At 42.0% G+C, this 72,089-nt stretch overlaps 3 protein-coding genes across 3 annotated transcripts; 2 read left to right on the top strand and 1 right to left on the bottom strand.

Moving 5' to 3' along the window:
• Positions 1-3,178: 3,178 nt before the first annotated feature.
• LOC308379883 (vesicular inhibitory amino acid transporter-like) lies at positions 3,179-5,642 on the top strand (the record flags this gene model as incomplete). Its single annotated transcript, XM_080857145.1, has 2 exons — positions 3,179-3,562; positions 4,461-5,642. 2 exons carry the CDS (start codon positions 3,179-3,181, stop codon positions 5,640-5,642), a joined length of 1,566 nt encoding a protein of 521 aa, XP_080713271.1.
• Positions 5,643-14,860: 9,218 nt separating this feature from the next.
• On the top strand, positions 14,861-28,770 carry bpifcl (BPI fold containing family C, like). The gene is made up of 15 exons (XM_080856990.1): positions 14,861-14,992; positions 15,184-15,295; positions 15,620-15,748; positions 15,923-16,078; positions 18,306-18,369; positions 18,460-18,520; positions 18,674-18,765; positions 18,944-19,120; positions 19,430-19,489; positions 19,741-19,908; positions 20,138-20,205; positions 20,291-20,333; positions 20,439-20,502; positions 27,827-27,903; positions 28,498-28,770. Exons 1-15 carry the CDS (start codon positions 14,896-14,898, stop codon positions 28,561-28,563), a joined length of 1,434 nt encoding a protein of 477 aa, XP_080713116.1. The 5' UTR covers positions 14,861-14,895; the 3' UTR covers positions 28,564-28,770.
• Positions 28,771-36,425: 7,655 nt separating this feature from the next.
• LOC308379125 (piezo-type mechanosensitive ion channel component 2) lies at positions 36,426-67,381 on the bottom strand (the record flags this gene model as incomplete). The annotated part of the gene is made up of 51 exons (XM_080856181.1): positions 36,426-36,681; positions 37,442-37,664; positions 38,436-38,515; positions 38,602-38,718; positions 38,816-38,985; positions 39,274-39,366; positions 39,726-39,914; positions 40,208-40,355; positions 40,673-40,831; positions 41,082-41,296; positions 41,502-41,649; positions 41,952-42,084; positions 42,445-42,670; positions 43,050-43,238; positions 43,439-43,697; positions 44,160-44,357; positions 44,741-44,902; positions 45,481-45,677; positions 46,009-46,175; positions 46,737-46,802; positions 47,255-47,375; positions 47,698-47,810; positions 47,964-48,017; positions 48,194-48,264; positions 48,440-48,529; positions 48,860-49,019; positions 49,314-49,410; positions 49,533-49,776; positions 49,918-50,083; positions 50,402-50,503; positions 51,040-51,244; positions 51,460-51,660; positions 51,811-51,957; positions 52,090-52,266; positions 52,441-52,604; positions 53,117-53,121; positions 53,722-53,889; positions 54,174-54,322; positions 54,466-54,647; positions 55,058-55,163; positions 55,485-55,748; positions 55,911-56,080; positions 56,459-56,591; positions 57,726-57,891; positions 58,127-58,340; positions 59,047-59,260; positions 59,501-59,660; positions 60,140-60,185; positions 60,511-60,612; positions 66,469-66,564; positions 67,318-67,381. The coding sequence occupies 51 exons, from the start codon at positions 67,379-67,381 to the stop codon at positions 36,426-36,428; spliced, it is 7,746 nt and encodes a 2,581-aa protein (XP_080712307.1).
• Between the last annotated feature and the right edge of the window lie 4,708 nt (positions 67,382-72,089).

Raw genomic sequence — 72,089 nt, 5'->3', positions numbered from 1 at the left:
ATCGGTATCTACATGCTTCTGTGGCTATGGTTGTGTGTGCTCTGCTTTAGAGAAAGAGAGAGAATTCAAAATCTTTTTAGATTGTGACTATCAGAAAAGGAATTTAAAGTTTGCAAGGCTGTTATGTTTTAGTGGTATGGGGGGGGACTCATTTGTTTTTTTTATTAAAATTAGAATTAAATTAGAATTAAATGGGTTTGGGAGTGAGGCAGAGAAAGATTGTATGATTGTAGACTACGTATACAAGAAAGAATACAAATGCAGCAGGGAGAGAGAGACCTAACAGTGAGCTTCTTGCCGCACCTCAAGATGCCTGTATGGATTCAGAAAACCTGGGCTCTAATTTTTGTTGTGACTGTGTCCATGGAAATTATCAGGGAAGATTGCCGCCCCAGACGCACCATCACTAATCCTAGGTCAAACGCCTCCACTATCTCTCTCTTGCACTCACCCACGTCCCTCCTGCACATGCAGGCAGCGCCCCCCCCCTCACAGACCCAGCCTAATCTCAGCCTTTGTCACCCAATGCTCGAGCTAAGATCACCATGACAACCTTTTTGCTGGGGGCTCAGTAAAAGGATGGCTTCCCCTTAAATATGTGTTCACGTGGAACGGGTATTTCAATATCCAAATATTTCAATAGCAAACCTTTGGATGATTCCAAAATGCATTAGGCCATGTCACAAAATAAAAAATAAAATATTTTCATTGTACACAATCTAAAAGAAAATACCTGATTCCTGTGTTGTGTTGCTCCTTGATTAATTTGAAGTGGCATACTGATGTATAAATCAGGTATCTTTCATTTGGTAAAAATATAAAAAGATATTATCATTTCATTTATGTTGTTAACTTGACAGGTATTTAGTTCAAAAGATCACCTTTTAATTTATTTTGTTTGTCATTTAACATGGGTCTCCTTACATTTCTTGCTGTTTTGTATCTTTACTCTCCTGTTTCATATGAAGAGTTGTCTACACAGTTGTGCTGTACTATAGTTACAGTATAACCATTTTTTTGCAATGTGTGTATCTATTATGAAAGATGATTCCCAAGAGTCCTTTGGGCATCTCAGTGACTCAGCTCCCCTCCCCCATCATAGGCAGAATCCCCTGGCACACAAGAGGACAGAAGCTATGAATGTCACTCATGCTGTCAGAGAAATGTAGGAAGAAACCAACACACACACACGAGAGAGAACGGTCTCTCTCTGGCGCGCGCTCTGGAGTAACGAAAGAGTTCATGCTTATTGTGGACCAATCATATAGCTATACCCATCAATATGCCGCTGGTAGAGAATCACGAGAGCTCTCGAGTTGTCTGTGCTTTCCTCAGCCTAAATGGCAGTCGGCAAAACAGCCCAAGCCAAGAGCATAGATATGCGGAAATTCCTCTATCCTCTGAGTTGTCGGTGTTCTTGTATGGAGGCGTACTCCTGTGTCTGCGTGTTGTGTGTGTATGAGTGCCTGTGCGAATATGTGTGTGCTCTGTAGGCTACTCCTGGTCTGATGTGTGAGCGTGCGTGTCCTCTGGGTTTTTGCTATATTTAGCGCTTTCGGTCTTCATTTTTCGCTCTCATTTTTGTGTACACCATACTTCAGTTTTCAAGTGTTTTTTTTTTTAATTCCTCTGTTTTTTCTTTACAGATTCATTTCTCACTTCAGTTGATGTTATAGGCTGATGATAGGCAATGATCACTAAGACTGACCAATTGATAGCATATGTATGAAATTCAACACCCGCGAATGAATTACTGCGTGCAATAAATTGATATGTCAGTAAATCGACAATTCCCATTCCTATCCATTTTCACATTCAGCTGCTTTTCAAAATTAATAAATTCTCCAGTTTGTCACATTGTCTTATTGTTGTTGACAAAAAGAAAGAAAGAACAACATGGGAGTAAGCTTTATGAGAAGGAACAAAAAAGGACAGACACTAACGGCCGTCGCATGATAAGGTTATTGTTTTGTTTTGATAAAAGGACAATCCGTTCAACTTCGACCGCATGTTTCTTTTTTTTTCGATTGTGTTGACTAACGAAAATAATATGCATTTTCTATTTTATATGACTGTAGCCTATGCTACTTGTCTCTAATATTTCGAGCTGCTCTAACGGGTATTGGATTCGCACACTTGTAAAGTGCACGCGCGAATGATATCTGCACTTAGGCTGCGTCACGACTCGAACGAAATAAAAAAATATCTTACCGCAGCAACGGCAACAAGACAGCACAATGTGTATGCTTGCAACGATACATACACTTTAAAACAAATATGGATGTATAGGCCCTACGAAATATTCGACTGTAATATATTTTGTTAGTGTTTGCATTATACCGCGAGCGCCTTTAGTGTAACTGAAATTAAGGCTATTTTTGCACAAGAGAACATACACACGCACGCACACATACGAACATGAGTGTCTCTCTATCCGTGTGTGTGTGTGTGTGTTGCGTGTGTAGTTAGCATGTGCGTGCTATAGGTCCATTGCTGTTTTCTGCTAGATACAAACAACACTGCTATTTACTTATACCCTACATTGTGTTTTATTTATCACTTAACAGTAATATTTTTTTCGATAACGCCATCGGCATTTCTTACCGAGTGAATTGCGCGCTCTAAAATCTCCCCAGTAGGAGGTGTTTGCATTTTCTTCACACATTGGCACGTGTCCTAAAACACACACACACACACACACACACAGAAACTGACTGACATGCACACACACACACGCGCAATGCGATTCGGAGCAGCCATTTATCACCAGAGTGTGATATAGAGAACGTTTGGGAAGAAAAAATATTTATCTGCAAAACGGAAAATATTGGCCTTCTCAATATACAAAATTCTATTGTATCTTGTCCTTTTTTTCTTTCTGTGTTTTGGAAATTATGATTGATGCCTTGAAAAACGTCCTGGATTCATTTGGAAAGGTGTGCGGATGCTGAAGGACAACAGACATGCATGTGGCAAAAACCGGATAAATCAGTTTTCCCACATCTTTTTCTTGAAGACAGCAAGAACCAACGATATTGGAGAATGCATTTGCAACAGGAATGATTTAATCGTCTAATACCGGCAGTATTTGTTCTTCCTCCACCAATCAAACCGGATATTTGGGGCAGATTTCGAAAATCAATTATCTAGAAATAAGGAGGAATTCAAAAAAATAAGCATGGCTCATTTAATTCGACACAAGATTTCGAACAAAATTACCAATGCTATGAACACAGCCACCAATAAGTCCCAGGCGAAGGTCAGCGGGGCTTTCGCTCGTTTGGGCTTCCAGGCGGCCACGGATGAGGAAGGTCTGGGCTTTGCTGAGTGCGACGACTTAGACTATGACTACAGGCAGGGGATGCGCATGGATGTGGTTCAGACAGAGGATGGCGGAGAAGAGGTGACCGGTGATGGGCTAGATGGTGATAGTCACTACCAGAGGGATGGCACCCGTCACCGGGCCTCCGTTAAGAGCGGAGAAGGCTGTGAAGAGTTTGTGGAGGTGAAGCCCAAAATTACCGCCTGGGAGGCCGGATGGAACGTAACCAACGCTATTCAGGTAAGGTACCATTCTTTTGGGGAAACAGTTCAATTTAGGCGGTGTTTTCAAGCAGTTTAATACATTGAACAAAGTGTAAAGATGTGGGCCAACAATTCGATTTTAAAAATCACACTACAATTCATAAATGAATTTGATCTGAAATTCTAAAAAAAAAATGATCCGTTGACGTGTGGCTGGGAATTTTAATATTCTTTTTAAATATACCATTGCTGTGTGGAGCGGCTGGTTATCTGCAGCTCAAGGGGGAGGGGTGGCAACTTTGATGCTGCCATTTTATCCCCTCTCCCCATTGAGACCCCGTTCCATCGCAACGCGTTAAAGTGAATGTTGCTGAAATCGCGAGTTAACGAGTTCCTGAGGTGCAGTCTGTTACGTCACTGTGCCCTCCCCACACACAGTCAGAAACCATCTTAATTTTGTATAAATGGTTTAACAATAGGTGTTTCTTACTATCGAAAAAAGAGTTATCTTTTCCTATTCGAAGCAATATAGGCTATAGCATTTTTATTATATTATATAATGTGAATAAATAAATAAATTGTTTTTTCCCAACAATGGGCTTCACAGTATATTTGGCTACAACCAACCAACAGATTGGCTACAACTATGATAGAAAAATGGCGTTAAGAAAATGTAATTGTAATTTACATAACTGCTACCTATCACGACTTCTCTATATCCTACAGCAAAAAGAGGCATTACAATAGTCCCCGTCTCTTCCATACTTGTTTTTCTTATTTTATATTTTAATGAAAACAACAGACCACTGTCAGTTAGGCTATGCAAGCAACATGTGTATATAATGTAAATACTGGATTTATGTATGATTGGCAATGGAATTAATATTTTTAACCAATCCTTGTAACCACTGGTGTTGTCGCATGTGTGTCTGCAGGGCATGTTCGTCCTTGGTTTGCCATACGCCATTCTGCACGGCGGTTACCTCGGGCTCTTTCTCATCATCTTCGCTGCTGTGGTGTGTTGCTATACGGGTAAGATCCTGATAGCGTGCCTCTACGAGGAAAATGAAGACGGCGAGCTTGTGCGCGTGAGAGACTCGTATGTAGACATCGCCAACGCCTGCTGCGCACCGCGGTTTCCGTCCCTTGGTGGACACATCGTCAATGTGGCCCAGATCATTGAGTTGGTGATGACTTGTATCCTCTACGTTGTGGTCAGTGGGAATTTGCTGTATAACAGCTTTCCGTGGCTACCTGTGTCTCAGAAGGCGTGGGCGGTCCTCGCCACAGTGGCTCTCCTACCTTGTGCTTTTCTGAAGGACCTGAAGTCCGTGTCCAAGTTCAGCATGCTCTGCACAGTCGCCCATATCTTCATCAATGTTGTAGTGATTGCTTACTGCCTGTCACGGGCGCACGACTGGGCATGGGAGAAGGTCAAGTTCTACATCGATGTCAAAAAGTTTCCCATCTCCATTGGCATCATTGTGTTCAGCTACACCTCACAGATCTTCCTGCCATCCCTGGAGGGGAGCATGCAGAGACCGAGCGAATTTCACTGCATGATGGATTGGACACACATCGCTGCCTGTGTCCTCAAGGGGCTCTTTGCCCTGGTGGCCTATCTCACATGGGCAGACGAGACGGAGGAAGTGATTACGGACAATCTCCCTGGAGGTATTCGTGCAGTGGTAAATATTTTCCTGGTCGCCAAAGCTCTTTTATCATATCCACTGCCCTTCTTTGCCGCTGTGGAGGTGTTTGAAAAGTCTTTCTTTGGGACGGGATCAATACTCCCAGACTGTTACGGCCCAGCAAGGCAGTTAAAGTCGTGGGGTTTGGGCTTGCGAATTACGCTGGTTGTGTTTACCCTGTTAATGGCCCTGTTTGTCCCACACTTTGCTCTCCTCATGGGCCTCACAGGAAGTCTCACAGGTGCAGGTCTGTGCTTCTTGCTGCCAAGTCTGTTTCACCTGAAGCTACTTTGGAGGAAACTCTTGTGGCACCATGTTTTTTTTGACGTCGCAATATTTGTAGTTGGGGGCATTTGCAGTGTATCTGGATTCATTCACTCCGTCGAAGGTCTTATAGAAGCCTACAAATACAACATTCCCGATTAGTGGCGTAGGCAGATGACAAGAGCAGATTGTATGAAAATGATAATACAATCCACTCTAGGTCCATTTCCTTAAGGTACCATGACTGCCATGGTCAGTCAAGCAATTATTTTAGGTTCATTAAAAATCTCTTCTCGGGTTTTGTCGAAATAACGTGCAATATCTCAATAGACGTTTCAATTGTATTGTGTTTGTTAAGTGGTAGTCTTTATATCAACGTGGATGCAAATTGATGAGGTTAAATGCTGTGCTTGAAAGAATGCTGGAGGCAAGACCTCCCTATGCAAAAAGCCAACAGCACATAGATGTTCTCGTGAAATGTGATTTAAGAGAATTTTGCTGCTACGATTCATTGATCTTTGAAAAGAACAGCCTCAGCCTGACTTGTATTCAAAATATCTAGACATGACAAAACACTAAAAAGGTAACCTGAAGGGGCTGATATGGACGTTCTGGCCAGTGGCATGGAGTGAATCCATCTTTTCTGTTCAGGCATAAATGAGCCTATATTACCTGTAATGCACACAGCAACAACAGACTTATGGGGCAATCAAGTTGAAGCAGAGGCTACATCCGGTTATCAGTAGTTTACATTTGTGACATATCACATTCTAATTTAATAGTGTGGTTAAGAGAAATGTAGGCAGTGTACATTCAATTAATTGTTTCTTCTGGTGGAAGGCCTAGCCTATATCAACGCTTCTCTTTCGCTGTTGATCGTAACAATGTGTATCTGTGAGAGTGAATGTGAGGTGCAAGCTCCTGTGGTTACGTTTGTTTTTTAATCGTATGACAAATTTCGTCTTTGTGTGATATTTTCTTCATGTGCTGTCAACGACGACAATGTGAAAAAGAAAACGATTGTGTATATGGAACAAAAATAAAATATTTTATTTGCTGTGCTTGCTGCAGTTGGTCTGCTTTTTGCCTGGATGTTCAATTGAATTTATGCGGAAATCTTCAGAGCAATAAAACCAGGCCTTCCAGTTGAAATGAATGATGATGACGACCAACATTCTTCTCCAACAAGGAGTTACTGGGACTCCATAGCAAAATACGAAACATGGAATCCCATAACGATTTTTGAATTGATCAGCTGCAACGATATTTAGTATACTTACCTGATAGCAAAATGCCAGTGGCCCACTGGAGGCAGAGCTGGCGGTCCGCTGGCCTTTTACTAATCGGTCTCTGGTACAGACAAACGGCCCACTGTTTTGCCACACGCTTTCAAAACATGCTTTTCTTTACTCATACTTCTTCAATCTTCAGTTATTTTCGCCCACCCTTAAAATTGGTAAAGATGTTATCAGTGCGTAACATAAGTCTAGTTGACCAAATCATTTTTCACATTGAAAGCCTTCTGGTAGGCTGAACTCCTGTTTGTTGGCTGATATTTTTAAATGGACTTTGACAAGGATATGATTTAGAAATTCCAGGAATAGCCTATCTTACATTTAATTTAATACGAAATTATGAAATTATGAAATCTTAATATCCACGCTCAGTTGCACTGAAGATGATGTTGTTCCGAGAACGGACCAGACCAAAATCCACCGGTGGACCGATACATATAGGCTACTGGCTATCTGGGCTGAATAAAAGGCCAGGCGTTAAATCTCCCACCACGCAGTGGTAAGGTTTTACTCTTAATACTAAGCCTATGACTGGCGGTTGACTTTTTAGTTCTTTAGTTAGATCCAAACATTTGTTCGTTACCAATAGCTGACATTAATTATTTAAGCATGACAGTGAACATAATATCTTATTTTTAAACTTGTAAAGTTTTACAGTAGCCTATCTATCCAGGAACATGGCAAATAAAATGTATAGACATGTCTCACAGGGTCTTCATAAGGTATTTGTCACACTTGTTTAATTCCCACCCTTGTACACCATTATCATTCGACTTTATTGAGCCTATTTATTTAGGATGTATTGTGCCTCCTTCAACAACCTGAACACTACCAGTGCTAAAAAAAAAAAAAATATATCGATTAACATTCAATCGCACGTCTCAGAACTAGATTTTGGAAATAAAATCATTAGCTTGTAGAAAAAAAATCAAACACCAAGAGACGTCAGGTCTGTGTTTCATGACAACAGTGTCTCTTACTGTTTTACAAAGACTTGAAACGTATTACCTTACTAAAGTTGCTAAGCTACTAAACAAAATGTTCTACGCATGTTTCCCAGACCATCTCTTAAGAGTACAGTATAATAATAAATATCCAATCCCCAAAACTAGATCTAATACAGCCAATAAGAGGGAATGGGAATACCAGCACTCTATTTATGAAAGCCATGGCCATGACATAAAGTATAACAGCAACATCTTTGGATGACCATCTTAGTCAGTCTAACACTAACCCGAAAATGTTCAGGGTCCTTGATACTATAGCACCTGTCAAGGCTAACATGATTTATGGTAAATATGATGCACCATGGAGGAATATAACAACAGTAGCAAATCAGAGGACAGAATGCAGGAAAGCTGAGCGTAAATGGAGATAAACTAAGCTTGATATTGACTATGACATTTTCAAAGAGATACTCTGTATTTATAACTCAGAGTTAAGCAGGGCCAGACCTTATTTCTCTAATATCATTATTAGGAACATTAACAACACTCATGATGTATTCGCCACTATGAAATGGTTAACAAATCCACCAACATAGTTTGTATCAGTTAAAGAATGTAATGAGTTTGCTGTTATTTCCATCACAAAATTAAAAATGTTAGCGTACGCATTTGTTCCATCAACAAAATGTACCTCAACAAATAAAAAAATATAACCTTCGTGTTTGAATTTTCTGCTACAGATGGCAGAACTAGAAAAAAAAAGTACTGCATGTCAAGCCTTCTACGTGCTGTCTCGACACTCTGCCTAGAAGCTTTTTCGCATGTGTTTTCAGCTGTTTAGCATTTTAGCTCCTGCAAATTGTGAATGGTTCTCTTTGGGCGTTTTCCCAGCATCACTAAAAACTGCAGTTATCAAACCTCTCCTGAAAAAGAGAAACCTGAATGCCTCCACGCAGTCACAGGCCTATTTCAAACCTCCCGTTTAAAGGCAAGGTTGTTAAAAAAAAGTAATTTTTAATTAAATCAGTAACTACTTAAACAAAAATGGCTACTATGACAGCCTTCAGTCAGGTTTTCATCAACATCATACTGAAACTGCTCTAGTGAAGGGATTACATTACTTTCGTGTGAGTACAGACTGAGTGAATGAATGAGCAGTCTACCTATTACAGTTTTTTACGATACAATAAACACTAAAATCTAAAGTTTTGCCCAATTATCAAAACCTTACTCAAGGAGCAAAACTCGGCCCCAGATTTGCACCACTGTAAGCACAATGAGTCCGTTCACACTTTGTGCAAAACAATACACACAGTGATTTGAAACACTAACACACACATCTATGCATTAGACACAGAAGTATATCAAGATGTCACTTCCTTGCAATTCTAAAGCACTGACTATCAAATTACCACACCCATGAGCCAGTTGATTGAACACTGCCATCAGGTGTGCAAACACAAGATTGCTTAATTGTAGACACACCAATCAGGTTTAAGCACTATAAAAATGCAGCAGGTGAGTTCACCAAACTTAACCAAAATGGAAGGAAGAGGAAGAGTGAGGGTGAGAGGGGGAATCGGAGGAGAAGGAGGCATAGGCCGTGCCAGAGGTAGAGGCGAGGCCGAGGTAGAGGTAGAGGTAGAGGTAGAGGAAGAGGAAGAGGAAGAGGAAGAGGAAGAGGAAGACTTAGACTTCAAGCAGGAGGAGGTGAAGCTCAAAGGAGAAGAGGTCCAACTTTAAGCAATGAAATTCGCGCAACTCTTGTGGACCATGTTGTGAACCATGGATTGACGCTGAGGGAGGCTGGACTGAGAGTCCAGCCAAATCTCAGCAGATTCACCGTGGCATCTGTCATAAGGGCATTCACACTGGAAAACAGGTACAAAAATTACCTGTTTACAGCTTCTTACTGTATGCACCCCATATCAGCACTTTTGATACCCCTTCCTGTGACATTTTACAGTAGGTTACATGTGTTTTGTTCTACATAGGATTGAGGGTCGAGTACAACGAGGAGGAAGGGCTCCCATTTTCACACCACTGCAGAGGAGGGAGATTGTGAATATGGTTTTGGCAAATAATGCCATCAGGTTTCGTGAAATCCAGGCCAAAATTATTGAAGACCAAATCATTTTTCAGAACGTGAATCAGGTCTCTCTGTCCACCATAGCTCGTATCCTGAAGGCACATCAGGTACAAATGAAACAGATGTGTTTAGTGTTCACTGTGTGTATTGTTTTGCAAAAAGTGTGCGCAGACATTGTGTTTACAGTTGTGCAAATCCGAGCAATGTTTTGCAAATTCACTCTGCGCTTCACCCATACTACTCTATGCACTTAGAAGCAGAATTAGCCGAAAGTGTTTAAGGTTTTCAACAGCAGAGTGTAACTGGTGCAAACAGAATTAAGTCATATGCAACGTGTGTGTTTCATATGGTAAAAGAATATGGTTTTGATAAGTTAGTGTATAGTTTTTACAAGAGTGGTTCATTTTGCAAAGGAGCTAAGGTGTTTTGCTAATTGGGTTTGTGATTGTGCTATTCGTGTGTTGGATTTTGCTAAACAAAACAATCAAAATTGTGTTTATTGTATTGTAAAAAACTGTATTGCAAAATTACAATGCAAACAATGAAATAACCCTAGTTTCTTTCCTCAAGACTTTTCCTTTATTAATCACTGTCTTTGTCTTTCTGTCATGTTCCCCTAAAGCATCTCGTCTGCTCTCATGTTTCCTTTTATATCTTAACATGGCCTTGTTTATTCAGGAGAGTAGCTGCAGCCTAGCCTGCAATGCCATATGAATATCATGCAGTTGTACTTCCTAACTTAGCCTAGAAGTGTCTTCTTGAGCAATAGGTTATGCCATTGACAGGGGCGGACCGGACGAACGGGCAAACCGGGCAGTTGCCCAGGGCCTCGGCCACCAGGGGGGCCTCGTCGTATTTCTGATTTTTTTTTTTTTTGCTAATTAAAATAAATCACTTGTCATTGTAAAATAATGACAATTCATAATAAGCATGAAAAACGATTATTTTCTTTTCAGTATCAGCTTAAAATGTATCTTAATTCCATCATGGAAAAAATTAGTCCAGGTCACGTGACTTTTCTGTCACTGACAATTTTTCTTGTGGTGACGTGTGTGGTTGCATGAAACGCTTTTTAAGTGGCAGCGAGAAAAGAAAGAGGATTGGGCAGGATGAGAAGTTCAGGGAGAAATTGCCTAAGGTAACACACAATTTCCAATAAAGGAATTAGTCCGTTGAAGTGGAAGAAATATCTGATAATGTGTCGAGTTCATCTGATAAATGCGGCTAAGTCAAGTTTAGCGATTGCTAGCAGCAGCAGCAGACAAACAGCTTAGTGACACCAACTAGCTCTGCTGGCTTTGCTTCTACAAACGGTGAGCCATCATGTACCACAGCTGCCCATATCCGAGACACTGTCACACCCCTACTGACGACTCGCATGATACTGCCATGGTCATGAACACAGCTCAAGCACAGCTGGCTGATAACGACAGCAGTGATGTCACCAATGTGAGTAACATCGATGGTGGTGATACAGTGATTAGTGAAGACCCCTATGGCATGACAAATTAACAGATATAGAGAGAATTGAAATGGTTAAAGCAGGACCTGTAGGCCTACACATTTGGAGGTTTCAGTTGAAAACATTCAGAAACAGAACTATAAAGCATTAATCAAATGTAACAAGTAACATTGTTTTGATTAAGTAATACAAAAGTAACACGTCTAAAACACTGCACTCAAAACCTCATAATTCAATTAATTTACAACTGTTTAATTGTTAAAGTCATATACTCACAATAAATGTCAGTTCCACATAACATTAAAACGATGTTTTATTTTTTTACATTGTTCTTTGCCCAGGGCCTCCAATTGGCTAGAACCGCCCCTGGCCATTGACCAAGTAAGCGCAGAAAGGTTTTGTGAGATGTGCACAGCCCAAACCACTTGGTATTCAAGCTCCCTGACTATAGCTAGGGTGACAAGGGGTCCCACTTTGCATTATGGGCTACTGCAAAGTTTGTTTCACCTGTATTTGTCCTGCATCCCGCATTTTGAGATCATTTTTCAAATTTCATGTTTTTTTGTGATCAGAAATAAGAACACATGGAGGCGCTCTTTTACCTGCCCGGGATAGAATTGTGTCAAAATTCACAATACCCTACATCTTCCTTGTGCAGAATGTCGAACAATGGTATAAAACATTTCTTATCTTGTAGGCCTAGTTTTGACCAAAATCTAAAACCAAATTATTCCAAGGCTGTTTTAGGCCCTGAATTAGACCCTGCATCTGGCAAATCCTACCAGTTTGTGAGGGCAAAAAAAAAAGTTTGACTCTCCCACCCCCTGTTGGATTAGCAATAAATGTAATCTCAAGGCACAGGGCAGTGATTGTCTTACACAAATGACCCACTGACATTCTGGTGCACACACTCTACTATTGAATATAAATCAGTCAATGTTCAACGTGAGTTGTGTCCAATTTTTTTTTTTTTTTTTTTTTTTTTTTTACATCTAAGAATAGCCAGTCTTCATTCAGAAGTTGTCTCTCATGTCCTTATTCTTAAGATGCTTTGAAAACATCTAAATCTTTCTATTTTTCTTAATAGCTGTATGCTTCTGAAATTATTTTATATTTTAAATGAAAGCCTTGGGTATGGCTCATCAGCACTGGTGTGTTTGCCGATCAAACTGCAAGGTGAGATGTGGTTAAAAGCAGTTCCCTGATGAGCCGCAACAGGAAACAGGTGGGTCCAGAGTGACAGAAACCAAGGTTGAAGAAGACAAGAAATTGAATCTGGAGTGGAGTGCATGAAAACGTAGTCACAGACGGGAGGCAGAGGCTTAAACATGGGCGAAGAGTGATGTGATGAAAGTCCCTTCCAAACATGAACTCCAGGCAATGTCCTAGGAGAAAGGTCCTTTCACCCATGTAGCCTTAGACCATGCTTTAATATCATTCTGTGTAAAGTTTGCTTATACCACTGACTGGACGATGTATGGAGTTCAGTGTGAGAGGGTGAATAAAGGTGGTTTAACACTTCCTTGTTCCTGTTGTCATCATCTGCTCCCGTGATCCCTCATTGGACATCACCTGTGACTCTTTGTGGTGCAATACATTCCTTTTGTGACCTTAATAAAAAAAATGTCTGATGACCTAATGATCTGAGCCATAGTAGTTCCTCTGTGTGTTCATACCAGGCAAAATACCCCTTGTTGCCTTAATAAATCAATGAGCCTTGGACACCAAACACCCCGTCACTGAAACATGGCCTGTCCCTCCTCAGACCACTGTAGGTACTCACTGCTGTTGCCCAGGATCACCCCTAATGCCTGGCAATGATGGTATGGCCTGCCCATTTCTCCCTCATCCCACATATATGTATTATATATTTTTTTAAACAGACTGCTGGCACACAATCTAATCTAACCCAGTACCGTTGTGCTAGAGATTTTTAATCTGAATGCTTACATGTACTGAATTAAGGAACCAACTCTTGCGATATGAATGATTGTGACGCTTTGCTGAAATGATACATGTTGTTTTTGCTGTCAGACACCTACTGATTAGACAAGGGTCAGACAAGGGTCAACGTCTTGTCTCAGAATAATGTCCCGTGCCTGCTGATGAAACATGTTCTGAGGAACTATATGAACTATATTGACTGGCTGCGCCCAGCTCATCTTTGGAGTTTGTTCATAAAATTTGGTTGTGACACTCTCCCTCTTTTGCAAAAGATATAGCGCTGAAATTCTGATTGCTGGTCTCTGTCTCATTAATATTAACGTCTTTATATAAATGTATCTTACACATTGTAACATGCTTATCAACATTATTCGCTTCTACTGTGAGTTGTCATAATATTCAGTCTCATTACTCTAGTTAAACATGCTTCCCAGTCCATGAAATGGTGTAAAGGGGTAGGTCAGTGGGTGGATGTGCGCACGTCTGAAAGAGAAAAGAATGAGGATCAGAACATGAATAAACAGAAGTATGTGTCGGACTTCTTCTTTTTATTTCTAGAAATAAAGAAGTGAAAGAAGTCTCTCTCTTGATTTGTGTATGTGTGGGTGAGGGTGTTCCACACTGATATGGTTATCTTCAACTTCACTTCGTATTCAGACAAACATAAACAAAGCCTGTTTTATCACCTAAAACTATACACTCTGGATGGTGCCATTAAAAGTGTCTGATATATATGTCCGATAAAACAGTTTGAGTGCTTTGGACAGAGGGAAGTATGTTTAGAACTCTGAATATGGCAATTAAAGAAGATCGAGAATGAGGAAGTGTGAATGTACAAAATCCCCTTGAGAACAGAAGACAAGAGACAAAAGTCACCAGATCGCAGAGCAGACTCAGGTAAGAACACCATGCTTAATACTCAGATTATTTACAATTTGCACATTGAACATCAATGGATATTTAGATAAGTGGTTAGAGGGTAGGTGTTCTGTCTTTATTTAATCTCCAAACTGACTGAAGACATGACCTTATCCAGTTAACTGCAATAAACACGTTTTACGACACATACACTTTGTGAGTCCATGCTTGTGATTAGCAGCACACATCAGTTTTGGTAGTATCCGGCAATTCTAACATAACCAAAACAAAGAGTATAATGTGGCTGTTCCACTATATTTTGCTATAGAGCAGGGGCGTCCTCTCTACCTTCAAGAAGCTCTTGAAGACCCAACTCTTCAGAGAGCACCTCCCTTCCTAACTGGAACCTTGGCTTAACTTGCACTTGAAAAGTCCCGCACTTCTTTTTGTTTCTATGTCATTTTCTATTTCTTGAAAAAAAAGCAGTATTTATTGTTACACCAGGTTTTATTGCTCTTAACTTGACTGTTCTCTCCCTTGTACGTCGCTTTGGACAAAAGCGTCTGCTAAATGACTAAATGTAAATGTAAAACAATGTCACCATGATTCTTAAAAACAATTTTGTTTTGGATGGGGCACCAAAGTAAAATCTTGCCTCCAACCCGTCAGGGCCAGCATAAACTCTTCCATGTACCAATTGGACAGAGGACAAATGTCCAGGTGACCTACTTATATATATACTGTATGTGTGATATCTATACAACATTCATTATATTTGGGCACACCAGACACATAAGAAGTGACATCGGAGCAGACAGTGATGATGTTTCTCCTGCTGCTGCTGCTGCTGGCTCCTCAAGCCTCTGTAGCCCAGCCTGGAGTGAAATTCATGATGTCATCCAAAGGGCTTGACTATGGTGAGCCCAGAAGACAAAAGCACTTTTAATCTTAACCCAAGATGTAATGTTCAGTTATGCACTTACTATGTGTGTGTGTGTGTGTGTGTGTGTGTGTGTGTGTGTGTGTGTGTGTGTGTGCGTGCGTGTGTGCGTGCGTGCGTGCGTGCGTGCGTGCGTGCGTGCGTGTGTGTGTGTGTATGTGTGTGTAGTGAAAACTGTAATCACAGGCTGGGCACAGGAGAAACTACTCACCACAGAGATTCCACAAATTACAGGGAAATTGAACATTGGAATTGGGTCTGTTTACTATGAAATTTCGGAGTGAGTCCCGTCTCTCTCTCATTGGTATTAGCCTTGGAGGTTTTTGTTAATGTATGTTTATGTGAGGATTAAAAAAACTTTAGCCAAATAAGGAGAAACATTTGGCCCCTTTAGCAGTTGCATTAGTTTGCAAGTAAAGCAAGGGTGCTGGAGGATTGTTATATTAATGAGAATACATTATGGATTAAAATACGTGAATATATGTTTGGACTTGTGTTGCCGGGTGTAATGGTAGGGTTAAGTTAAGGTTAGGACTGTTATGACAGGGCACTGTTATGGGTGAATGTTGATGGCTGATTAAGTATCTATGACTGATTTCGGCAGTATGAAGGTGGTTAAGGTTGATTATCCACAGCCAAGTGTTAAGTTTGAGGAGAATGCTGGACTCCACATGGAACTTTGTGGACTGAGTATAGCTGTAACAGCGGAATGGAGAACTAAATATGGACTCATGTAAGTTACGTTTATTTTCTATTTCATTCTCCTTGGCATGTGACTGTATAGTTCGTTGTAGAGGGGGAAGTGAGAAAGTCGACCTGAAAACAGCCCATTTGTAATACTTTTACTGTAATACTAACCCATCTTTTTCTCTGCCTTTCACTCCCATACCCTATCTTCCATACATAGTAAGGATGGAGGCACATTGGACTTGGCGTTGTTTGATGTTTGTGTAGAGTCACTGCTACAGCTGGGGAAAGATGACCAAGCATGTTTATCTGTCAGCACCCTGACATGTAAAGCACACGTTGGCAGAGTATACACAAAGTTTCATGGAGGAGCCGGGTGGGTAACTTGGTTGTTTCTTTCTGAGCATAATGAAAGATATTCACTTTTGATTTCTGCACAGCAATTCGTTTGCTTGTTTGTTTACGGCTAAGCAGTGGATGTTACACTTGTTTCCAGTTCCTTTCTGACAAGCTTGTGCGTCACTGACGAACTGCCACAATCATAAAAGTTCCTTGTGTTTTGCTGGATATGCCTGTCTGAGTCCTGTGTATTGCTGTGCTGCCTGCAATATCGACGTAACCCCATAAACTGCATTCCGACTCCAGCGGACTCCAGTCTATCATGATTTTAGTTACCTTTCCTTGGGGCCCTAATCAAACAGATCTGCACCGTGGTTCTTATACACGAAACAAAGAAGGGCATTGTGTAAAGCTACTTTGATTACAAGAGCACATTAATTTGGTAATTTCTTGCGAACAGAGCTTAGGGCCTTTGAGGACAGACCTTTGCCTCATTTGGGTGTGTCTGATCAAAAAGGTAGGTGGTCATTTAAATAGTTTTAAGGAAGGCATGTTCCTTCACCGAAATGTAACTGGCTTCTTGGTTTTCGGTGTCTGGCAGGCATATTCAATTAAAATTAATTTTATTTTCATAACGCCAAAACAAAAAAACTGTCTCAAGGTGCTTCACAGAGCCCAGTGCCTGAACCCCCTTAGAGTAAGTACAATGGCGACAGGGGCAAGAAAAAACTCCCTGTAAATCAGTAAGAAGCCTTAAGCAGAACCAAGGCACATAAGGGGGGACCCATCTGCTTCAGGTCTGCCGAGAAGATATAGGAAGTGGGTAGGGGTAGGGGGGGGTATGTTACCAAATGGATACATAGACTATGCAGTTAGGCATAACTATAGCTCTATGCTCCACAGACAGTGAATTAAATAATCCAGTATAATTAATCGGGGCCTTCAGTAATGCGCCAACAAAAAAAAACACAAAAGTAGCACTTTGTTTTGTATTTTACAGCACAATAGCCTATTCACTGATCAGTATGCTGTTCTCCCATTTACCGTCTAATAGCATAATGTCAGTATAGTGATACGGGCAACTGAAACTAACATATCTTAAGAGTTGACATTTCACAGCTGGACAGGAGTGCGTTTCCCTTACAACGACGGAGGTTAGCACTGAGCTATGGTATGATCTATCGTTAAACTAACATCTGAAGTGTCGAACCAACATCATACTATTTAAGTTTGAACCACGTCAGTAGTTCGTACTAACTTGGCACACCTGCGTATTTTAAAGTGTATTCTCACCCCCAGCACTGAGCCTAACTCAACCCACTGCATAATTTCAAAAGTGGGTAAGTGGTTTAGAGAGGGGGCAGAGTGAGGCTGAGAGGGGGGTTGTAAACTCCTGTGCATGATTAGTCCCCATCAGCAAATTAAAGTGAAGCTCACAAGGCTGGGGGAGGTCGGCCGTCCATTTAATGAGGTACATATAAGTCCCAAACGGTTGTTATCTTTGGCCTTGTAAGGTTCAGGATGATTTTAGAGATGGTGTGTTGAGCTATTTCAACCCATTAAATGTTGATATTTTTTTATAAAAATGCAAATGTTGTCAATAATAACACCAGCACTGATGTGAAAAACAAGTGCAGAGTTAAAAGTGCAGTTACGCTTTAATGAGAGGAGAATCATTGAGACACTGAGGTAATTCAACTAACTAACTAATTAACCACCTCAACTAACTAGATTCCTAGTTACCTAGCATATTCATTTTATCATATAGGCACCATGGGGTGATTTCTGATGACATAGTGCTTTGGTGTCAGAGAAAGTCAACTTCAACCTACATCTAAATAAGCGTTGTGTGATGTGCTTAACTTTGCTTCTCTCTTGTCTGCCATTGTAATGCTGTTTCACCTGCCTCATAAAGGCTTCCAGATACTCTAGCGTCCTATGAGTGCATACTATAACAATTCTTCTTGACTCCTCCCTTTGATGTTGTGTCATTTGCTCATTACAACTCATTCGTAATGCACAGATCGTTGCCCTTTCAAATTAGGGCCAGGAATATATGTAAAGGGTAAACCTTTAAATGTGCATGCTCCCACATACACTTACAGTAAATGTAACATGCTAAACAATAATTAGACCAATTGATGGTTCACAATATGTGTGCTTACACTTATTGATTCGTTTGAAATTAGGTGATCTCAAAGTGAAAATCTCAAAGATTTCACATGTTTAAGGGTCTAAGTAAAATTGTGCTAAACTTTCACCAGCATCATCATCCAAGCCTTTATAGATATCTTTCCCGGGCGCATTAAGGGAATGGCTGAAAACGCAGTGAGTACTCAAACACATTTTTTAATAATAAGGTTTCTAAAAATAAGTGCGGCCTGAGATTTGATAGTCCTTTGTTGTGATCACACACAGATTTGCCCTCTTTTGGAAAAGGAAATTGTAAACCTGGAGAGAGTTTTAGCAGCCATGAATGGTAATGCATGTGTGTTTTAGTGTGTGTGTGTGTGTGTGTGTGTGTGTGTGTGTGTGTGTGTGTGTGTGCTTGGGTTGGGTGGGGGTATTGGAAAAGACAAAGGGGAAATTGCTAGGCTGAAGTGACTAGGTGATGTGATGTTCTCTCTTGCAGTCACCTATCATGTTGATCCCAACCTGATCCTTGACAATTCTCTCACAAGTGATCCAGTCATACAGACCTCTGACATGGAAGTGGATTTCAAGGTGAGAATAAAAGAGACCCATTCACATTTCTCTCCCCAGCTTCATGGCATGTTTCAAGCAATATTTACAAATGCAGCAGGCAAACACAACAGCTCAAACACAACTTTATAAACTCTGCATGAATGTTGTGATCTCCCCATGATATAGTCCTGAGTAACTGTATGCTGCTCTGCTGCAGGGTGTTTTTTACAGTGAGTGGAACCCCAGGGAACCTCCATTCCCTCCACAGGACTTCCAGCTGCCGTGTGAAACAGGTCACATGTTCTGCCTGGGCATCTCCCAGTTCTGTCTCAACTCCTATGCCTACGCCTGCCTGACAGCTGGGCTCCTCCAGATCAATGTTTCAGACAGCATGGTATGTGGATGGTTGGGGGGGGGGGGGGGGGGGGGGGGGGGTTGTGTAGAGACCATTTAGGACTGTTCATATTTGAATGTTTTTTGTAGCCTGTTCTTGTAGTCATAATAACACTTATTTGGAAGCTATTTCACAGAAAACGGTACATTTGTAGAAATCAGTTTCCCACAAGGTAAGGGATGGAAATGGTGTCTCTTAGACATAAGAGATAATGAACAGGGGTTGATAGTTCACAGACAGCAAGACAAAACGTATGGAGTTGGACAAGGTGAACTGAAGAAGCCGTACTGCTGTCTTCTTTCTTCCCAGATTCCTAAAACTTCTCCTGTGCGGCTCAATACCAGCTCATTTGGAATACTCATCCCACAGGTGAGATAAAGATGCCTTCTTTTTGAGTCCTTCACGTGAGTGTCAGTGACAAAAGCAGTGCAAAAGCAAGAAGGATTAAAACTGAATATGAGGAAGCGAGGAAAAAGGCTCAGAGGAGAGATGGAGAAACATAACATCAGGAAGAAGGAAAGATTCATTGCCTTCTAATATGAAGAGAAATTGCATTTTTCTACCTTGAAATATATTTGACATTCGTACAAGTGACCATCTGTGTGTGTGTGTGAGTCCAGCTGCCCAAGATGTTCCCCGACATGCTGATGAAGCTCCAGGTGTTTGCCGATGAGGCTCCAGCTGTTTCGCTCCAGATGGACTCATTGTCTCTGCTCTTGTCTGCAGCAGTCAAAGCCTATGCCATTGACAATACCTCCACCCTCCATCCCCTGTTCACACTCAACCTGGTGAGTACAGTAGCTCAGCTTCAGATTAGTGCATGTCTGCAGGCGAATTGAAACGAGGGACTACAATATTGTTGAAGTACAGTTTATGGAGAGGTCTTTGTGTTTCTCTATTTAATGTTTTTCTTTTTTTGTATTTAATCAAGATAAAGTGATGTTACCATTTCCATTACATTACATAAAAGGAAATAAATAACTGTACATGTACAACCATTTACCTTCCTCTGAGCAGACAACTCAATTCAGTGGCAAACTGAGCATTGCCAATGAGAAGCTGATGGGAATAATGGGGTTTGATAAGTGAGTCAAATCTTCTAAACCTGACATATTGTGTTTTGGGCACAGGTTTACCTTTAACCATCATAAAACATTTCCCCTCCTCTAGCTTGACCTTATCTCTGGTATCAAGTGAGATTGGGACTTTCCAGGTTAGTCTCGTTTTTTATGTATAGTTTACACAATGTTTAATATCAGTAGGATTATTTATGTTCTTATGTTATCTAATTCATAATTGTTTGAACCTGATCATACAGACTACGACCTTGAAGAATGTTGCAATCCTGGGGATGAAGAATGGTTTTCTTCCTAAATTGAATGGTGAGATTAAACACATTAATTAAGGGACATATGTGTTTGGGAGATGTTTCCTTTTACAATCAAACAGGCACACAAGCAGGCACACAAGCACATGGTATTCGGTGGTATAGCAAGCAGTCTAAAAGAACCAAATTTCTTGCAATTCATAGCACCTTCAGATAGCTGCTGTTTGAATCAGGATTTTAATACAGCCAATGTACAGCCTTTAATTTAAATTGGACCCTGCTACCAGTTTACTGAATGCAGCAAAGGGTAGGGTAATTGTTAGTTCCTTACACCATGGTTGTTGAAAGATTCCCTGAAATACTAGCATACATCATATGTGATTGCTGCATAACGTAAGTTACGAACGTAACTATGGATCTGTGAGACCGAGGGATGACCGTCACTACGGTCTAAAAAAGGAATGATCACCTTCGTTCTGCCTATCACCGAGACCATATGTCAAAAAATGTCATGTCCATGACCTCCGGAAGCAGAACGACATGTGTTTATAATAACAGTGAATGCCCCTGGTTCAGTCTCCTACCTTGAGCGCCTCAGGCTGTTCTGAGCGACAAAGATAGTGACGGTCATCCCTCGGTCTCACAGATCCATAGTTACGTTCGTAACTTACGATCTGTTTCGACCTCACTCTGACCGTCACTACGGTCTTAAAAAGGGATGACACATTCCAAAAGAGTCGCGAGGAACCCAGAATTAGTTTTTAAAAACCTCGCTCGGTCACGGACATGAGGGCGGCGTCGCCGACCGAAGCTGGGCGAGTTACATCCACCCTATAAAACCTAGTAAAAGTGCATGGCGTAGACCATGAGGCCGCTGCACATATATCGTCTGCTGGTACTCCCCTGAGGGCAGCCCAAGACGTTGCCATACTCCTGGTAGAATGAGCTCTTGTACCAGGAGGGGCTTGCATCCCCCGTGCGCTATAGGCATGGGAGATAACCTCTACTAACCAACGGGACAGCCTCTGCTTTGAGAGAGGCATCCCCCTCTTTGCTGCCCCATAACAGACAAGGAGTTGGGAGTGTGCTCTCCTCAGTGGCTGTGTATGGGCCAGATAAGCCCTCAAGGATCTCACTGGGCACAAGGTGAGTAACTTCTCCTGCTCTGCCTGTGAGGCAGAGGCTGGCTGAAATTGATCCACCTCCAGAACGTGTTTGATGGACTGCCTATTAATAACCTTTGGTAAAAAGGCTGGATTTGGCCACAGTGAAACACCAGTGCCGCCTTCCCTCCATCTGAGGCAGTCGTCACTGACAGAGAGGGCACACAGCTCCCCGACTCGTTTTGCTGAGCAGAGAGCCAAAAGGAATGCAGTCTTGAGCGACAAAGAGCGTAGACTGGAATCTGATATGGGTTCGTACGGCGCCCCAGTGAGTGAAGTTAAAACCAAAGGTAGGTCCCAGCCAGGTGCCCGTAGGGTACGAGCTGGACGCAACCGGCGCGCCCCCCTCAAGAACTGGCTGACCAAAGGATGCCTTCCGAGGGGCCTGCTATTTTCGCCCTGGTGGAAAGCCGAAATGGCAAAAGCATAGACTTTCACCGTACTAACCGCCTTGCCTAGATCCAGCTGGGACTGCAAGAAGCGTAACACATGAGGCACAGGGCAAGTTGCTGCCGGCTCAAGGTCCATGCTACGGCACCAGTCTGAAAAGATCCCCCATCTGAGTGCATAGCAGGCTCGAGTAGATGGGGCCCTAGCGTTGTTGAGTGTCTCCTGAACAGACTCATCTAAGCGATCAGCGACGGGCTCTGCAATGGCCAAACCCAAAGGCGCAGGGCGGCTGGGTTCGGATGCCAGACCTGCCCGCCTGCTTGTGACAGCAGATCTGCTCTGCTTGGCAACTGCCATGGCTGATCCTGCAGTAACTGGAGCAGGTCCGAGAACCAGGGTCTCGCTGGCCAACGTGGGGCAACCAGTAGGACTGTGTGTTGGCCCTCCTTGACCCTCTGAAGAACCTGCGGGATGAGAGGGAGTGGAGGAAAAGCGTACAGTAAGCCTATTGGCCATTCCTGTGACAGGGCATCCAGGCCCAAACTGCCCCCCTGCCCCCTGAGGGAGTACCACTCTGGGCAGTGGGTTGTCTCCGCTGACGCGAGCAGATCCACTTGTGCAACCCCGTACCGCCGCCAGATCTGGTGGACAACATCTGTGTGCAATCTCCATTCTCCCGGGAGTGGACCAGTCCTGGAGAGCATGTCGGCCGCACCGTTCGCCACGCCCGGGATGTGCACAGCCCTCAGTGAGGCAAGTCGTGGCCATGCCCATGTCAGCAGCTCCTCTGCCACTTGGAGGCATCTCTGGGACTTCGTCCCCCCTTGGTGATTGACGTGATACACTACAGAGGTACTGTCCGATCTCACCAGAACATGGTTGTGCCGTATTGATGGCAGGAATCCCTGAAGGGCGAGGTGGATGGCCTTCAGTTCGAGAACATTTATATGCTCTGATGTCCACGGAGGTTGCCACCTGCCTCTTACTGAACGTCCTTCCCAGACAGCCCCCCAGCCTGTCTGGGATGCATCCGTCGAGATGACCTGTCTCCTGTGAGGATGACCCCCCCAGGGGGACACCTCTGAGCAGGAACTCCCTGTTCCTCCAAGGACGCAGGGCTCGGATGCAAGCACGAGAAACGCGCAGCCTGACCCGCCTGCCTGAAAAGCATTGAACCAGCGTTGGAAGGGCCGTGCCCTCAGCAGGCCAAGAGGAACCACCACCGCTGCCGCCGCCATCAGGCCCAGCAGCCTCTGGACTCTGTGGGCGGTAACTAGTCCGCCCGGCCGAAAGTACTTCAGAGTCTCCACCACACTGTCTGCTCTCCGGCCAGTGAGGGACGCTTTCATGCTGGCCGAGTCGAGAATGACACCAAGGAACTCCGCCTGTTGGCGGGGCTGCAAGTTGCTTTTGTTCCAGTTTACCGTGAAGCCCAAGAACTGGATGTGGGCCAGCAGTGTCTCTGTGTCGCCTGTTCTTGAGAGGGGGCGCAAACGAGCCAATCGTCCAGGTAGGGTAGTATTTTCAACCCCTGTGCCTGGAGGGGGGCAAGTGCAGCGGACACCACCCGGCTGAAAACCCTTGGGGCCAGGGAGAGGCCGAAAGGAAGGACCTGAAACTGGAACGCCCTGCCCTGGAAGGCAAACCGGAGGTATGGCCTGTGTTCTGGACAGATTGGGACATGAAAGTAAGCGTCCTTTAGGTCCAGAGACGTAAACCACTCCCCCTTCTGGATTGACCGTATCACCACTGCGGTGTGGACCATTTTGAATGGCAGCACCTTGAGATATTGATTCAGGGGCCTGAGGTCGAGGACGGGCCGATAACCGCCGTCTTTTTTGGGCACAATAAAATATTTGGAATAAAACCCATCCTGCTGTGCGCTGAGTGGCACCTCTGAGATGGCACCCTTTAAAAGTAGTTCTCGAACTTCTTTGTCGAGCACGGACTTTAAAACTGGGTCTCTGACACATGTTACTCTGACCCTTGAAAATGCTGGGAGCCGCCGTCGAAATTGTAGCCGGCACCCATGGGCTACTGTTGCCACGACCCAAGGGTCTGGCACAATCCCCTCCCAGGAGATCTGAGACAGCTGGGAAGGGCATCCGACGGGCAGCCCCTGGCTGCTAGGTAGCACCACCGCCGCGGCCTGTGTTCCTGCCTCTGTTCGGTTTCGGTCCCCGCCACCCCCTGGACTGGGGATGTAGGGCTGGCCCCTGGTTAGCTGCCTGAAAGCGGTGGCTCTGGACAACGCTAGTTGCCTGTGGAGGCCGGCCGGGCTGCCGTTGCCTGAACCCCCCTGCTGGTGCCCGGTTGATGCCTGGAGCTGTCCTAACGTATACACGTTGGACAGCCCCCCTAGATGCTGCAGCCCGTTCTGCACGGTCCAGCACCTCCTGGGATCCTGGGTTAAATACATGTCCAGGTGCCACAGGGAGGTTAAGCAGCTCTGTTTTTGTAGCCTCTGGCAGAGAGGTTTGCGCCAGCCACACCTGACGACGGCACAACACTGCAGAGGCCATTGAGTCCCCTACGTCCCGTGTAAGCTGGGAGTGAGCCGATAGTGCAGCCTCCACCAGGGCCATGGCATCTCTGTCCGCCGGGTCTAGCATCTTACGCAGAGCCGCCAACGTCATAGCAAGGGCATTGCCCATACGGGCTGCTCGTGCAGATGCATTAAAAGATCGAGTGATCAGGCGGTCGGTCTTTGCACATTCTTTGCGCGGGCAACGTGGATTAGGGGACGCCCGGGCAGGCCCAAGTGATGTCCAAGAGGCAATCGATGATTCGACAGGCGGCATGTCCCCCAGCCCTGTTTCAGCTGGGTACACAGCCGTTGCCAGCTGACGGCAGCCTGTGTTAAACTGGGGCCGCTGCAAGGTCTTACCCCAAGCAGTCCTCAGCATTCTAGTGTAGTCCTCTGCCACAGGAATAGAAGGAGGGGGGCTAGCGTGAGATACACCCTCCCAAACACCCTTATGAGGAGCCGGGTCTGGTGTGGGGGGCTGCAGGCCTAGAATATTAGCGGCACTCAATACCCTGGTCAGCAGAGGGCTAACAGGTATCTCCCCCGCCCTTGTGGACTCACTTCTAGTGTAGGTCCATGGTTCCCCACCACGGCTGCCCTGGCCTGTTGTGTCTGTAGCCTGAGACGCATGGAGGGATAGCACATCCGCATCGGCCAAGTCCTCCTCCTCACCATGGCTCTCAGGCCTGCGTAAGGGGGGACCCTCCTGGCCCGGCGGTATGGATGGCGGGCCTTGAAGTCCTTCTAGCCCATCCATCCTCCTTGATAGTGCCTGGAGAGCCAAGAGGATTTGGCGTGACTCCGCACTACTGCCCTCTGTTGCCTCGGGTGGAGCAGGGCGCTTTGCAGCTCTGGAGGCCTCCTCCTGGTCAGACCTAAGGGGAGACTCCCGCTGCCGGTCTCTTGAGCGCTTGCGCTTATGGCCATGTTTACGGGGGTGGGACGAGCGATGGGGTGAGCTTCGCCTCTCCGCCATGCCCTCATGCACGTGCCCGCGCACCTGGTTAGCACGACGAAGTCGTTCCCCTCTAGACAGGTCAGCTGCTGCACTGCAGGGGTTGTCCACGTCCTCCAACACGTGGGCGGCCCCAAGGCAAGCAGGGCACTCTCTATGCCCATCTGTGGTGCTCATCGCAACCCAGCAGACTCTGCAGTGGTGCGAGGCCATCATGGCAAGTTGTAAGAAAAAGGATATGTGGCCGGCAACAGCGCGCGAACGCACCTAACCGGCTCACACCTCACCCAGTGGCTGCGAACAGCGGCTATAGGGTGCTGTTTGATCAACCACTCACACTGACTACCCAGATCAAAATAGTAATCAGCCTGCACAATTACAATGAAACAGACAACAATAATTAATCAGTAAGCATTAACTTATAACAGTAATCTATACTTACCTGGCTACCTACCTGTAGTATGCCAGTGGCCAATGCCAAACAATAGATCAACAATGTACAAGTGCAATGATAAATTTAAACAACAAACTAGAAACACTCTAGAGTTATGTCAAACTATATGCTACTAGCAATAACAATATGCAGTGTAGCGTTATTATGTGGCCTGTAAACATGCGCGAACGCAATGAGAAGGCTCACTCCGTGGTTACAAACAGCAAGGAAAAATGTACAACTTAAATATCTTCTTCTGGTGGCCCGCACCAGTGCGCGAACGCACCTAGCAGGCACACGCCAACCCCACTGCTGCAAACAGCAGTATAGGGCACGCAAAACAACTTAAAGCTTATTTTAATTCAAGCGTGATAACAAAAAATATAAAAGAGAAGCGCTACGGTGATCTGCAACAGAGCGCGAACGCAATTACAGCAGGCTCACGGTAACGTCAAATTAACTGCACAGTCCACACCAATTCACAGGGACACAAGGCGCCTGTTACCCTCGGGTAGAGAAATATCTGGCTGTGTAGCGTATAGAAAAGATCTGCGTCTTACCTGGTCCGGTTTTGAGGCGATCAAGGTGAGAGACTGAACCAGGGGCATTCACTGTTATTATAAACACGTGTCGTTCTGCTTCCGGAGGTCATGGACATGACATTTTTTGACATATGGTCTCGGTGATAGGCAGAACGAAGGTTATCATTCCTTTTTTAGACCGTAGTGACCATAGATATCTTAGATAAAGGCTAGATGGATTATGGCGGACTCTTGAATGTCCGCACAGGAGGCCATTTTGAGGACAGTATGCTTCCGGTAGGGATCAGTGGTACGTTAGGCAACGTCAGTGATCTTCACAATCGTTTACACTCTTATCTCGCGGAAATTTTGACGGATTTACATATAACTTGATTTACAATCGTCATTACCTTGGTAATAATTCTGGATGCTTGAACGTGTTGAAATGTGCAGCTTAATTGTGTATCACGGCTATTGTGTATCAGTCATTTTACATCAATTGGCGAGTAATTGTTCTTTCTTTTCAATATAACTTAAGTTGCACATAATAAAACTGAAGTTGCACATGATTTCCAATCGGGTTGGTTTGTTAAACATCTTACATTATGATTTCGACAGGAAATTGCTGACTATTGCCAATGAAGATGCCAGAATTTTGTGCAACCTGCTCTATTGAACACTCCCTTGAAACGAGACCTGTCAGAGACCTGTCAATGTTATTTTCATATGAAAACCCATGTTTATAATTCTTCATAAGTATGTAGTGCCATAAGAAATATCTTACGTTTATAACAAACCAACCTGTTTGAAAATCGGTTGAAAATTGAGCAAGTTCTGGTTATTTAAAAAGTCCACTACCAACACAATGTTAAGGGGAGTGAGCTATACTGTCCTCAAAATGGCCGAAATGTGCGGACATTCGACTCCGTCGGCCAGAAACGCAGGCAGGATATCTAGCCTTTATTATAGATATCTATGGTAGTGACGGTCAGAGTGAGGTCGAAACAGATCTGCATGTATGTGATGGTGTCTTTACATGAACCATGTGGGCATAAACTTGATCTACTGCTTAAAATGTACTGCACAAACTCACCTTCCATGAGTTTTACCATGTTTTGTTGGCAACAAATGTTTCCAAAGAAAGAAGGCAGAAAGTGACCAGAATTGACCAGTGACCAGTAACATGTTTTTGTTATCTGAGCAGCATGGCAGAAACACTTGTGCTTCAGTAGAATCATTTGATGCAACAAAAAAAAAATGTCATTGTGTCATTCTTAGATAACTGATAAAGGTTAGGTGATGTTTTAGGGATTTTAAGTGGTCAAAGTAGATGAGATGGACAGAGGTCTATACTTTAACCTAAAGTAGTTTTGTTTTGTTTTTGTTTTAGCCAAGCTTCAGAGTGGGTTTCCTCTTCCTGTGATGAAAGGTGTGACATTGGTAAAGACAGTTTTGCAGGTGCAGCAGGTGGGTTTACAGACAAACTGGTGAGCTGCATCAAGGGACCCAAAGTGGGTTGGTAGAGTAGGGTGCCAGTGAGCTTCAAGAGGTGTGGTGGGTTTGAATACAGGTGAGTATGAGTGACACTACATGTGCTAGATAGGCCAGCACATGATGAAGTAAATGAGTGTGTAGCTGAGATTAATCATTAGAATGTAAATAGCCATCAATAGTATATAAAATAACATAGAATATTATGAGAGTGGGAATTTGAGTGAGAATGCGGACCGGGACTGCAAGTGACATCAACATGCACGGTGGGAATAGGCAGTTTGCATAGTAAAAGCAAGTAAAACCTAGATAAACTAGTCAAATGTTTGTGTTTTGCTCTAAAAAACATGGAAGCTTCAATATTTCGCAGGAAATTTGTCCATGGAAAGTTCCATTGAATGAATTAAATAACACAAATCAATGCATTCTGTGAATCGGTGTGATTAAGAATAGGGATATCAGTGTGTAAATGGTAAAGGGCACAGATTTGACATTATGAGAATGGCTCTGTGTTGTATGGTTATATGAGTAGGCTCTGGATCTGACTGTAAATGTGATTCTTTTTCACAGGGTTTCTTGGCTGTGTTCAGTGATGTGCAGATCAGCCCTCCCTTATACACAGAGGAGAAACTTTAAGGAGAACCAAAAAGGCATTCAAGATAATCCTTCGTTTCACGATATAGCTCAGTGAAGAGTTTCTTTTAGTATTATATTATACAATTGTATTGCTTTCCCATTTCATGAACTACTCTTACTCTTTCTCCATATCCTAAATATCTACACTAATTTTCCTTGAAAAATTGCTAAATCAAAAGACAAAGAATCATGAGAAAATGTCTGTTATTGCTGTAATCATGTGACAAAAATAGCAAACAATAATAAATAACCATTGAAGCTGATTGGTTAGAAGCAAAAAAAATGTTTTTCATGTTTTTCTGTTAAATGAATGAAATATCAATGTCACAGTTTTTACCCCAAGGAACTCCCTGACATGATAGATGATCCCTTTTTTTGGTGTAATAGAGAAACTACCAAACAGACCTGTAGGGGACCTATACTGTAAGTCGACATCATTTTTTTAAACGTATTGTGCAGTTTTATTTTCCCAGTTTGTTCTTTTAAGCTAAATTATCTTGTTGGAGAATGAAAGCATTTGTGCAAATGTGCTTAAAACCTAGTCTAAACATATCCATGAATTATTCTGAACAGCACCATTAAGATCCAGAAGATTTCACAGTGTGATGTGTCAGCTGGCCAGGGACAGAGTTCTGAGTCAGGGAGTGGGCAACCAGCATATCAGATTCATGCATGGATACCAGTGATGGGTCGAGTGGAATGGGAGTGTGGTGGAGAGGGAGATTTGTTCCCAAAACAAACGTTCATGTATTGCATGATATGGCTTTACATAAATTAGATGTTTTTTATTGCATTGTGTATTCCATCCAATTTCCTTTAATCAACTCTCTCCAGAGCCAATTTTGCCTTTGGAAGCTGAAAGATGCTTATCTGCTCCAAGACTGCATTTACAAGTCACGACTGGGATGTTACAGTAAATACATCTTTATCGCCATCCTGTGGCAAAAAGTGCACATTGAAATTGCCTTAATTCACAGTGTAGTATTAACATAGCAAGTAAGAGAAATCGAGTGGGTAAAGGGGCTTTTTGTTAATGAGAAGCGTTTTAATTATTCTTTCAGAAAAGGTGGATGTGCCCTCCTATTGTGTTATAAGCGTAAACGTCTTATGCATTTCACAGATGGAAAGGATCAACCATAAGCGTAGCCTGCTGCTAAGCCCCGATGGCTGTAAGTGAGGGTTGTTGGAACAGAGAAATTAAGCTTTATTTATTAGACAAATAGACATGAACATCTTAATGAGAACATCATCAAGCGCAGGAGAGGGCGTTCAAAATACCACTTCGGCTGACTTGATGCTTTCAGCCCCGAGAAAAAGTAGCAAAATGTTTAACTGAATGGAAACGATGATGGGTTGTGTTACGCTGAAGAAGCATTCTTTTCTAGGATTGTTTGAAGCCTGATGAAATCGTTAAAATAAGTGTTTAATTCCTTTTCCCCAACATTGTAGTCTTGTCTTGCATTTGTAAAATACTTATGTTGGATCCACTGTGCACAGTACATTGGGTAACACCTCTGACACACCCACCAAACGAGAGAAAACTAGGCCTACCTCAAAGCCAGGGGCACACCATTTTCGAGGGAACGTGCCATTCAACCTGGAAACTGGAAAATAAGTTTACAGCCTACTTCAAATTCTTTCATAAATAACATTGGCAAGGATGTTTGTAATGAAAACTAGCCGACAACTTTCCTAACACAGCAAAACATCAAGCAAGCGCCTCACAAGACATAGCAAGACAGCTAATAAGCTATTACTGATGAGTCCAACAGAAAGAAGGCCAGTTCTGCATCTGACTTGCTTGGTTACTCCATCTTTTTCTCTTCCTATCCTCAAGACAACCTCTTCCTCTGTTTCTTCGTTGCATCTGTCATGATGCCCATACAGACAGCACTGTGCTAGCTTCCTCTTATAGCTAGCACATGGGTCTAGTTGTTGTTGTATGGGGTGGTGGCATAAAGCATTACGTAGTAGTCTTGTGCCCTGTACCCCAAAGTTACATAGTGTAATAGTGCAACAGGCGTGATGGGGCAGTGGCACAGACGCCATTCTCCGTATTACAAGTCAGTGTATCACCAAAATGATTTTAAAGCTGTTATTTTAAGGTGAGATTGTTGCATAATGTTACTTTAAGTGGGGTGTCTAGCCTGGAGGCTAACATTGAGATAGTCACATGGAAGGAAACTACTAAATATCGTTTAACATCCCAATAACATGTGCTAAAGAATTACACTTTAGCTGTACCAGAACACATAAGTAGTTTTTCATGTATCAGATTTAATTGATACGCTATACGTCAAAAAGTAAAATAAAATATATGTTTTGAAGCAGTTATGAATAATTATATCAGCCATGTAGCTCCATTCACTCCCATTTATTGAGGACTATCTCACAAGCCTCCTCTATGTAGTCAATTTCGATATAATGGCATTATAGGAAGTGAATAGGCTCTCAATAGACGGGCTCTGGTCGTAACAGAGTATCTTTTCACCTATTAGCCTGTCCAAAAGAAGAATGTATTGCACACAGGGGGAGAGAGATAAATGGAAGCAAAACAAAGGAAACTAGAAAATGCATTTCCTGAAGGAAATACCAGTGCATGAAATGCAAAAGTTAAGAAAGGAAGAATAAAAGAAAGAAGAGTGAAAGAAGGAAAGAAGAAAGGAAAGAAGAGTAAAAGAAGGAAAGAAGAGTGGAAGAAGGAAAGAAGAGTGAAGAAAGTAAAGAAGAGTGGAAGAAGGAAAGAAGAGTGAAAGAAGGAAAGAAGAAATGAAAGAAGAGTGAAGAAAGTAAAGAAGTGTGGAAGTAGCAAAGAAGAAAAGAAACAAGAGTGAAGAAAGGAAAGAAGAGTGGAAGAAGGAAAGAAGAAAAGAAAGAAGAGTGGAAGAAGGAAAGAAGAGTGAACAAGAGTGACTCTGGATAAAGACAGTAAAGAAAATATTGAAAGAAGGAGAGAAAAAAGACTGAAGCAGAGAGATGGAGTGAGAGGAAGTAGAGTGAGAGGGATAGAGAGAAAGAAGGAGAGAGAAAAAAAGTAGAGTATGGAAGGTGTCTCTTAATAATCATAGTTATAGAGTTGAATGGAGAGGAACAGAGAGAAGAGGAGCCTTGGAACCTTGGCGCAGGTGTCAGTGAAGCACAGGTTCAAGCCAGTTTAAGTGGAAGTCAGAAAGAAGAAAAGAGAGAAGAGTGAAGAAAGGAAAGAAGAGAGGAAGAAGGAAAGAAGAAAAGAAAGAAGAGTGAAATAATGAAAGAAGAAAGGAAAGAAGAGTGGAAGAAGGAAAGAAGAAAAGAAAGAAGAGTGAAAGAAGGAAAGAAGAAAGGAAAGAAGAGTGAAAGAAGGAAAGAGGAGTGGAAGAAGGAAAGAAGAAAGGAAAGAAGAGTGAAGAAAGGAAAGAAAAGTGGAAGAAGGAAAGAAGAGTGGAAGAAGGAAAAAAGAAAGGAAAGAAGAGTGGAAGAATGAAAGAAGAGTGAATAAGAGTGGCTATGGATAAAGAGATAAAGAGAGAGTGAAAATATTGAAAAAATGAGATAAAAATGGAGTGAAGAAGAGAGATTGAGTGTGAGAGAAAGTAGACTGAGAGGGATAGAGAGAAAGATGGAGAGATGGAGAGAGAAAAAAGTAGAGAATGGAAGGTGTCTTAATGTTCCTATACAGTTGAATTGAGAGGGACAGAGAGAAGAGGCTCCTTGGATTTGGCGCAGGTGTCAGTGAAGCACAGGTGCAAGCCAGTTTAAAGACCCTATTATGATGTCATAATGGCCCAATGTAAGTCAATGGGAGACATTTATATTCGTTTTTCTTTAATATCTTAAAAAGTATAAAGTTTAGAAAAGTGAAAAATACATAGCATAAGTGTCCTTTACAAGACCAACGCGACAAAGATTGAACGAAGTTTCTAAGTTAAGCGGTTCGAGCTGAATTAATCGCAGAAGTCGGTACAAAGAATAAGAAGAAGTATAAGAAGCCTAGGAATAACAATACAGGGCATTTCATGCACTGTAACTAGAAAATGCATTTCCTGAAGGAAATACCAGTGCATGAAATGCAAAAGTTAAGAAAGGAAGAATAAAGGAAAGAAGAGTAAAAGAAGGAAAGAAGTGTGGAGGAAAGGAAAGAAGAATGAAGAAAGTAAAGAAGAGTGGAAGAAGAGTGGAAGAAGGAAAGAAGAAAAGAAAGAAGAGTGAAGAAAGGAAAGAAGATTGGAAGAAGGAAAGAAGAAAAGAAAGAAGAGTAAAATAAGAAAGGAAAGAATAGTGGAAGAAGGAAAGAAGAAAAGAAAGAAGAGTAAAAGAAGGAAAGAAGAAAGGAAAGAAGAGTGGAAGAAGGAAAGAAGAGAGGAAAGAAGAAATGAGAGTGGAAGAAGGAAAGAAGAGTGGAAGAAGGAAAGAAGAAAGGAAAGAAGAGTGGAAGACGGAAATGAGAGTGGAAGAAGGAAAGAAGAGTGGAAGAAGGAAAGAAGAAAGGAAATAGTGAACAACAGTGTCTCTGGATAGACAGTAAAGAGAGAGTGAAGAGGGAAAATATTAAAAAGAAGGAGAAAAAAAAGTGGAGCAGAGAGATGGAGTGTGAGAGAAAGTAGAGTGAGAGGGATAGAGAGAAAGAAGGAGAGAAAAAAGTAGAGTATGGAAGGTGTCTCTTAATATTCCTAGTTATATAGTTGAATGGAGAGGGACAGAGAGAAGAGGAGCCTTGGAACCTTGGCAGGTGTCAGTGAAGCACAGGTGCAAGCCAGTTTAATGACCCTATTATGATGTCATAATGGCCCAATGTAAGTCAATGGGAACATTTGTATTCGTTTTTATTTAATATCTTAAAAGTATAAAGTTCAGAAAAATGAAAATGACATAGCATAAGTGTCCTTTACAAGACCTTTGAGTTTCTAAGTTAAGCTGTTGGAGCTGAATTAATCGCAGAAGTCGGTAAACAGTGAAAAAACTGAGGCAGTCCTCATTGGCTCCAAACACACCCTAACCAAACACCCCAGTTTCACCCTCACCATAGATAACTCCTCGGTTACCCCCTCTCCTCAGGTTAAAAGCCTGGGTGTCGTCCTCGACAGCACCCTGTCATTCCATACCCACATCAACAACACCATCCAATCTGCCTACTTTCACATCCGCAATATCAACCGCCTCCGCCCCTCACTCACTCCCAACACCGCCGCAATGCTGGTTCACTCCCTTGTCACTTCCCGCCTGGACAACTGCAATTCCCTTCTCTTTGGTCTCCCACACAAACTCCTCCATAAACTTCAACTGGTACAAAATGCTGCTGCCCGTATCGTCACTAGGACGCCATCCATCAGTCACATCACCCCCGTTCTACATCAACTCCACTGGCTTCCCATTTAACACCGCATAAACTACAAAATCCTCCTCCACACATTTAAGGCAATCCATAACCTCGCCCCTCCATACCTCTCTGACCTCCTTCACATCAATGTACCTACCCGGTCTCTCAGGTCTGCCTCCTCCATCACCCTGACCTTCCCCCAAGCCCATCTGTCCACCATGGGATCCAGAGCCTTCAGCCGCTCTGCCCCTCACCTCTGGAACTCCCTCCCCCCTGACATCAGGAACATTGACCCTAACTCAATCGCTCTTTTTAAAACACAAATCAAAACACACCTGTTTAAGCAAGCCTATAACCTGTAAAGTTGTTGCTGTATTATGTATAATTCAATGTTGTAAGGCGACCTTGGGTTTCTTGAAAGGCGCCCTATAAATAAAATGTATTATTATTATTATTATTATTATTATTATTATTAAACGGAATAATAATAAAAAGCCTAGGAATAACAATACAGGGCATTTCATGCACTGTAATAAGATGAAGAAGAATAAGAAGCCTAGGAATAACAATACAGGTCATTTCATGCACTGTAATAATTTAATACATTTGATTAAATATGGGTTTAACATTTGGCACATCATCACAAATGGTGATGGAATACAATTTAATTATTGTTCAATAATTTGATCATTCTAAAATTAGAAATGTGAAAAGTGCAAATACTCGACCTCCAGTCCACACAGTGGCACTAGTGCACCATTTCCTTTGCCATCTCTTATAAATTGAAAACGGAAGACGATTCAACTCTGTCCTTGAGAACAACATTGCAGGCAATATGGTCGCGTACTGGAGACAAGCAGGCTTAAGGTACATTTAAAATGAAGTGTAGCCCTCTGTTTTAGTGCATTTTATGCAAGATTATGTTATAATGATGCTATGGATTTGCTAACATCAGCGCAGGAAAAAGATTGTGTAACAATTTGGTAATGTTAGCTTGGCTGACATACTATGCTAGGTAGCGCCATGTAGCTCGAAGTGACGTAACCTTAGTCAAAGTTACTTCACAGACATGTTAGACTACTTAATGCTGCCAAACGTTTATAGTGGATATTGACCTGTTTTTGTTTTCAGCTACATTCGCTTCTCGGCGATTTGTGCCAGCGCGGTACGGGCAGCCATGAAGCCTGCAATGAAAGTTGAGGCCCTCAAAGCCGCGGAGTCCAGTGTCAAAATACTACGACCGAAGACGGCATGTAAGTCAATGCATTATAACGTTTCCTTGCTTCAAACCTGTATTTTTAACATTTAGTATAGGACAACAAGTGTCATATTTGGTGAAATATTTGGCCTTTAAGATCCTGTCAGCTTCAGATGTTGCACATGACTGCGGCTAATTCATTGTCTCTTTTGACAGGAGCCATGAAGCTGTTAGAAGACCCGTAGCGCTAGAAGTTCCCCAGTATGTCTAATCGACAAAAGCAGTGGAAAATGTCATCGTAAATGCTTTTCAAAGATCCACCATTAAATATGTTCTTAAATGTTTTGGTTATGAATGCTGTTTTGTTTGTCTCGGCCCTCATACTCAAACTTGTCTCCTCTTCAAACGGAGGTCACGAGATGGTTTGATGCATATTTACACAAAAGTCTACATTTTCAAGCACAAAAAGGTTTTATTAAGAACGTAAATGCAATCATACATTGGATTTCCAATAATGCCTAATACAAATGAGGTAAATGTGTGCACACAATTATTTTCTATGTTTAGGTAGCCTGAGTGTTGTACTTGATCGAGTGGTTCAGATTTAAAACCATCAATGTCTTCTTGTTGCTCTCTCACACACATGCACAGTAGAGTAAGGGGGTGGATATTTCGGGTGTATGTGTGGACCAAAATAATCCCTGCAAGACATTGTGGACTGGTAGTGTCTGTCACCACCTCATCAATTACTGTTGGTTGTCTGTAGTGAGGAAAGTAAAGAGAAACAGTACTAGACAGTGATGGTTAATTGGATGCTAAAGCCATCCTGGGATCTGAGGGAATTTTTCAGTACATTTTATTTACATAAGAAGGGTCAGTGTATTTCAGGCTTTTAGCCTGAACGGACACTTCACACCCCCACCCCAGTGTCAAGGCAAAGAACACCTGCTCGTGAGCTAGCAGGTGAGGCAGGCATGCATGCAACAGCAGCTTTGGCCTACACACAGGTCAACATTTAATAGCGATCATCTGTAATGCATGATGTATCATGGCAACTACACACCAAATCAGTAAACTCTCAATGTGTGAATACAGTTAGTGGTATAAGTATGGAGGTGTAAAGACATCTGTCAGTACAAGTGCCAGCTATATTGGACAATTCTATCATAGAAAAAACATATTGTGTCTGTCTACGCTAGGTATGATCGTGCTGGGCCTTAACACTGAATGGATCTTGAGTTGTACTCATCAGACTGGTTGACATCACTGTCTCCCTGAGGCTCTGATTGTCATTATTATAAACAACCTCAGGAAATAATTAAACTGCTTTTAAAACTTTATTAACAGAAAAAAATGTAACAGAATGTGCTAGTTGTTTTTCTTCTCCCTGGTCATCTTGATCATTGTCTCTGGTGAGCGATACAGGAAGATAAGCTTCTCAAACAACTGCTCCTCCAGTTCCATTTCACCTGTCTCGCGCACTACAAAGATGTCAGTGCAAAGCTTGAGCACACGGTCCACACATGGCAAGTCTTCAAACATGATGGAATGAGAAATGCCACTGAAGAACTCTCGCACAAACTTCCCGATCACCAGCACCACAGACATGTAAAGGCCCACAATCCTACACAAGAATAGGGGGGCAGATATATGAGAGTGATTAAGACAATGATTCAGAATTAATAATGAATAAACTCAAACAAAAAGTCATAGACAGAATTCAGGCATATATATTCAAAAGTTTGGCGTCCGTCAGAAAACGTGACGTTTTCAATTCAAGCACATTTTATATTAATTCCATTAATTAAGTTGCAAAATGAATAGATAATAAGTTAGAAATAATGATTTCTACTGTGTCATTTTATGCTTAAAAACTGCATTCATTAATGTATTTACAGCCTTGCAGTACTTTACTTTTGGTATATTTGTTGAGGTCATTTGGAGGAGTTTCGTCACATTTGCTGCCTGAAACATCTGCTAAAAGTAGTTTGGGCTTCATGGGTAGCAAGTAATGCTAGCAGAAAATGGGCTTTCTTTAGCCTAGAGATAGTCCACACCTCTAACGCTACTGGTTATTTACAACATGAACAATGTATTCACCACATTGCCATTTTGGATTTAAATATTTAAACATTTTGGATTTTCTTACAAAAGCAATTAAATGTTAGCATTACATTTGTAAATTGTACAGCTGTAAACATTTTCACAAGCACTGATTTTTCATGTTCTGCTCTTTTGAGTTTTAGGCAAGAACTCATGAGTCAGGTTTTATGAAATAGCGGGTGAGTCCTTGTGCATCAGTCTGAGATATCTTCTTGTAAAATGAAATTCAGTCAGTATTTCAGCATTTCTTATTTGCAAAACAGCTAGTGAATAGGTCTTACCCATATCCTGCTAGAAAGTTTAGACTAGAGGGGCTGGCTTTGTCACTGAAGATAATGAGCTGAATGCTGTGGCATTTCATTGGTGGATATCCTGGAGCACACTCCTCCACCACCCACCACTGTGGCCCCGGCCCCTCTGCACTGTGATTGGCCTGCTTGAGTTTGATGGCCAAAGGACGGAAGAAAGCATAGTCCTGAAGGTCATCTGGATCATCAGAATGCTCTTTAAGGATTGAAAAAAAAAACATTTTATTTGCAAACCTTGATGACCTCTTGAATTCTTTATTTTGAAAACATAATTAGATAATTTTACAACTTGCAAATAAGTTCACAGTGTTGTAGATAATATGAAACAAATATTTTTGCAGTTTCACTTATAAAGACACAATTTGTATTTGTAAAAATAATTCAGAAAGTATTCAGAACCCCAGCCTTAAAGCCCCATTCTGCAACAATTGGTATTTTTTGCTAATGAGCTCCTCCTAAAGTTGCGGAGAGTAACTAACTTTTACACCACTGTCGTAAAAACAAATCGTGGTTGCAACCATAAATAAAATGTGAAAAGTGAAGGGTTCTGATTACTTTCTGAATGCACTGTACACGTATGCTGCCTTGGCTAAACACAGGATTTACAGGCAGATCATTATTCTGATTGGTTGGATGTTTGAGACCTCAATTATAGAACCTGGTCACTCCAGAGATGTGATGCGATGTGATGTGATGTGGTGTAGTGACCGAGGGAAGGTACTTTATTTGGCTCATAGAAAAACTGTTCTGGGGTGCGTTTCCCGAAAGTGTCTTTGAGGTAACTGTGGTCACTGTGGTAACCGTGAAGAGAGAGAGTGTTCTGAATTATGCTCTCTCCATCATTTACTACAGAAGTTGTTCAACGGCGCTTTCTGGAAACGCTCACCTGAACAATTCAGTAAGTGAGTGAGACAAAGAGAGATGGAGTGTTGATATTTATCTCATTATGCAAATGTATTTGACTTGCCTACAATCAGCCGATGCGCCATCTTTGCTTCTGATCCTGAGGGTCCTCGGATATACTTAGGCAGCAGAGACTCTATAATCCTGACATATAACACAATATTACTTATGAATGAATACTGAGGATGTGTGTATGTGTGGTGTGTGTGTGTGTGTGTTAAGGCACTCACACTACATTGCTGTGATTCCCTTTCAACATCTGGACAATCTCATCTCTCAGCCTGCGGTCCTCATATTTGACAGTGTATTCACCCATAGCCTCAGCATTCATACAGATGCTGGCATTCCTGTTGTCATAAACACATGTATTAACCCCCCGAGTCAAGACCAAAACACATTGACAGTCTAAATGTGTGTGTGGTGTGTATTTGTGGTGGTCTTTACCTTAATAACGTCCAACGCAATGTGATGTAAATATGTGTAGAGTTACTCAGTTCATGTATCATGGCAGCTCTACTGGCTGGGCTGATGCTCCACTGGAGACTAGCGTCACTTTTTACCTTTGCCACCATAATGTCCTCAGGCATATAGTTCACCAAGAACTGCATAGCAGACTGTGGGGGTGGGGAGGTGGTGAGAATGACAGTAAGACACAACACGCAACAACAATGCAAAAGAGAAAGTACTGAACACTGATATGGGAAAATAGCTGGATAGACAGATCAAGAAGGAAACAGACAGAACTGTGGTTGCTTAAGTTGACAATATAGTTAATGGCACATGTTCTGTACCTGACTATAATGGGAGTATTACAACATGCAATGGGTGTGATAACTATAAATATGTGAACAGAAAATGCTTTCAACTTTGTTTTAATGCATTGTGTTGAACTGATGAGTTACCGGATGAGTGGCGTAATTATTGGTCAGTCGGTTGTAAGCAGCTCCTGAATATGGTATTAAATTCTGCTCCTGGGCACTCATGGAGAACAGAGGCTACAGAAGAAGCGTTATTAATGAATAAACATACATAAATATCTTTGGAATAACGCATAGTAGAAGTGTCAATAATTGCTAGAATGTAACATGCTGCATTAAAAAGCGTGTCACAAGCACAGTCACACTGCATTCGATAATTTGTGGGTATAATTAATAAGCTTGGAGTTATAAGTCAATTTAAATACAAAACAACATTAACTATAAGAAGACTCAAATAACATAATATAAATCCAGTGCTCCCAACTGTGCTCTGGCCCTGGTTTTCCAGTGCATGAGCAAAAACGTGTTACATAAGCATGACCACAGAGACACAAACAAACAAAACAGAAAGATGCCATTTTGAGAGTGGCAGTTACCTCATATCCTGCAATGCTAAGCTGAATGGAAACATCTAAGGGCTGGTTGGTCACTCCAGCCACAGATTTAACCAATGACATGAAGAGTAGAGGGAACCAAACAACCCAGATCAGAAAGACAATGATGAAGCCTCCCATGCCGTATTTCACCAAGCCCTTCTTCTTCTGGCCAGGAACATGTGGATATTTCTGAAATGTCACAAAAGCTAATTGTTTAAAGTCACAGACTACCTTAACCCTGATAGACTGAAAATGTACTAATTACAATACTGTATGGCTAATTAGGCAAATGGCATAAGGTTTGGGAGCTCAATATTAGCCCCACAGACTTGTGATATTCTCAGACTTCATTCCAGGTCTCCAAACATCTATCATTATCATCTGGATACATTTCTTTGTCAGTATTTCCTTTTCCAAATGCTTTAAACAAGAAGACGTATTGTGTTGTTGGGCATCTGAGACTACGTAGGTTGCAAACTCACCTTCTCTGACTCCCTCCAGCACTTGAGGATGAAGATATTGGCATAGATGTCCTCCACACAGATCCAGCTGGACAGGCTGAGGGTGGTGTCTGTCCATACCCAATCCATAACAGCACGGAGCTCAGTTAGGAAAGGAACCATTCGGAACCTGTTGAGGGTGACAGTTGCTTTCAAATATAGTTGAAGGAAGGTTCTTTTTTCTAAATTGTCCTGTCTCAAGTGGTATTGTACATTTGGTGAGAACAAAACAGCCTCCTAGTTTCATTACCAGCAACGCTATAGAGTATACTTCTGACACTAAATCTGGTTGTTGTATCTACACAGTCAATGAGGGGTTCAGACAGCCACTGAGAAAGCACCATGGACACATCATTTTGATATATGGATATCTTATTTAATCAGCATGATTCATGTATCAACTTATTTTCCTCAGTCTCACTGCACTAGAGAGGACACCATGCTTACCCTTGGAAAAGGAAGAGGTTAAGGTAGTTGTAATTCTTAGTAAGGAAGTTCCCAAGAACTCCGCTTGGGTAACCACACTTGATCTGATAGGCAGACAGGCCAAAGTAGATGCACTTCACAAAATACCACAGCTGGGCAACAAAGTTCGTATTGAATCTCCTAAAAGACAAAGTAGACAATCCAAAGCCAAACATGATGATTTCTGATGTCTTGTTTACCTCCGCCAACCCATACTGATGTGCAATGACCACATTTAACACAATCCAATGGTATCTGTATGCTCAGTACCATAACATTTTTCACTTTCAGGCTACAAAATGAAAACTGGGTGAAATGTCAAGAGGTCCTGGGTGAATGTGTATATGGTGAAGTGAAGCACTGAATAAAACATGTTTGAAGAATTCCTGACCGTTCCGTCACCCCAGGCAGTATGAAGAACATCCAGAAGTGGATCCCAAACACCAGCACAACCTGGCAAATACACTTTCCAAAAAGGGTCTTGCGAAGGTACAATGCACGGTCTACCACCATGGTGCCAAACTGGATGAGCAGCATCACCAGGAAGGCCTCAGGTACCTGGTCGTCTCCTAGTGACTCTGAGATGTCCGCTGCTGCACTGTGTTTCTACAACCAGACAAACAAACAGCAACGGAAGAAAAAACCCAACCAACTAAATGAGAGAATTGATGGTTACGAACAGGCCATAAGACATCAAGGAAACATTCCGCTCGCAGTGTCCATGACTATGCATAGACCATCTGTTTTACATTTGTTCCCTCGTCAAGTCAGTTATTCAGAGTGTTTCGTTTAGCAAATTATTGGTACTTACCCCAAAAGCCCCGTAGCCAAAAATGATGACTATGAAATTGACTACATCAATCAGGAACATCATGGCGTAGACATCGCACACAGGACTGTACTCAGGGTGGATGATGTCATAGAAGAACTGTCTTATGGGTAGGTATATGTGTAGGGCACTGAGAAAACACAGTGAAGGAGGGAGTCATTCAATTTGTGTCCAAGAGCCTTGGAGCTGAGACATTATAGCTCCACCTTTAATGTTTAAAAAAGCAGTCTCAACAACATGGACAAAAGTATGTAAAATGTGTACATGTGTATGATATGTACTGCATCAATATATTTTTTATTGTAACCATTTTTTTATTACTTACTTTTTAAAGGGAATGTTTGAGAGTCTGTATGTAAATGATCACATCTTCACATCTGAATCAAAAGGTGTCATTGAATATAAAGTACATGTGTCCGTATGCAAACCTACATCTCAATGGCAGCAGCTTTGACCACCAGAGCCCTCTCTCTGATGTGCTGGCGCATCCTCTGTTTGCGGGTCAGGGGAACACTGGGAACCCGCTTCTTCCTCTTAGAACGGCGTTTCTTTGGCTTCTGACCCCCTGCAGAACCAAAAGAAAAATCAATCCCATTAGAGTAAGAAAATGAGATTCTGATGACATGATGGTGAACCCTTAACACCAGCATTTGCCTTTCGCATTCTTTGCACATAGCAGAGGATGTTGTAAAAAAAAACACTGAAAGGACAATTTTTTTTCAGGCTCATGATTCATCCTTTCTAGATACGCGTATCTTGCATGGTGTGGACCGTCCTAATGAGACCGCCATTTTGGAGGGTCATAAGCAGCTACACCGCTCTATGTATCATAGAGTGATATTGGATTGCAAACGCATAATCTAGAGGGGCTGCTGTGAGTGTCATACACAAACCCCAGCTAGCACTGCTGAGACTGGGCACACACCCTGCTGCTCTGAGCTGTTGCCTTTCCCCCATCTGTGGAACAGGGAGGAAGTGGTGGACGCCTGCATGGGGAGGAAGGGCAGCCGTCTCCGAGGGGCCGGTGCATCCTCACCCCCTCTTCCTCCTCCTCCTCCTCCTGCACTCATCTTATTCTTTTCATTCTTCTTCTTCAGCTTCTTGAAGAAGTCAGGCATCTCTACCTCCTTGTTGTCCCACAAACCATGGCACTGTTGACCAGAAAGGCAGAGCAGAAATGAATCATCTGCTTCGCTCACAGTCCAGAACAATGACTGTAAAAAGCATGGACAGTGCGTTGTCATGCACTTATGATATGAAGTAAAAAAAGCCAAAAATGATCGGCCAAACTGGCAAACATACAGCCAGATTCTGTCCAGTAAGAATATAATTGGCCAGAGCCTGTATAGTAAACAAAAAATACTTGGTTAAATCTCAGCAATTTTTTAGTTCCTTCTGGTGGCTTGACCTTTGACTGAGTGTACGCTGTCCATGATTTTTACAGTCATTGTTTCATACTACAGTACAATATCAAATAATCACTTTTCTTGTATATAGGTTTAAGTAGACAGATCAGAGTGGTAAGTTTGCCTTGAGAATTGACCGATGGAAGAAAAGTGCCAGCAGTTGCAGCAGGTCAAATAACACATAGCCATCCTTCTTCTCCACACCAACAATGTTGGGCACTGCAAATGGACGCTCGGAATTGATGCCACGGTAAGCTGAAGTAGTCCATGGAAAAAACCCAAACTGGCAAAAATACTTTACCACCACGATCATCTGAGAAGACAGAAGTAGTTTGTCAAACAACAAACAATTACACTCAAAATGATTTCAGTCTAATTACTAATTTGTCTTTCTACATTCCCAAAACAAGTTCTCCATCTTATTATGAGTACATTATGTGGTTAATATGAGCATGTTGAATGCTGTAATAAATACCTTTTATAACTGTTAATACTGCAATCTGCAACGCTAACCTCGGTGTAGATGATGGCGGTCATCCAGAAGCGCTTGGTGGGCCGTGGGACAGACAGCATGGCCCACATGAAGATGAGGATGGGCAGCAACAGAGACAGCAGAGAGGCCGACACCATGTGGTTCAGGATGATGACGAAGTAGCACAGCATCTCTGACTGAGACACCATAGTGTTGTAGAGGGCAAGCATCAACCGCAAGGGCCGGGGAAGGGAGTGGTAAAACTTATCAGACTCCTCGATCTCCGGGTTATGAAACATACTACCCACAGAGCAGGCAGGAGGAGAACAGGCAGGAGGAGAACAGGAGGGAGGAGGAAGGGAAAAAGGGCAGAGAGAAAAGAGAGCAGAGAGAATTAAGAGTGACTCAATGACAACACCATTTTCAAGTGATTCTGGTGTAACCCATTGGAAACTGAATTATTACAATGTAATTCATAAGTTCTTGTTAATTGATCTGAGAGTTTGGAGGTATGTTATTTCTGACCTTTGCATTGCTCTTTGTGGTGGGCTGTAACCACAGACAACCTGAATTTGCACAACTGTAATTGACTGCAGTGGAAGCTAGTAAATTGGTGTTGTACAGGTAAGACTATCTATTGATCATCTTTAGTACATCTTCACATCTTAACACTTAACATCCTAAAGTTCTACTTAATATATAACATTGCAGGTTAAACAGTGTGCAGAGCTGTGCTGCAGTGTAAATGTAAAGGGACCTTACTCATTAAGCAGCAGCTCACTGGCTGTCAGGGCTCGGGTCGTTTCATTCAGGGGAGCAGGCTCTGGGGTGGCTTCACCCGGGTCCTCCTCTGGGTCTTCGTCACATGACTCCAGGCACTGCTCTGTCTCCTTCTCTTGTACATGATCCTCAAGTTCTTCCTCCATCTCTTCTTCTGCCTCACTCTCTTCATCAACAATACTGATAAAGAGACGGGGAAAAAATAAAAGGGAGAAAGACAGGAACACAGATAGAAAGAGAGATAGAAAGATAGAGAGAGAGAGAGAGCGAGATTGTTGAGAAAATTGTCACCTCAGAATTAGAATAGTGACCATTTCAAGCCAGTGACGCAAGTTGGAACAACCCAGGCCACACAAACAATTGTCACATAACCTAAAACACAAATGAAATGAGGGTAACTAGCTACAGACCTAAACAAACAACACCTATGCTAATCACTAAAGTTACACTGTTGTAAACTGATTGTAAAGAGGTCAAACCATTCATGTATTTCATTTAGTCAGTCATGTCCTCCTTTAATAACTACCAAGACCTGTATGAAAGACATTTCAAGGAACACTTACTCTTGAGGAGGTCCGTCGCTGTCGAAAGAGCTCAGGTCTATGTGGGCTGATTTGAGGAGCTTGCGGCGGAGCTCCTGGCCAGTTGTCTGTGGTGGAAGCGGCTCGTCAAGATCCTCCAGAGTTGGCTGCCGCGAGCCCAGCAATGTGTCATCAGTTAGACAGCTGAACAACAGAGAGGCAAAGAGGGAGAGAAAGAGAGAGGATGATTTAACATCACAGGACTCTTCAAACTGAAATAAAAGTTTGGATATTTAGTGCGTATTTCACACCAATATGGTGAGAAGGATGAAGACCAAAGCGCGGACTCATTGAGAAGCTCAAAACAAATGATTGAGGGATGATCGAACAGTGTGAATGGTGTAACAAATAATGAATCAGTAAATAAACAGGAGGAACACATTCAGCAAATAAGAATATGGATTATTACAAAGTGTGCATTTGTCCACCTTCTGCACAGGTCTACCTTCTTCAGTACAAACACACTTCACACAACACTACTTGATAAAAGGTAAATATTTCACTTTTGATATGAGGATGATACTGTGTTATTTTTCTTAAGCTCCTCTTCTGCTTGCCCTTACATATGTGTTTGTGTGTGTGTGTGTATGTGTGTGTGTGTGTGTGTGTGTGTGTGTGTGTGTGTGTGTGTGTGTGTGTGTGTGTGTGTGTGTGTGTGTGTGTGTGTGTGTGTGTGTGTGTGTGAGTGTGTGTGTACTGTATGTGTGTGTATGTGTGCAAACCTGGACAGGCTGCTCCCCCAGGAGAATTTGGAGTTGGCGCTCTGGAGTTTGGTGTATCCGCGGGGTGAGCCCGGCAGAGGTGGGGGGGAGGCAGGAGGCCCCAGCTCTTCCTCCTGATCCAGCGAGGCCTGTGTGTTCTGTCTGGACATCCAGCTCTGGTAGAACTGCCTGATGCTCTCCTGGGTCACTTCCCTCCCCTGCCATCAGTCAGAACCAGAACCGCACAAGAAATGGTAGAAAGCCTTTGAGTTTGGGATTATCCTTGTATTAGTAACCTACTTAAGATGACGACATAATGAGATCGTAGCAATCTCTCCAGGGGGTTCACACATACCCTTGAATGTCCAATATGTGCCTGTTAATATTGATTTGTTACTTTGAACAAATGTGCCGGCCAAATACCTTAAACTGAACATACTCATTTTGTCTGTGTCTGCCTGTCTGTCTGTCAAGGTTACATGTTTAAAATGTGTCAACCCTAATTATGAGATGAATACAATGTCTATGATGGGATGTCGAATACTGTACCTTATTTTGTTGACTGCTCAGTAAGGCCCTCTCGTTACACAGAACTTTGGAAATGTCCAGGTTATCCTTACAAAAAGAGTTCAGTCCTCCGGTGAGGTCATCAATGAGGGACGTCAGGAAGACCCACACTAATGTCAAGGAGCTGATGAGCCGCTGAAATATGTTCTCTAGTGGGGGTGGAGGAACCAAACCATTTTTTTCCGTTCAGTGGGACTGGGTTCTCTCACATCTAATTTAATAATTTACTGAAGTAGAGCAGATATTGTCAAGTTTGCTTAATAATGCGTGTGAGATAAACTGTGTACTACTGTGACATGTTTATTCGGATGCTCACTCCGAAACCTGACCCCCGCATCCCAGATATCTAGTTGGTTTCATTAAGAAATACCCATCAGCAAGTTTTAGAACATCAATAAAATCTGTATTTTTGACACTGAACTAAGGGAGATAACTTTTACTTTGGACAAAGCTTCTCTAAGGCCAACATGCTGGAACCAAAGCAAAGACAGCAAAGACAAAGACAGTTCAGCAATATCAAACACAGTGCACACACAATAAGCAATTTGGAAAGAGAGCAGAGAGCAGTTGGATAAATCAGTACACTTTACAAACTGCAACGAGTCAACAAATAACTGTGAATGTGTCAGTCAAATTCAAAACCACATTTTCAGGCTAAAGTAGAGAAAGAAAATTAGAGGTCAGCAATAAACTTCTACAGTCAAACATACCTTCTTCTTCTTCATCATCTTCGTTCTCCTCCAGCTCATCTTCACTTGACTCAACTCTTTCCAGTCCTGAGGTCAGAGGTCAAATTCATCATCATATTGATGTCATTCCTACCACTAACTCAACTCACATAGTCAGTCTTAACTGACCCAGCAACATATTAGCATTTAGCTTTGTAATTCTTTTCAAAGCCGTTTACTAAAAAATACCAGATTTCCAGTTTCATGCCAGGTCTTCCTGGCTAAATTGTTGTTTGTAAAAGGCTGACTTGTGATCAATCATTTGGACATAGACATGTCCCTTGCTATTTCACTGCCCACTGTGTGATGTGATACTGTGAAACTGAGATCTAATGTCAACAGCAAGAACAGGGTAGGGTAGTATAGGTAGTATAAGGGTAGTTTATTTTAAGGTTCAGGGAATTAAAGTCCTAAGACATGTTCACATGGGTAAAATCCTTCAATAATAGTCTAAATAAAAAGAATAAAATAATAATAAGCAGAATACAAATCTTCAAAACCTTTCTGCTTCTGCAGTTCTCTTCTCGCACGGCGCCTCTCCTCTTTCTTCAGCTTGGTTTCTTCCTTCTTGTGGCCCTTAAGGGCAGACTTAGCACCAGCCACCCAGGCCTCATATGCAAGCTGAACACAAATTAGATGAACTGATGATGGAACAATTTTGGGGGGAAAAGGACCATCCTGGACCCGTATTGATTAAACTCTCAGCAGCTTATCAGACAACATTACAAAGAAACATTGTTTAATTATGGAATTCTTTATTTAATGCACAGTGCCTTTGTGTTAAATCACTAATGTGAGCTGCCATTTATATCACTAGGCTTCTGATATTCACGTTGCCCAGCTGAAATATGTGAGTGTGACATATAGTATATATGTAAAGTTTACGAGGTTGAAGAAAATAGAATAAATGTAACGATAGTGTAAAAGCTGAAATTCTCTAAACCTGAAAAGCAGATTTCTTCTTGGGAGGTGCGTCTTCCTCTGTCTGCTCCTGTGACTCCTCCTCCTCCTCCTCACTGCTACTCTCAAACAGCTGATAGCCACAAGAGTCTCCAACTGCAATACACACACACACATACACACACACATAAACACGCACGCACACACACACGCACACACACACACAGGAGAAGCTGTATGAAAGGCTCCTATTGAATTATGTGTGCACGAGGGTTGGGCAGTGAGATTCATGGTTATGGCAGTACTCACCACCAGGTTGAGAAACCCAAGGTCTCGACCATTTCCCACTGTCGTTGTCTTCTCCTGGAGAACATATCATATTGTCACAATATTATCACTGCTATTATCTATTATCTGCCAAATCAACCATTAACACCTACACAAATAGATAATTTCAGCTGATGATCATCACATTCATTCTCTTAAAGGTTTACAGTGAAAGTGTTTCAGTAACAGTCAGGTCTCTGTGTTTGCCAAACCTTTGGGTTCCATGTCTACTGGCAACTCTTTCGGCGGACGACTTTGCTGTTTGGATTTGATTTTCTCCATCCTTTGAAATGGGGGGAGAATACCATTACTGATGACCAAGCAATAACATGATGACAGACATAATATACTAGCATGCATGATCCGCTACTACAGTACATGTGGTCTCTTTCACACTGCCCTGACAATGACTCTGTAAACTGTCAGCACACAGGGATATGTAGTGGATTGTTTCTCACGATTTCTTCAGTGTCTCCACAGATTTCTGTTCCATTTCCAGTCGAGCTGCAACACGCTTCTTCACTTTTGCTTCAAAAAGCTCAGCTCCCCTTAGAACAGAGGCAGAATAAGAGCCCACAACTCATTAGATGACCTGCCATCTCAGAGTTTCTTACGTGTCATAAGACATGTCATTACAATCCCAGGACGTTACAGCAACTGATAACATCTGAAGCAACTTAAAACAGCTTTCAAACAACTCAAGACCCCTGAAGGTAATGCTATTAGGTAGACATCAGCCAGTGTCATTAAGATGGTCGGATTATTCCCACTGTTCTTGGCCAGTGTACTGTCACTGAACTAGGGCCCCCGTCTGTTCACCATACAGAGAGTTGCAATGACCTGAAGGTGAGGATCTTTAACATGAGATTCATAGTTACCTGGAGGCAAGGACTTTAGAAGCTTTGAGGTCAGAAACCACATAGAGGAAGTAGTAACTTAGGAAGATTCTTCTCTGGACTAGAAGGACAGCGAAACATATTGCATCCCATACAATTCCTGCCTCTCCCTCTGGGAGTTCACACTCATCATCCGGGGCAGCTGAAGACACACACACACAGAGCAAAAAGTACAATAACATCACAAGGACATAAACACAAAATATTTGCATTCTCACAGATCCCACTTCTTAAAACTCAGAGCTGTAAACTGCAAGAACCAAGACCTACTTGCTCTGTCCTGGAATATGTTTCTTAGACTAGCAATATCAAAGCGTACACTCTGATTCCCATTTTCTCAATCTGGTGTCGGCTCTAATCCAACTATACAAAACAAGTAGAGGTGAAAACTAAAGAGCACTGGATAAAAAAAAGACCCAGGTAAGGTCTCACTCACGAAGATCATATCCTTTAATGGTACAGACCATGCTAAAGGCCTGGATCAGCCAGCAACCACTTCTCAGCAGGCTGTCAAGGTACGCACAGGAGCCGAGCTGAAAGTACAAATACAGTGTGTGTGTGTGTGTGTGGGAGGGAGAAACAGAGAGAGACAGTTAGGACTAAATATGATCCGTCTCCAGAGATCAAACGAGAGCAAGATAACCTGCACACATACAGACAGCATGTTCTTGAGGCAGATGACCACGCATGTGTAAGCAATGAGCCAGTCCCACAGGCGAAGCACATAGCAGACAGGCTGCATCAAAAGGGAGCCTCCAAACAGCATGAAGTAGAAGCAGCCCAGCAGGTAGCCCAAGCAGAACACATTGATGCGTGTCGTCCCTGTGATAAAGATGAGGCACAACACCAGCCAGAAGAAATAGCTGAATACAAACACTTTCACCATGTCCAGGTAAGACCTGCAAAGACAGACACACACCATTACTTGATTTCATGAGGGTGAGTTGTGGTCCTTGTGTAACCTGTGTCTAGTGCTAGTGCTAGCAAAGAAGCTAAACCCCATTAGCATCTAGCATCTGAGTGTAGACATACACACATACCTGCAGTGAAGGAAGTTGCTGACGGGTGTATACTGGCTGAGGGTGCAGGGGTCTAGGCTGCGGCTGATCTCTACATTCTCTCCAGCGAGCAGACGCACAGCCGCCCGGTTCTCCTCCTTAAACACCTGCCCCTGCAGAGCCGCCACCAGCAAGAACAGGTAATCATCTAAGGACAAGAGACAGAAAGGCTCTCTAAAAAATGATGAATTTGCACATGAACAGCGACCTCACAACTGATAGGGATATCAATGAGTGAGTGAGTGAAAAGTTCATCAGCAAAATTCTGTGAACCTGCTGTAAAACAATGATGGCGAAGTACAGCTATCATTCTATAACATCCTATTTATACTACTTGAGGTGAAATGACATGAGGGGAAGGGAGAAAAATAAAATAGAGGAAGAGTAGGAGAGAAAAAGTCTAAAAAGTGCAAAAGGTACACATATGGCAGTGGATGATCAGGTGGATATAGAAATGCAAAACTACAGAGGATGAAGGCAGGATCAGGATGCATGGCGTAGTCTGGTAGGTAGAGCCACTTGATCAGGTTGGAGGTGAGAGCACCTGCAGACGTCCTCCAGGGATAATCTGGACAGAGATTGACATACAGGCAGGGAGTCACAGCAACACAGTGAACACAGGAGACCATGCTATCCCAGTCCCAATGATCAGTCGTGCAACTTATTTATTAGTTACCACATTGTTTTGCCAGATGATTAATGAGCTGAAACACCTGTTGTATGTATAGCTTGATGCACAGCATGGCATTTACTCTTAAAGCAACACTATGCAACAATTTGCATCTTTCTGAGCTTTTATAGGCTTACTAGTTTTGCTGTCATCTTTAAATTAATTTTGATGGTGAATGGCCATATGAAGGAATACAAATAAACCACAAGCTATCCATCATATGCACAATGTAGTTCTGTTTTCTGCACCCCATGAAGAAGAAAAAAAAGCTTTCACAGCACGACATTGTAAACTAAACCACCCAACAACAAAAAAACAGCTAGCATGTTAGCAAGTTTAAGTGTCAAGTGAGCTGTTGTGTCTGCATGGTTTTTGCATGGCTTTTTGGTAGTTAACAGTAAAAGAGTAAAACTGTTGTTGAGGTGTACTCTTACCAAAGCAAAATGCTGGTGGAAACCCAACACACAGCAGATACTGCAGTACCATGAGGCTGGCAGTGAAGCAGCAGTATTTATGCCACACCTCTCCAATGGCTTTTCTTCTTCGGTGGGAGAGGACAGCTATCAGAGCAAACGAGTGCAGCATAGCAAAGAAATCCATTCTCTGGCCAATCACATTCACAGCGACCACAAAACACACCTGAAATCAAAATATAAAGACACTATGGAGCAAGGTGTGCTATCTAATGCTACAGTATCATCATATGTATCAGGGCAATACTAACTCATTAACTAACTTACTAAAAGTTAGTAACAAATGGAAGATGTTAAAAGTAGCATAATTGTTCCCAAGAGGCTGGTTATTGTGTTCAGTTTGTGTCTTATCTGTTTTTTGTGATGTGGGATAACTTTCACCTCCAGGCCAAACTTGTAGAAGAAGTAGTTGATGAAATACTTCAGGCAGGGTAGAATGCCTTGGTCCAGGTGCTGCCGAGTTATCCCCAGGAAAATGATCCCAGATGGTGGGACTTTCAAGTCATGACTTAGACGGTAATGGAGCTGACGCCGGTGGATGGTCACATCAAACACAAGCAGACCCAGTACCAGCAAGTGGTTCTTAAAGCAGACACACACCCAGACAGACGTTAATATATATATATATATATATATATATATAACAATACTACTAATACTAATATATAAACTGTATATTGTTTGTGTGTGTGTGTGTGTGTGTGTGTGTGTGTGTGTGTGTGTGACAGGTACCTGAAGACAAGGCAGAATACGATCTCCACACTTGCGTAGTGCCCCACACCATATAGCAGGGTCCACAGGGTCCACGTACAAAATGGACTTCATCAGAAGTTCCTCCATGTTGGGTACATACCAGCTCCCATTGACGGACACCAACCCCTACATTCAGTAAATAACTTTACCAAAAGGGCTTCCCTAATCCCCATCTTAACCAGAAGGACATAAACCTGTTTACAAAGGAAGGTCAGTATGAAAGAGAGCAAAATATACAAATGCCAAGAGATGACTCACAGCGGTACAGTTGGAGGAGTACTCCAGTGGTTTGATGACTTTGAGCTGATACATCATCTTGCACACCACCATCACACATGCCCACACAGACGACACCCTGGAGGCCAGCGGACGCAGCTGAGGAAATAGTAGGGCAAATGTCCATAGCACCAGGAACACAAAGTTCATCAGAGAAACCTAAGGAAGAAAGTGGGAACAGAGTGGATTTTGTACCCTGGTGTTTGTATGAACTGTATTGTGTGTGTTTTTGTTGGAAGACAAAAAACATTTAATCATTTTATTTAAGTAAATATATGGAATGTGTGTAAGTGTGAATATATATGTGTGTGTCTGCGCGTGTGTGTGTCTGACCTCCTGCAAGCTAACCCAGATGATGCCAGTGGAAAGGAGTTTAAGGCTGTGCAGTTCCAGCAGCCGCCAGCAGAGGGCCTGTGCCTTATGCACGAGATGAAGCATCTGCAGGATGAGCACACTCGCACTATCCACAACCAACAGCCATTTTTCCACAGACATCTCTAAAACACACACACACACACACACACACACACACACACACACACACACACACATTCACACACACACACACACACACACACACACACACACACACACACACACACACACACACACACACACACACACACACACACACACACACACACACACACACACACACACACAAACATAAACATAACAAATAACAATACAAATATACAAATGCCTTACACTCAATATTCCACACAAATGCATGCACACACAGAAACACAAAACACACTCACTCTCTCCTTCAGCTGTCTTCTCTTCCTTCTTGTCTGAGGATGAGGAGAGTCCTTCCTTGTCCAGGGTGGCTTCACTCCCTCCACTCATCTGTTCTTTTACGAGTCTATGAGTCAACGACTACATGTGAATTACACATGCTTTAGATACCAAATGCAGATAGCCCTGCTGAGCAAGGCACTAACAGAGGTGGTAACTACATGAAGGCTAAACAACATAGCACACAAACATATATAGCTATATGTCTTACCTTTGCTGGAGTTTTACAATATTTTCTTTAATCCTGAAAAAGATGACATTTTACTTCATTTTAAATATGTTTCATTTCTGAATCCTATTCACACAAGCACTGGAATACACTGGCATCACTGTTGAAAAAATAAGGTGGCCATCACGGTGTACAGGATCAAACATGATAAAGACAGGACAGACAGATAAACAGGAGAGACAGATAGACAGGACAGATGGAGTATTTTAAAGTTTGAAAAAAGTTCATGCTTCAACAAATAATTCAGCAGCCTGAAAGCGATTATGGGAATGGATAAAAATCATGCCACCCATACATGTCAGAAATCCCTTTCACGTTCTCTCTAAGTTCCTCCTCACTGATAGGCATTGAATGGGAAGAAGAATGAGGGGATATGAGAAAACACAAAATCTACACAAACACAATCCATTAAAATCCACTACAGTCAGCTCACCCACTAAAAAACACAACTAAATAAACACAAACACAAACTAATTTCCAGTTCAGTCATTCGTGGGAACATCTCATTGGCGATTCAGTCACATAGGACTGACATCTCCAAAGTGAAGATTGATTTTGTTAGGTGTGTCTGGTGATAGTCAGCACACCTGGCCAATTTGTCCAGGACAGTGATGTTCTCCAGGTCAGTGAGAGAGAGGAAGTCAGAGTTGAAATAATGCAGCTGCAGGATGCAGGCCAGTAGGAAGACAGCTGGCAGCAGGATTTGTGCAAACAGCTCCACAGTATCATACTGCTCCAGACCCAGGTCACGCAGCCTGAGCGAGAAACACAAATCAGTCTCCAGACTCAATCAAATGATCTAATAGTTTTTCAGAAATATCATTAAAATTAAAAATATACAATATGAATATATGGGGGGGGGGGATATATACTGTATAGAACATTTTTAAATTAGCATTCAGCATTTATTCAGGATTAAATTCCAAATAAAGATCTTCCTAGCACAATAAAATGTGAAACACAGAGCTTATACATTTTAAGAATTTGTTTTAGAAAATGATATAATGAATGGTCTTCAGCATCAGTGCTGGTCTCTCACCCCTCCTCTGACATTCCCATGGTCTGTATGAAGAGTCCAGACACAGTCTTAAACTGGTACATGTAGATGAGAATCAGCACAAGCATGGAGTAGCCCACCACTACTGCCCAGAAGTACTTCAGTGTGCGTCTCCACAAATCATAATGTACCTACACCACCACACCACACAGGTACACAAACACACATGTAATACACACTTCAGAGCACATTTCAGTGCTTGCTCGAATGTATTCATGCCTTCATAGGTCACATCAACTGCCTAAATAGTACAGAGGGAGGTGAGTGCTCTTACCTGATACAGTACCACACAGAAGAGGAAGAGCCCAATATAGAGGATCTTGTACACAGCCACATTTCCTGAGAAACTGACTACAAAGAACATTGAACAGCAGAGGAAGATCCAGTATTTCACCAGGGTTCCTTTCACGAATCCACCCAGAATAGACACCAGTCCAGAAGATTCACTGTCATCGGCTACACACAAATAAATGCAATGTACACAGAAAAAATGATTTACACATGAACATATTTCATGACAGACCATTAACATTTTTAATTCTGATTTAGTATGAAATCAAAATAATGTGCAGTTCCATTTCATATTCACATCCTAAGAAATGCAAGCGTGAATGTACTTATAGCTCAAACAGTAAAGCAAGTTGTAGAGAGAGATGTTAACACCACCAAGGTCATGGGTCCCCGAGGAGCACACCAGATACACAGTGAAAGCATCTCTATATACTGTGAGACGCCTCTGCTATATCCTGAAATATAATGCAAACTGGCTCTCCTTATGGTTCCCTTTAGGTCAAAAGGACTGCTCCCCTCTTTGGCTTCTGCAAAAAATGACCAGCATATCTTTTACAGGGGAAAAGTAATCTCACGTGTATCAGTTTTGCCATCCAAAGAGTCATGCTTCTGCTGTCTCTCTTCCTCTTTCTCCCTTAGCTGTTGACGCAGCAGCAACCAGAAGCTGAAGGTATACACCACCTTTAGACACAAATGTTATGTTATGTGCTGAGTAATTATGTCAACCAAATATACTGAGCATGTCGGATCATTTCAGATTCTTGAATGCTCTTGTTCCTTTCGATAGCCACTGGACATAGCTGACATTGTTAACTAACATATGCTGAAGGGAATACATGTGAATCTTCAATGGAAATACTGCATGACAAAGCCATTTTCCATCTTTAATTGAGGTGTACAGTTTACTTACTAGGTTCAACAATATAACTACGACATGAAAACACCATTATTTAACATTGAAACAATGCCTACAACATTCCTGAGTTTTGCTTATTCACCCACCTTTACACCCAGGTGAACACAGGATGCCTCGTAACCATAGAGATCAAAGTCAATGAGAACTGATTTGGGGATGCCGGGGAAAAGCTCCTGTCTCTTTAATTGAAACGCACTGATGAAGCTGCCCCCGAGGAGCACGGTACCATAGATAGCCAGGAAAGGAGCGCTGAGCATGGCGTAGTAGCGGCGGTCTCTCATCATCCAGATCACACACGACCATACGAGCAGCACAAAGCCCAGCCAAGAAGTATATGTGATGCTCCATACCTAAACACGAACAGAGAGACAAAAGAGATGCTTACACCAACGTGCTCATTCAGAACCATCAGGCACACACACACACACACACACACACACACACACACACACACACACACACACACACACACACACACACACACATTATAATCTCATGCTTTTCAAATGTACCATCATGATGATGAGGGCGCTGGTGTAACTTTGTTTCATGATGAAGATTCCAAAGAGAGCAAGTCCACTGGGTGCATCAACTGGAGCTGTTGCTTCTGAGGTGCTGAGTGAGTAGTCATCATGCTCTTCATCAGTCCCCTCTGTTTCCTCCATCTTGCTCTCATATGACCCTGAACATAGCATCACGTCAAAAACACCAGCATGTCATATTCTCCCAGAGACATGGACAGAGTCCCAATAACGAACCAACAGTTTTTGGAAAGTCTTTCTATTTCATGTGGTACCATGGATCTACCCAGATATCTGAACATGTACTCTGATGGCACATCAGCATAACTCTGAGAACATCATTGGGTTTTCTCCTAAATATTAAGATTACGGTTTAAGAAACTCATACTTTTTATTTCAACAAAAGATTTATACAAATTCAACATGGTAAGTGAAACTAACATCATTTCTATAAGGGTACCACAACAGGCTACTCTGTATATATCACCTTTTTGATCTTTTCATCTGTGAATTACTTTTAACAAATATTGGATAGGTACCGTGGCTTAGGTAGTCTTGCGATCTATACACAGGAAGTGTAAAGCATTCTGGGTACATGGTGCTGGAGATCAGAGAGTCCTGTGAGGGGACACTGTGCTTCTCCCAGCTGTTCCTCATCATTATATCAATGGCCTGTGTAGGTATGGACAGGTATTTATGTTTTGAAACAAAGTATACATACTGACCTAGCATACTTATCTGCTCTCACAAGTTTAACTAACTAACAATAGAATAAATAATATTAAAATAATATAATATAAATATAAAATAATGAAATTATATTTTACCTCTGATTTGATGGGTGATGGTAACATTGCCTCTGAGAAACTAGGGGGAATCTCACACAAAGCCGACAGTTCATCCTCTTCAGTGTCCTGCCAAAAATGTGACAGGCTATGGAATGCTTCTCACAAGCCTGCTCAAACAGCAGCAGACGCATGCTTAAGTGAATTTAAGAGCCTTCATTTATTTTTATATCACTGAAGTGAGAGACATGAAACTCTCAATTAGTCTCCATCATTGGTAAATTTTGTTTAGAAATGTTTGTTTGTTGTCCTGAAAACATATTCATACTGTATAATTGCTGGGATTAAAACATAATCCTATGAACTAATCAGTCCAAAACCATTTTATGACCAGTGAGAATCAAACACACAGTAACATCCGCAAGATATTGTCAATTTTACAGGATAGGGTCTTAACATGAAATTGTGTCGCTGCTAAGGGGAATGTTTTAGGAATTTCCTTCTTGTCAAAATGTTCTAGTTAAAAGCATCCACGTAGCTTTGTGTATTGCTGGATTTTAACCCTATGAGGATTTGTAGTGGCCCATTACACAAAATGTGAAAATGGGTGTGAAAAGCAGCATCTACAAGATATTTTGACCAGTATTGTAGCTCTGACCCTGACCTCTTACAGCATATCAAATGAAAACTAGAAGCAGATAAACAAGAAAGGGGAGTTATGAACAAGAACAAGAACAAGAACAAGAACAAGAACAAGAACAAGAACAAGAACAAGAACAAGAACAAGAACAAGAACAAGAACAAGAACAAGAACAAGAACAAGAACAAGAACAAGAACAAGAACAAGAACAAGAACAAGAACAAGAACAAGAACAAGAACAAGAACAAGAACAAGAACAAGAACAAGAACAAGAACAAGAAATATGACCACGTACGATCAGCAGTACTTGCTGCATGTTGCTGTGGTTACGAACGACTTGTTATTGTTGTGGTACGGAGGTTGTTTAAGTGATGGGATTACCTCTGCATTAATGTGGACCCACTTGTGCAGCAGGGCCACTAGGGTGTAATAGAGCAGCAGGAGGACCAGAGGGTTGATGAACACCGGCCACGAGACATCTGGTTGCAGCCGGAGGCTGTGTGGTTCTGAGCCGTTGGTCCGAATTAATGCAGTCATACCAAACAGTCTGGGGACCCCCCCGAAAAGGAACACAGAAGAGACATTTGAAGGCTCTCCACAGGTGTGGCTCAGAATCAAACCCCAAACATCACAACTTTGGCATGGCTGAAGATGTTTATGGTCATAACTGCAGCCCCAAAATCGAAGTGTGATGAGGTTCAAATGGCTTTGTTATGTATTGTGATTAAACATGCAAAATTACAATTACAATTTGCAAATGCTAAAATGACTACATCCTGTACCTGGCATAGGTGTCCTGAGGAGGCACACACTCCTGGAGTAAAGGCAATTGGTATAGGTAGAGGCCCAAGATGTGGCCAGCGCTGAATATGGTCATCATCACACAGAGGCTACTGAACACCAGTAGGGAGAGCGGGTGGCCGTACACCCATAACCACACCAAGCTCAGGAACGCTCCAAAATACACAGTGGATGTCAGAGAGGGAAGGGCAATACCTGCGACATGGAAAATAAAAAGGTTATCATAGACGTTCACTGTTTGAGGGCAACGCACTGAGAGAGTTTGAGTGTGAGAGAGCTTTGACCGTGAGTACTGTAAGTGTTTTCCTTGTATGAGCCATTCTTGTTCCTTAACATTTAGATTAAAAGCCAAACAAATGAAGACAGCTGGCACACTGCTATCGAACACAAGTGGACAATGAAAGGCCTTTTTCCGTTTCTTTGGAAAGTTAACATATTACATTTTTTTTTAAGCATTTTCACACTGTAAAAAACCTAGACAAAGGTGAGTCATTACTTACAATTTTACTCATGCCATCCAAAGAAGCTCTAAAAATGTACAGAACGTATCCACCAGTAATTTCCCCCTCGTACCAAAACTGTGAATTTGTTGACAAGAATACCCTCGATCACGATTTCAAGATCAGTGAGATTTTTCTTTTGTCTCCTGATTTTGGCCAATGAGGAGGATATGATGTAATGACATGCAAGGTGGGGTATGATGCTGTTAATATCATTCATTAGTTTAATGCTTTGTGCAAAGATGCAAAACTCTCCTAAATTGAAAACATTAATGTAGACAACACACCCATTGTCTTAGAATACATGCCTGAATAGACGACCACTAGCAGTAAACATCATATTCCAGATATATCTAAGTGTTTTCACATTTAGTTTAATGCTTTGAAAAAGCCCACGGTACCTGCTATCCCCAGCTGGATGGTCACCACCACTTTTCCTGCCGTGTTCATGATTGTGGAGAGCAGCAGTCTCAGTCCGGAGGCAAACACCAGCAGCTTCTGCACAAAAGCAGGGGGAGCCGCTGCCGGGGTTCTGTTCTCAGCTGAGCTGTCCGTCATGGAGTCGCTCTCGCTTCCATCATCCTCTGTCTCGGATTCAGTGGAGTCCAGATCCACCTGGACCAAATCAGACCAAAGCTACGTCAGTCTCTCAGTTAGTCTTGTCATTTTCTGTCATTCATTTTTTTTTTTCATATCATTTGAGAACACATGCACATTTCAACATGGTTTTGCGCTCCACTTTATCGACATTCATCATGACAAAATAAACTAATTTGCTTCCAGGTGCCCCTTTTGATTGTTGCCATGGCTTGCTATGAACATGTTTATGTAGTATGTGGTCTTAAAAGATCTCACCTCAAGGTCCGAAGATCCGATGCTGTTGTCATGGACACTCAGTTCCACGGGCGGCCTCATCAGCCTCCTGCAGAGGCGCCAGATGAACAGCCCAGACACAAACAGGCCAAAATCTGGCACCAGCAAGCGCACAATATTCCCAGCATCCACATCACTGAACCTGTGCGAGTAAACAACATAGTCATTTGCCAAAATTGCTTTACAGTTTTGACCCTGTACTCCATGCTCATGCATTTTGTCACAAGTTTGAGAACTGGTTTGGTATGGTTTTATTCTAAAGGGAGTTTTCAGTTTGCTTTGACATTTCAGTATCAGGAGCTTGAAGGTCGGTTTTTATTTTCGAAATATCTTGCACTTACAAAAAACTTGAGTGAAATAGCTTGAGATAACATTTACACAGAAAATGCATGGACAGGTCAGAGAGCATTCCAGAACATTCTGTGTACTACTTGCAGTGCACTTAGAGGGTATCCATCATCTTAATTTTAAACATTACTCACAAGGCACCAATACTCATCTGCATATTCTTCGTCGTATGAGGAAAAGAGCCCTTAATTGTTTAATGGTTATAAAAAGGCTTAGGGCTAAACACCGCAGAGACCCCAGACTGGTGAATAACAATTTCAACACAGTTTATACCTCACAATGCCAAGATGATAGAGGACGACCTCCCAAATTCCGCTTACTGTGGAAGAGATAAAATTGAGGGAAATATTTCATTAACTATATGGTTCAGTGGTTTTGTGGTTTTGTCTCATCAGCAAACGAGTTCAACCAGTATTTCCTCCTCATTAAATTTTCATCCAGCAGAATGAGTTGGAGCATTGCCCTAAACTGCAAACAGAACTATTTAATGAATTAACTTCCTTTGGGTGTGCCTCAAGAATGAGTTTTGTTCGCCTTTCAGATCATAACAACATGTTTGGTTATTTGTAGGGATGAAACAAAATGACAGTTTCAGGTTGTCGTGGTCAGGTGTTGGTGTAGGATCCCGAGCGTATGCCCCTTACCATCTTTAGGCACATAGGCGAATGGGATCTGCATTCCACACTGCAGGGCCAGGAAAGTCACACTGGCGCAGCAGAGGAGCATCAGGAACCTGCCTGTCTTCCCTTCGGTCAGAAACAAACATCACAACAGTTACATAGAAACCCAGACAGACGGGTGTGGCATCTCTATTACTGCTTATCCTCCGCCATAAACTGAGCCCCATTGCAGCCTGTGTTATTTGAGCTGTTAAGTTTTATGGATGCTTCTGCAGTGCAGTAATAACTGTAAAGGTGATGATGTATGAGAGCCTGGCAGTAATGGTAAGAATGGTAGTCACTGTGGGGGTACATTTCAGAATGTTTCAGCTCTAACATGGCAGACCAGACCCATCCCTCACGGGCTGAACTCATGGCTACTTCGACCTCAATGTTTACTGCAGCGCTCATCCCACCGCATGCAGAAGAGTCGATACCACAAGAGCTGCATGGTGTTATTTCCCTTTTCAGGAGGTTTCAAGCTTTGGTTTGAGGAAAACAGTCAACATAAATTGAATTTAGCAGCATAGGTCGATTAATTTACAATCACACCAATGTCTGCTTCTCCACCTTTCCCAGATGATGAAAATGTATGATGTAGTTTAGAAGCTCGGTGATGGGGCATGAAGCATGCAGGACAAGGCACCGGAAGCAGCCATGTTTGCTTTCTGTTTGTTTAGCAGAAAAACCAATTGTAGTCATGTGCAGCATTAGCTGAGGCAGCAAATGTGTTTCCGATAACCTGGATTTTTTACTAAAAGCTTTATGTCATTTCTCTGCCCATCCCTTGTGCAAACTGCTCAGGGCATCCTGATTAAACCTGTTTAATCAGCTCTTCACCCCCTTCCACCGAAGATGAGCTTAGTGCAGGGGCAAGTGGGAGAGAGAGGGAGGGGAGGAGAGAGAGAGAGAGAGAGAGAGAGAGAGAGAGAGAGAGAGAGAGAGAGAGAGTGAGAGAGAGAGAGAGGGAGAGAGAGAGTAGGAGAGCAGAGACATAAATATGTGGATCCATATAGCTTTCAAGGAAGCAACAATCAGGCATCGCTGACACCACCACTCTTAATTCCTCACTATAATTACTCTGTAATGCATAATGGATGAGACCTTACAGGCCCATCTCTTTACACAGCTCAATGGGAGAGGCAGTAGTGACTTCTTTTATTTAATGGCATGTATTGATTGGTACAAAGTTCAGGGCAGTGTTGGTATAACTAAACATTAAATATATTCTTAGTCATTTAGGTAGAAATGGAGACATGAAGCCCAATTTAACTCCAGTCTGTCAATGTCTGTTGCATTTCTAATAGGATAACAATTTGAACCAACTGATCTCATTTTGTGTGGAAATGTGAAATTAGATCTAAGAATTTATTTCACGCATGTAATGCAGTCCAATGACTGTAGTTGTAAAATATCACAGACATTTTGAAGGATACCCTCCTCTATTTAATCAGAATAATTCTAACACATTTTTACATATTAAGTACACACCTTTCCCATAGCAAACAAGCTTTTTGCATGTGCTACTTCTACATGCATTAGATAACTGCCGCTCATTCCTGGCTGGTCACGTAAAGCTGTTATGAAAATGTAACAACACAAAATATTACTTCAAATGTTGGTCATACCTTTCCTTGACATCAGGAGCCCAAATCAAAGTCTTGAATGTTTGTTTAAAAAGCAACCAAAGTGACTGCTTGATTACTTCAAACGATGCTATACATTAAAGGCACAATATGCAACAATTATGCTTCAGGATTAGGGTTAGGATAAGCAGTTTAACCTTAAAATAACAGCTTTAAAAAAATTGGGGCGCTACAATGACTTTTAATATGGAGAATTGCGTCCGTGCCAATGGCATAGCAGGGTCGATAGGCATATAACTGCCTTCTGTAGTTTTGCCTGCCGATGCCCGCCGACCTGACTTTGATTACCTTCTGCCGATCTAGTAAGTAGCTTATTTGCCGTCTTGCTTAGTCTTGTGTTGCACATGATTGATGTTTGACTGTGTAAGGACAGTCGTTGAGTAATTAGTTTGTCATAATGTCAAAGTCAGCACATTTCAAGAGATTTCGTTAGTTTTAGCTGCTAGCATACCTTTAGCGAATAGCTATTAATCCTTAATGCACCTTTAAGATCTATATGGCATTTCACCAGTTATGTTTTAAACAGGTGAAACCCACTGTACTCTGTAGTTTTGTCAGTTTCTCTCCTCTGACAAATCCATACACGTTCTACCAAGAACCTTGCAGGAAGGGTCTTGTCTATACTTTCTAGGACAACACCTGGTTATACTCTGAACAGTTTTGGTTAAAGGGGCATTTCACTTTTTCAATCTTTCAACACTATTTTTAGATCTTTTTGGGTCCAAATTTCTACTAGGGACAAAAACAACCAAACACCCAAACCGGCAAACACAATACGGCTATCCAATGGAATCCCAGGGAGATAGCATGCACATCCAAGCAACCCGCTTGTTTTAGCCACTGACAGGCTCGTTAATGTTATAATGAGGGTCTGAAGACATGGAGAGGAGAGCGCCTCACTCTGCCTCCCCAAGTGCTTGCGCCACTGGGGTCCTCTGTATCCGTTTGCTGGTTTGATCGGTCTGACTCAATACCGGATCGATTTTAAACGTTTTTGTCCCTAGTAAAAATGTTGACCCCCCAAATAATGCAAATAGGACCCAGGTTAAAAAATCCATTGGCTTCCCTTTTAAGAGAAATATGACATAAACTAACAGTGTGTAAACAAAAAATTATACAGCACACATCAAACCTATCTAAAACAGGAAAGATTCTTAGTGCCTGATTTACTAACATGCGACCGCTGCTTAATCTGCGCTCGCACATTAACGCACGTCGTTTTTGCGCATTTTCCGTGGTATTTATCAAACCACATCTGCGCTGGGCACTGTGTGCTTACTCCGCCCTTTAAAGGGCCTGATTTACTAACATTGATTTGCGAACGCAGCTTAATCTGCGCCTTTGACAGGCGCACATTAACGCACAGTGTTTCCACGCATTTTCCATGATATGTATCAAGCCAGATCAGCGCTGGGCAATCATTATTTAGTGCACCGTTAAAAGACGGGAGAAATTGCCTGCAAGTTACTGCCCACCATGGAGATTCGAGGAAGAAAAAAATAAGGTTCAGCGGAGAGGAGATAGATATATTGGTTCACGTTCGCTCAATCACTGAACCTGATTCAATGGGTTGTATTGTTGATTTGCCCGCCATCACCTACAGCGAGATGTTTAAAAGAACACGATTATAAATAATATGCTATTGGTGGCATTAATGCGTAAACTGTCTATTATAACAATATAGATGTGTACATGGCGAGATTAATACGTTCTTCAAGGGACATGGGTTCACTACAATTTATCTCCCTCTGGAACGAAATACTGTTTTCTGATTGGCTAATGGGGTGTACGTTAAGTTCGTGGAACCGCACACCTTGGACGTAGTCCCAGTAGAAAAGTTAAATCGCCGTTCCATATCAATGCTCTTGAATGGTTACCATTGACAACCAACGTAACGTTTTTTTTTTTTGAAAAACAGCCGGTTCCAGGCACTACTTTCTCTAACGGGAGCACTAGGCTTCAAATCAAGAATTCATCAGGTTATTATGCATATTAAATTTCCTAAAGATAAAGGAAATTCTAAATAATAATAATAATAAAAACATTTTTGGATGTTGTAAACGGGAGATAAGCGGGATAACGGCCTCCGAGCTGTGCAGTTCTACAAAGTTAATGGACTTCTCGGACCAACACTCAACACGCTGCGCGTCGTGGAGTTCTTTGCCCCGCAGCGTCCATTAACTTTGTAGAACTGCACAGCTCGTCGGCCATTATCCCTTACATATCCCCACTGAAACAAATACATTTACCAAGTAGCCAGGCCTCTCCAAAATCACCGTTGCTCAATCATGGATAGATGGCACTATTCCGGAAGATAAAACTGTCATGGACAGACCACTACCACGTAAGTAATGGTCATGTTGGCATCACATATGACCTGGACATTCATTGAATATGTGTGCTTTCTGTTTCGGTAAACGTGTTCGTGGATTGAAGGTGGGACTGTTTGCATGTGGGTGTAATCAATGGTTCCGATTACGTTCGGAAAGGAAAAAAAATCCTGTTTGATGTCTCTAATTTCAGCTATGGCAGTGGGGAAATGTATTGACCAGTGCGCGGTAGCAATGCGTCGAGTACCTGGGTGAATATTTGGCTGAGTGAAGGCTGAGATATATACCAACTGCTGATGCTATAACTGTTTGAAATGATCCGATGCCAATATTTGTAATGTTGTCCTGAGTTTAACAACTGATGGAATGGAATGTGATCTCCGGTTGGAGAGTTCGATGTCTCTGATCTGGTTCAGTAATTGAAGTATTGCGTGGCTGGTTAACCTGTACCGTCTAATGATTTGTGGTTCGCTTAACTGAAAATGTGTTATACGAGTTGAAAAAAATATTTCTGAAGTCTCTGTCTTCTTTCTTCGCCTTGCTCTGCTGCCATGTCAACGTTTTCAGACTCAATGGAAATGCGCTTCCTGGTTAAGACGTGCTTTTATGAGGCGGAGAATTAGCCCGCAAATCAGGGACATGCGCTCGCCAGGCAGTTTAGTAAATACCTACGCAATACATCATTAGGCGCACTTACCTTCTCTCCTCCCATTAAATTGCGCTCCATGCCCACGTTCACCCAGGTTTCCACCCACGTTTCCGTACCCTCCCCTGTTCACACCCACAGGCGTTAATATGCGCTGCGCCCCCTTAGTAAATACCGTTTTATGTTTACGACCGCTATTTTACGCCAGAAATGGGCGCAATCCTGTTAGTAAATCAGGCCCTTAGTCTTAATTTATGGAAAGATCACAAGCTTAGACGATGTGCACACAGCCAAAAAGCTATTTGAAATATATCAGACCATGGAAAACATGGTGGAGAGAATGTAACAGTACCCAGCGAGTACAATGATGTCCAGGGAGTAAACCTCACTCCCTGACACCTTAAGAGCCAAGCTAGCGACAGATGCTAGTATTCATGGGTTTTAGCCTCCTTACTAGCACGCCGCCTCCCATGCCTGAGGTTGCAAGTAAGAGGCCTGTGTGGGACTGCAAAGGGGTAACATGGAAATTAGCAAAGAATTCTTAGTTTAATTCATCAACACCTGCCTCTAAAGAATCCTGAGATCTTGTTACCTATTACTATTAACCAATTACTTGGGCAGTGGAATAGTTCAGATTTTTTTTTTTTTGTAGCTACAAGAAGGTGTCTCTTGAGCATATGAATGGGACACAAAATGTGCCAATCACAAATAGTAATCATGTCCACAGTCTAACATTATCCATTAAAGTACATGAATATGTACATGTACAGCTGCAAAAGCGGTTTTACACAAACAATTTTACATATCTAATAAATGCTGAAAACGTACTTCATAACTGTTAAACGTTGTTTAATACTTGATATTTAATATTATTGTTGTTTTTTAATGGTGGCAGAGGATACTCTTTGTGGACTCTCTCGGGAGAGTTTTCCTTACAGTACAGAATGCAGAGTGGAATAGGTTAGCAACACTCCTATGACCTCCCATTACAAGTTTCAATTCTCATATAGATGGAGTGAGAACTTCAAGGGTCAAGCGCCCATTTGGCATATTTCACTCAAATTCTAGGGAGCACAATGTAGTATATAGATATCTGAGGGGAGGTTTTAAAGGCTGAATTCATCCAGCCAACTGTGTACTGTTGGTATTACCATTGTACCAGTGTATGGGTATCGCTTACAGAACAAAAACTGCCATGCCTTGGATACTGAACTACTGTTGAGGTTATGGAGGTTGTACATGTTTTCAATGTTACTATTTTAATGTGGTGGATGTTTTAGTGGAGCTAGTGTTTTAGATGCTTTGAATGCTTTCAGCTTACCCTTCATGCTGCATGGAGTGGGATTAGGCAGAAGTGGCAGCATCAGGAGAAAGAGTAGATAAACCACAGAAAGGCCATTGTACCTGAAAGATATCGCTGCAGAGGGATGCACACAGAGAGAATATCAGTCTAAAAATCAATCAATCAAAAGTTGATCCTATTTGGTCTCTAACACACACATCCAAACTATATGTGAAAGGATTCTGGTGTCAGACAGTGTGACTGTGAGGACAGCAGATCAAGCAGAGGTAAAGAAACTGAGAGCAACATCTTAGTTTTCACAAGAACTAAATAGACAGAAAACACTACGCAGAAATGGACAGACTACACTACGCAGAAATGGACAGACTACACTACGCAGAAATGGACAGACTACACTACGCAGAAATGGACAGACGACACCACGAGAAAATGGACAGACTACACCCATGCAAAAATGGACCGACTCAAAACCCCAAAAATGTAAGAAAAAAGATCTGATGAGTGAACCTGCATGAGACAAATGTAAACGGAGCGCAAAACGCTAAACTCAAAACACTCTCTACATGAGTAAACACAAACATTTCAGATCAGCACCAGCACCAGCACCCAGTCCATTGCTGCATTCTGTGTCAACTCACTACATCAAACATACAAAACATACATACAACTAAATTAATATAACATTAATGAAAACCCCAACGGTGATAGTGACCCAAAACAGACACATTGCTATACAATGCGATAAGAAATGTAATCTTCTTCAATATACTCCACAGATATCTGTCCACTGCCCTTAAGATCAAGCACAGAGGGATTGAATATTTTTAATTGTCTTTGGCAGAGAATACTATTCTGAAATGAGCTTACCAGCAAGCAGCAGCACTGGCAAAAGAATATTATAAACCACTCCAACAACAATGTCCACCGTCATCCTCACTCACAGTTCAGTTTCTGAGTAACACACACACACTCAAACTCATCTCGATGTACTGCTCAGGGATGCAGGTGACTCCCACTCTCTCAAGCCCAGCCCAAAGGGAGAGGTGGAGGCGGGGGCAGAGTGCAGGAGAATCACACTCATCAACACTCTCCTGGTCCAGTGGCTTTCCATCAAATCCATAGGGGACTTCACATACATTAAGGCATGAGACAGGAATTGCCTTGTAAAGTAATATATATGTATATTGGTTTTAAAAAGTGCAAAAAATTCTGAATGTTTGTCAAAGTTCTTTGGCTGTTCAGAAGGTGGTTAAGATAACTAGAGCTTTGAAGCTTCTGTGGCAAGAGAACAGAATGAATGTAAACTTTTATGTTTCACAAAAGAATTATAAATTAACTTAAAACTCCTTATGAAGCCAACCAAAATTGTTTTCAGTGGCCTAGAAATCATGCAATTATGATATGATAAGTCATATCACAACTTTTAAATTCTACTACAAAGAAATCCCAGGTGGATTCAGCTTGAATTTATATTCCTTGCGTTTCATTTTTCTGTTGAAGGAAGCATATCTAATATTCATGGGGGATTGTCCATTAGCCGAGCAGTCAGAGTGCCAACCCTGCAATCCTTATCTGCCTTATTTAGGGGGAGGGGGGAAAGGGGGGAGATGGGCGGGGGGGAGAAACAGAGAATGGAAGTGAAGGAGAACGGGAAGTAAAAAGGGGAGCAGAGAATGACTTGAAGCAGAAGAATGGAGTTCAAAAATCAGTTTAGATCAATAGAAGGGAGAAAACATGTGTGAGTGATGTAAGTAAGAAAGTAAGTGAATGTGGGTGAGAGCAACTACTTCAGATGATCAGCTGATCATTCTGTCAAGGGTGGTGTGGCCACGGCACTATTTAAAACAGTAGCTGTATTAACATAAACAGCCCTGTGGCTTTATGTTTTCAAAGTAAGAAGTTACATTTTCCAGGACACTGTATTTATGTCTAGGTCAGGGTTATTGTAATAACAAATAAACAAATAACAAATAACAAAAAACTAAGACTAAGACTAAAACTAAAACTAATTTAAAACATTATTTTGCTAATTGAAACAAAAACTAAATAAAGACTTCCTTTTTGTTTTCCCCCCTCATTTTGCACGGTGGTTGCTACTTATAGTCCTGTTCTGACAGAAAAACTACAACTTACCTAAAACTGTTCAATTTCTCAAAATAAAACAAAAACTACTTATGCACTCTAAAACTAGCGTCCCATAGCGAAGACTACCTATGCACTTTTAAACTAGCCAAGCTGAAAGACCAAATGAAATGAAAAATGAAAAACCTCTGAACATTTCTGAGAACTGTTTAAACACAGAATCTGATTTAACAAGAATAATGAATAATTAATTAAATAGATACATTTCAATCAAAAGTCTCACACACCTAAATAACAAAAAACAGAAGAAGCCGAGCAGAGCAAAGCCACCAGAGAAGGTGTGCGTGCGTTTGGTGAGAAACACATCAAACAAGATGGCGGTACTCAATCTCCTGGAAATCCACTAAATAACAGCTCAGTGAAGGTCTTAGAAGATCTAAATTGATTATGGTGATGAGTGCTGAGTGGGCAGCTAATATTTCATTGACAGCACAATTTAGAGGGGTTAGAGTAAGGTGAGTAACATGGGCTATTTACTCAGGAAGGAACACAAACCACACTGATTACCACTACACTACACTACACAAAGGAAGGTAAGAAGGCAGCTGCACAGCGGAAAATGTGTACATAATGCTCTAGAAATGAGAAGGGAATAAGATCATGGAATTATTTGATTTAAAACAATAACAATAAACAGCCAGATTCATATGATAAGAATAACATTTGAACATTAACATTGTACAGGGCAAGACAAACAGACATGACCCAACATGTTTGATATCCATATGTTTGCATACATATAGTAGTCTTGACATCCATAAAACACATTTTGCAGGTTTATTGATTTCTTTGATTTGATCAGTACTGTATGTTTTATGAAAATGTTTTACTCAAAGGTGCATACGTCCTTTACTATTCTTCTTATTTTTATACACAACTATCATAGTTCAATTCAAGTCTATTAAATTCAAATCAATTCAATTCAATTCAATTAAATGTGTTTATATAGTGCCATTTTAAATACAATTGTCTCAAGGCACTTAACAGAACCCAGAGCCTGGACCCGTTTAGTGCAAGCACAATGGCAGCAGGGGCAAGGGAAAACGTCCTGTTAGTCAGGAAGGAACCTTAATCAGAGGGCACATAAGGGGGGACCCATCTGCTTCAGGTCGGGAGGCTGGAGATAGGAAGAGGGGGATGGGGGAAAGGTTGTGTGGGAGAAGGGGAAGGGAAACAACAAGTGTTGAACACAGCATGCATTTGGTAGATGTACATAATACAGACATCAGGTGGTATATACATGATACATACAAAAACACAGCTTAGTGGGTTTACACTGTGCTCATAGGGTTACTGTTACAGGGGCAGGGAGAGTAGGAACAGAAAAACATGTCGGTGGTGGCAATAATATATATTGCATATAAATGCTATGGGGTAGAGTAAGTGTACGGCCGAGGGTTTCTACAGGTAGATCTGGTGGAGAGACTACAGCAGCGTCCCATAGCAAATAGTCCATTCATGTCAGGTTTATGCACCTTATGTCTCCAGATATTTGGCCTAATTGAAACCAAAGCTCCAGATAATACTCAGCAAAACACACAGTCATCCTATAGAGCCCTTGGGAAACCATGTGAAACAGAGAGAAGCCAACAGAGTATTCTTGTTTAAGGAACCCACCTGACTGTAAATAAATAGCTGGCTGTATAAAGCCATATACTTAGTACTACACCAGCCCCCATAGTTTGGTGAAAGGTCCACGTTGAGGATATATTATATAAAAAATAAAAACCTGGGTTATGTAAATTGGATGTGTTAGGCAGTTTTAGCAAAATGCTTAATGTTGATGAAATGACTTAGTACAAGATGGTAGAAAGACCACTCTAATATGCATGCCAATACCACCATGGTCAATGCAATTGTTCCCACAACATGAGAGGGCTACAATATGGGAGGACGTTAACATTCTTTTTTGACTCTATGGTTGGCTCTTTATTAGTATCGGGCTTGCGAGGTTTAGGATGATTTTAAACTGTAGATGGCGTGTTGGGCCATTTTCAGACTATCAAATGGAGATATTTAATTAAAATGGTAGTTTTGCCAATATTTACACCAGCACTGGTGTGTTTCGTCACACTCCAGTCACATCATTTAGTGTATGTCTGGGTCCTGTGTCGCCACCTAAAAATGCACGTGTGTGTTGCTGTGTGTCGTTTGTGCTATAAACTGACTGACCAGTCACCCTTGTTATGTTTTTAGTTTTTTTGTAAAACAAGTTTTATGATGCAGTAGGCCTATCCCTTTCTTGTCACTCTGAAGTTCTGTATGTTGGCGCCCTCTGGTGTACGTCTTTGTCTATAACTTTCAAAAGACAGGAAGTACTTCAACTTCGCTTTCAAAGTATCCAGTATCTATGGGCATTTTGAGAAGGCAGTGTTGGTTGTTGGGACACATTTTAAAAACAACTTTAATCCTCAATGAATCATGTATTTAGTCTTACTATACACACACAGAAATAACAGCTACTGTTTTATATCCTAATTGCAGGCAACGAGTGGTACAGTTTGTGAGCAAAATAGTTTCCCCTTGCAAAATATTTGCAAGCATAGGCTATTGCAAATGGCAATTATTTGGGACTAGAGCACGTTACTACAAATGCAGGTGCCTATTGCAGTGGTTCTCAACTGAGGGCCCAGGGCCCACAGGGAGCTGCAAGGGGGGCTTTGTGAAGATAAGAAATTAAATCTAAATTATCAACTGAAATACACAAAAATGTGTATGTTTAAAATCTACACTCAAACTGATTTCTATTTAAAATCCGATTAGAATCAACTTTCAAACTCTAGGAAAGGAAGTATTGATAAATGAGGCCCATTACAGAATGCTTTAAATACAAAACTTTAACACCAAGGTAGGCTAATTATTCAACTAACAACAAGAAGTTAATATTATACAACAACAGCATTTATACTGTCTCTGGATAGGGACAATGGAAATGAAGGATTCCGCTGGCAGAAACAGTTTTGAATGTTTTATGAGGTAAAATGGAATAAGCTTGACTAACAGCTTGACTTTGGAGTGAGTCCAGTTGCAAAGATGACAGGCAGACAGGTTATCATGGGGTGGGGGCCGGGGTGTTGTTGGACTATGTTCTTGGACAGGGGGGGGGGGGGGGGGGGGGGGGCGCATTGGGGGCAAAAAGGTTGAAAATCACTGATCTATTGCATTGAGGTACGTGAATGAATTTTGAAGGAATATTCTTTTCTGAGAGGTAAACATTAACTATTTCAAATTAGTGTTGCGAGAGAGCAAGCAACATAGCGCAAATGAATAAACAAAAGTAGCTAATAGAGTAGATTTTGGGGGGATCCATTTTAGGCCGTTGTAAAATATCCTACAATAGTTTTGACGATATAGCCTACTCCAGGCTCCTTGGCTTCTCTTTAATCATTCGTTGCGAACCTATTCTAATTTCAAGGAGTAGTAGAACTAGTAGTTGTTGGGGCAATATGTTTGAGGCGCCAGCCCAGCTGTTGCCACCTGGAACTGCACAAGATCAA

This window comes from Sprattus sprattus, assembly GCF_963457725.1.
Source record: "Sprattus sprattus genome assembly, chromosome: 18".
Classification (NCBI taxonomy): Eukaryota; Metazoa; Chordata; class Actinopteri; order Clupeiformes; family Clupeidae; genus Sprattus; species Sprattus sprattus.
The sequence above is the reverse complement of the archived record's forward strand: the minus strand, read 5'-3'. Positions and strand labels throughout refer to the sequence as shown.

Coding starts and splice junctions, on each gene's coding strand:
- bpifcl (XM_080856990.1), top strand. CDS start 14,896: ATGATGTTTCTCCTGCTGCTGCTGCTGCTGGCTCCTCAAGCCTCTGTA. Junction 14,993..15,183: donor ATCCAAAGGGCTTGACTATG/GTGAGCCCAGAA, acceptor ATGTGTGTGTAG/TGAAAACTGTAATCACAGGC. Junction 18,521..18,673: donor AGTTTTAGCAGCCATGAATG/GTAATGCATGTG, acceptor TCTCTCTTGCAG/TCACCTATCATGTTGATCCC.